The sequence below is a fragment of the Nicotiana tabacum genome, chromosome 1 (genome assembly GCF_000715075.1).
Source record: "Nicotiana tabacum cultivar K326 chromosome 1, ASM71507v2, whole genome shotgun sequence".
In the NCBI taxonomy this organism is placed as follows: domain Eukaryota; kingdom Viridiplantae; phylum Streptophyta; class Magnoliopsida; order Solanales; family Solanaceae; genus Nicotiana; species Nicotiana tabacum.
In genome coordinates, this window is record NC_134080.1 from 50,306,949 (window position 1) to 50,379,037 (window position 72,089).

Here is a 72,089-nt window from a genome sequence, read left to right on the forward strand (position 1 = left end):
TAAACATGTGAGAGCATGGTATAGAAACATAGTAGAAAAATGAAAGACAGAAAGCACAAAAGAACATGTATGGTAAAAAGGAAACATATGAGCATAGTAGAGACAAATACACACAAAGAAAAGGAAAAGAAAAGTCAGAGAAACATTTTAAGCATTTTAGAAAACCCTAAATCGAAAAAGAAGCGATTTTGTGGAAGTAATTTTTGAAAGAAAGTTGGGGAAATAATTTGAAAACTCAAATAGAGCATAAATACATAACAGATCTAAAAAGATCAGAGAAAACCTCGAAGAGTTAAGCTTTCAGAAGAGCCCTAAGAATGAGAGAGGCTTGGAAAAGGTCCGATCTGAGTCGGAGAAGTCACAACCAGGCTCAAAATACCATGGTACGCCGGAGCAAGGCCGGAAATGGCCGTGAAACCTTGAATCAGCAGAGGTTTGGGTGAAAACCTTCGAGGTCAGTCCTCGAATCTTCAAGTATCAAGCATATAAGAGCAAGGAGAGGTGAGTATAGGGCTCCCATGGCCTGAGAAGCCATGGGTTCCGTGGGTATCCAAGTTGAAGACGGTGAGAGGTGGCTAAGGTTAGGGAATGTTCGAGAGAATTTAGGAGAGTGGAGAGGTTTCAGAGGCGGCGGTTGGTGAGAAATGGGATAGGGTTGGTGGGGGTTGTTGAATTAAAAGGGAAAGAGGGAATTCTAGCCGTTGATAAAAAATGATCAACAGCCTGGATCAAAAGGGGAAGTCGGGCGGGTAAAATAAACGGGTTAGGGGCGGGTAGTTTTAGGAATTAGGCTGGTCTGTTTGAATTGGAATTGGGGTTTAATTGGGGCTGATTTTAGGCTAAAATTGAAATAGTTAGGGATAAGTTTTAAATAGCCACTTTTTTCCTTTTTATTTTATAAAAAATAGTAAAATGATTTTTGAAAATAAATTAAAGGTAATGAGTTAATTAATAATATATAAATATTAAGTTAAAAATACTGGAATCAATTTTATAATTATAAAATGCTATTAAATCTTAAAGTAGGCTAAAATTGCAATTATATGCAATTTAGCTTTAAAAATACTAAATAAATTTGTAAAAATGCGTAAAAATTTATCTTAGATATATTTTGATATAAATGTGAGAATAAAATAAGTTATTCACCAAAAATGATAATTTGAGGAACAATTATTGGTTTTTTGTATTGTTAAAATAGGGCAATAAATTGATTTAAAAATCTTTTAAAAATTAGGAAAAATACTAAAACATTGGACATACTTATATATGCATATATATGCTATTTTGAAAGTATTTTCACATGAAAATACATAGGAAAAAATTGGGTATCAACAAGCATGAAGGGTGATGTTGTGCATCAACAAGTACTTCATCTTGTCCTTATACTCTCTCTCAGTAGGAAGCAGAAGAATATCATGACAATTAGATCGACAAAACGGGTCTTATACTGCGTGACTGACATACTACCCTGCTGGAGACGCTCAAACTACCTACGGTAACTCTCTCTCAGTGTGATAGGAAGGAACTTCTCAAGGAATAGCTGAGAGAACTGGTCCCAAGTAAGAGCAGGCGACCCAGCTGGTCTGGTAGATACATAATCCTTCCACCATCTTTTGGCGGAACTCGTCATCTGAAACACAGCAAAATCGACCATATTGGTCTCAACTACACCCATGTTCCGCAGCACCTCATGGCAACAATCAAGATAATCTCGTGGGTCCTCAGAAGGTGCTCTACTAAAGTGATCTAGGAAGAGCTTGGTAAACTTGTTCAATCTCAATAAGCCCTTAGAAGACATGGCATGTCCATCAGCGGCCTGTGCCGCAATAACTGGCTGAACTACCCCAACTGGCGGGGTTGCTGGAGTTTGATACTGGGGAGCCATCTGCTACGGAGTGTGAGTAGCGGGAGTATGTGCTCCTCCCCCAGCCTCAGAGACGGCTGGTGCCATAGGAAATGTACTGGCCTGGACCATACTCTCCATAAGACACACCAAACGGACCAAAGCGTCCTGAAGATGAACCCCTCCGGGACCTGAGCTGGTCCGACAGGCACAGTATAGGCTGGAACCTCCTCATCAAACTCCACCTGAGGCTCCATCCCTGGTGTTGTTGCTCGAGCTCTGGGCTGAGCTCTGCCCCTGCCTCGACCTCTGCCCCTCGTAGGAGCTGTTGCTGGGGGCTCCAACTGTTGTACAGTTGAAGATGCGGTGCGTGTTCTCGCCATCTACAAGATAATATATTAGAAGGGTTCAATCAACAATGATAGATTAAATCGCACGATAGAGAAGAATAAAAGCGAAATTGCTCCTAACTCCATAGCCTCTGGAAGATAAGTACAGACGTCTCCGTACCGATCCTCCAGACTCTACTAAGTTTTCTCATGACTCGTGAGACCTATGCAACCCAGTGCTCTAACACCAACTTGTCACGAACCTAAATTCCCACCGTCGGGATCGTGATGGCGCCTAATATTTTACTTGCTAGGCAAGCCAACGTTAGAAAATTTTATCCATTTTTAATAGTTTAATATTAGTTAATGATAAAGAACCGAAACTACTGCAATAATCCAAAGTAATAATGCGGAAGCTAAAACAGCCAAACGTTTAATACATTTATGAACCCAGTGTCACAAGTGCACGAGCTACTAGAATAGTACATACAAGGGTATGAAAGAACATAAAGCTGTCTGAAAAGAAGGTACACAGCTAAATAAATAAAAAAAGAAAAGGGGATCGATCCGCAAGCTGTCCAATCCGAGCTCAATTAATAACTGCCGTTAGGACCGACTCTAAAATTTGCACAAGAAGTGAAGAGTGTAGTATGAGTACAACTGACCCCATGTACTCTGTAAGTGTCGAGTCTAACCTCGACGAAGTAGTGATGAGGCTAAGGCAGGCCACCTACAGTACAACCTGTACATAGTATATAATAAAGACAAAAATGGAAATACGGAACAAAATAAGATAGTCAACTAAAAATAATAGTTACAGTCTCAAAAAATAAGCCAGTGTCGTTCAGAATTATCAATCCTTAGAGTTCCAAATGAAAATACTGAAAATCAATACAGCTCAAAGAGTAAGACACATAGGTTGTTGTGGCACGCAATCCCATCATACAACACATAATCCTCCCTTATTTCATCGTAATAACATCAACAACAGTAAATAATATATACGTGTTACGGCGCGCAACCCGATCCCACCATATATCAATATCAGTGTCATAATTCACTCTTATTTCACCATATCAATCTACCTGTATTCCACCTGTTGCGGCATGTAACCCGATCCCAAAGTATAATACAAATATTATTCCACCATATCAATCCACCCTTATTTCACCTGTTACGGCGTACAACCCGATCCCACCATGTCAGTACCAAATACTCAATATGCACAGTCAAATTAACAATTCAAACCACGAAAACCTTTATGATCAATAAATACCAAACTAAACCAAAAAGGAAACCTTGCACACCATAAGAATTTACATATGTAATACTACACAACGAGACCAGTTCAGTAATTGATAATTAGAAAGTGCAAGTAAGTCAGTTTAAGAAAATAGCAGGGAATCATGAAACTATGAAAAGATCTAACATCATTAACATGAGAGGCCATTGATTAACAGGTAACAAATAAGCATGGAAAGCATTTAGGGCATATAACATTTAAGACAGGGAATGAGATAATTAAAGAACGACGGAAATCAGAGAAAACAAGTAATTCAGTGGCGTATAAGCACTCGTCACCTCGCATATACGCAGCTCACATGAAATTCACATAGCATATAGTCCGAGGGTTCCTAATTCCCTCAAATCAAGGTCAGATTCAACACTTACCTCGCTCCAAAAATCACTCAAGGCTCAACCAAAGACTTGCCTTTCAAACAAGCCTCCGAACCAACAATATCTAGCAAATTATCAACCAAACAATTCAAAATAAGCCTTACGAATTACCCACAATTGCAAAATATTTAATTTAGGTTATTATTGAAAAAATCAACAAAAGCCAACTCCCGGGCCCCAAACCCAAAATTCGGACCAAAACCTGATTACCCATTCACCCAGAGCCCGGTTATGTAATTTATTTTGGAATCCGATCTCAATTTGAGATCTAAATCCCAATTTTACAAAAATTTCTAATTCTACCCAAACTCCCAATTTCCACAATGAAAACACTAGATTTTAGGTTGAAATCTTATGAAATATAATGAAAGATTGAAAGAAAATAGATTAAAATCACTTACCAATGATTTGGGGAAGAAGGGTTCTTGGGAAAATCGTCTCTAGGGTTTTCTTGTTTTGAATTTGAAGAATGGGAGAAAATCCCGTTTTTCAGCTATTCGACCAGTTGCAGGTGTCGCAATTGCAACCTGAGTTCACAATTGCAAACCCCACACATGCGAGCTTTTCTTCGCAAATGCGAAGTCTCACAATTCCTGCTATCATCGCAATTGCGTTGACTTGTTCGCAATTGCGAACAGTGGCCTCCTCGCAATTGAGACCAAATGATCTCAAATGCGAACTCAGTGCTGACCCACCCCTCTTCGCAAATGCGAAGAATTTGTAGCAAATGCGAACCTGACAGAGGTCGCAAATGCGAAGCCTGGCCTCGCAATTGCTAGGTCTGTGCCCTGCACCAGAACTGAAGCACACCAACAATGTTTCTAAGTCTAAATTCACTCTGTAGCCAATCCGAAATTCATCCGAGTCCTCATGGATCCAAACCGAACATTCACACAAGTCCAAAAACATCAAACGAACTTGCTCGCGCGATCAAATCGCCAAAATAACACCTAGAACTAGGAACTGAACACCAAATAAAATGAAATTTTCAAGAAAACTTTGAAACTTTTATTTTAACAACCGGACGTCCAAATCATGTCGAACCAACTCCGTTTCTCACCAAATTTGACAGACAAGTCATAAATATAGTAATGGACCTATACCGGGTTCCGAAACTAAAATACAAACCCGATATCAATAAAGTCAAACATTGATCATACTTTCAAAGTCATTAAGCTTTCAAATTTCAACAAAATGCGATAACTCGAGTTAGGGACCTCTGAATTCGATTCCAGGCATACGCCCAAGTCCCAAATCACGATACGGACCCATCGGAACCGTCGAAATACGGATCCGGGTCCGTTTGCTCAAAATATTAACCGAAGTCAACTCAAATAGATTTCAAGGCAAAATTTTCATATTTTATCAGTTTTTAACATAAAAGCTTTTCGGAAAAATACCGAGACTGTGTACGTCAATCGAGGAGAGTTAAAATGAGGTATTTGAGGCTTCAAAACACAGAATTAGGTTCTAAAACATAAGATAACCTATCGAGTCATCACATTATGAGAGTATGATTTGGCTTAATAATTGCTTGTAGAATTTCTTGAGAAATTGTTGCTTGAATCCATTATAGAATAATAGAGTCAAGTTGAACCCATTGTTGAAACGTAGGATTGATCATGGAGACACCACTCTCAGCAAGAATAATGGGTTTAGGAGAGGAATGACTACCATCAATAAAACCATAAACTCCATGACCTTTGAAGATAGGCAAGAAGAGCTCTCTCCACAAGATATAGTTTGTAAAATCAAGAATTGTAGGAACAAAGTTTTTAATATTTGAGAGAGAAATAGCTGAAGGCGAAGGGGTAACTTGAGATAATGGGGCAACCATGGAAGAGGGACTTGAAGAGTTAGAAACGGCTGAAGAAGATACAATGAGGAAGGAAGTGTAGGAAAAAAAAGAACCTAAGCCTGTGATACCGTAAAAAAGTTCTATTCTTGATCAATTATTCTGAAAATTACAATGAAATATATATAGAGTATACGCATGTCTAAAATATAAGATAACTCTAAGTATAACAACAATTCAAAATAATTTGAATTACATGTATATCCAATACATTAGGTTTATCAGTTATTTTTAAGTTGATAGATAAGATAAAGGGATTCTTACCAAACATTATACCATTTGGAAACAAATATTTCTAACACACAGACGTAAGAAGTAAATAAGTGTTCAATGTACACACAATATAAATTTGCCAAATTTTTTTATTGACAAAATTGTAAATGCATTTTCTTGATATGTTCAGTGTTTACAGTATTAAATTATATAATTTTGCTGATTACATTGCTTGAATATGATGAAAACTCTAACCAAAATTGCATAACCCAAAAGCGAAAGAATTATAGTTTGGTTAGCATACAGATATCAGTTTCTCCATTCAACGCAAACAGTGATCCATATTTGGCAATAATTTTATGAGATTCGAAATAAGGACTGATTTTTATTAAAATTTAGATGTATTCTTTCGTTATTTTAATACGAGAAAATTGTATTATATAATCCTTGTAAATCTTAGTATCTAAATGATAATCAATAATCAATTTAATCCAATTAAAAGTTTGAATGATAAATAAATTAATCCATAATAAGTAAACAATGTGGAGAGGGAGAACTAAAGATGACCTTCATAAATTAAATTTACTGGAAAAAAAAAAAACAAGCAAATGGTATTTGATGTGTCCTTTTTCCAGCATTCAGTAACAGCAATAGCATTTTTCTCTGTACTAGACTAGAAAATGGTCTACCTTAAAACTTATCTGATTTATAGCTTGTTTGGACAAGCTTTTTTAAGCCAAAAGTATTTTTTTTAAAGTGCTTTTTCTTCAAAATTGAAGTGTTTGACCAAACTTTTAGAGGCAAAAAAATATTTTTGAGTAGCTTCTATTCAAAAACACTTTTTTAAAAAGCACTTTTGAGAAAAATACACTTAGAAGAAATTTTTAAAAACTTGGTCAAATACTAATTGTTGCTCAAAAGTATTTTTCAAATAAGTTAACTAAACACAAATTAGTTCTTATCAAAAAGTACTTTTAAAAAAATACTTTAAAAAAAAAAAGTACTTTCTCAAAATAAGGTTTTTTTGCACTTGGCCAAACACACTCTTCCCGGTGAATCGTCGGTTTCGAGATTGCTAGACACGCGCCGACATTAGCAGCTGGGTTTGGGTTCCTCTTTTAGCTGTACTGACAAAGGTTTTATTAGCATAGATCTAGGAAGTTATACAATCTGCTCATCTCACTGCCACGTGGCAGTCAGAAACTTTATTCTTTAGACTGATTAAAAAGAAAGTTATTGAACAATAGCAATAATGCAACTGATCAGTTTAGCTTTGTATGAATAATAATTTCATAATCCGAAATTATTCTTACGAATCAATGATTATTCAAACAAGACGCAAAGAATTGCCAGTTGTCAAGTGAAAGCTGTGAAGTGCAGCGAATCCCTCTCCCCCAACCTAACTGTACTTTCTGAAGTTCCACTCTATACATATATATATATACAGAGAGAAGAAGAAATTAAAAGGGGTTTGTTTTGTTTGGTTTAATAGAGGGAGAGAAAATGGAGGAGGAAGGGAAGAGGGAAGAGGAGGTGGTAATTGGATCAAGGTTAACAATGGAGAAAGTAGCTGCTGCTAAGCAATTTATTGAGAATCACTACAAGACCCACATCAACACTATTCAACAACGCAAACAAAGGTAAGGTTACTTCTTTTTAAGAAACATCTTTTGTTTATTTCATTAATTTGATTGTCTTGTTTATTTCTGCTTGTTTTTAATTGGCTTCTTATGTGTTTCGAAGCTGGAATTAGATAAAACAAGAGTTATGGGTTTTTCGTGGGATTCATCGTCATTCTTTCTTGTTTGGACCAATTTGACTTAATTTAGCTATACTCATACGGATCAGCTGGTTGAACTAAGGGAGTTTTTTTGTGATAAATAATTAGGGCATTTCGGTGGTGACTTGTCACGGGGTTGATGATGCATTAACTATAAGTAGTGGAATGAAACGGGTCCAAAATGAAGGTGAACGGAGTAACGGACATTGAGGATTCATATGGTCGATCCAACTAGGATTGAGGCACAGTTACTGTTGTAGTACTATGTGTGAAGGTATCACTTGACATCATGAACTATTGCGTTAAGAAGCTTACACTATGATGGTCACATTATCGTTCTCCAGGATAATCATTTAGTTTTGATGTCACTAGGAAGCATTGAAATCTGTATATTGAAAGCCCCACTTTTAAGCTGGTTGTTTGTGGATCTCACAGTTTTAAAGATTCCGATTTTACTAGTTTGTTTTCTTTGGTCAGAGGACCAGCTGGCAAAGTGGCAAAATCACAAACGACAACTTCGGAACCCGTTAGAGAGAGCAGTTTTATGCCTTCTTTCCCATGGGTATGGAAGTTTGTAATAAAACCTGAAAATCTATTAGTGTAAATTGTACTGTGAGAGCTTGTCAAGAGTTAATGGGGCTCAAATTTAGTTTGTATAAGCGTAATATGTCCAGCCTCAAAAGTTAAGATATAAACGGTGACTACAATTTTATCCAACAAGGAATGTAGCTTAATTTAATTTTCGAAGGATATAAAAGGTAATCGGCATTTTGTTTTGAAGTACTGTGCTTTTATATAGTATACATCAGGAGCACATATGAGATGCCAATTATAGAAGATTGGGAGCTATTTGTAGAAAATCATGTATTCTACAATATTATTTACTTCTCTTACATTTTTATTTTTTTCCTGATTGGTAATAATAGTAAATAGATATCAGCATCAAGTGAGTGCTGAGGAATATGTATAATATAGCATCGGTACAGGTTTTTTAATGTGCTAAAAAAATCCAACATGACTTCTACATCGTTAAAAGAAGCCATATTTACTTTTGTTACGTCTTGTATGCAGGGTTTCTCAATCACATTACTTAATCAAAAAATAAACAGATAGCAATTTAAATTTTAAGAGAAAAATTTACTTGATATTTTTCTGGAGTTCACTTGTGAATCTCGACTTTTCTTTGACTATATTCACTAAGAATCATAATATCTCAGTGTGACTGATTACAAAATAAAGAAAAAGAAAGAATAGCATTTCACTGTGCCACTTACTCCCCTTTTGCCGCTCCTGCTAAAAATAGGAGAGAGAAAGTAAAAGAAGCTTAGCATGCTGTGTGTACTGGCATATTAATTTATAAGAATACATTATAATTATACTATATGTTCCTATAAAAAAAAGTTCTATATGTATGTGTGTGTATGCATATTATATGTACATGCACATATTATACACACACATAGACATGCAATTAGGATGTGTAAGTACCACTATGAATGTTAATTTCCTGTAATTATGTAATCTTGATACTCCTTCCTATTTTAGAATGTGTACATCACTATCTAAACCCACAATAGCTTGAGGGTATAATTGAGGTAAGCTTCTCTCGATCTTTTCCTCATCTCTTATTTGTTATATTGTTTAAAAATAGGCGTTGGATTCTAGAAAGAAAGCTAGCATCTTCGGATGTGCCTAAAGATGAGCAAATGCACCTGATCAAAGATCTAGAGCAAAAGGAGACAGAGTATATGAGACTAAAGAGGCATAAAATATGTGTGGATGATTTTGAACTTCTTACAATTATTGGCAGAGGAGCCTATGGCGAGGTCAGTATTATCCCTTTAAGGTCTGTGTTTTGTTTTGTTCTGATTGCAAGTAAAGGATTTTGTTTCATAATTTTCTAGTTCCATTTCTACTTTATCTGCATTATGTTCATGCAAACGCTTGGATATGGACAAACTGATAGTAGAAAGTAGTAATCCGTTCCTTCCATTTATATGAAACTTTGTATTTTGTTAAATGCCAAAAGGTTTGACATTTCTATTTATAATATTTTTTTATGCAACTTTCACATATTGCAATAGTTCAAATTATCCCTTCGGGTTCCTTTGGGGACATCCGACAAAAAAAGTTCAAATTCATTTAATATTTTGATCTAATTTCGAACGATTTTTTTTTTATCAAACAAACTTTTCTCACCGGTACAGTATTTATTTCCATAATCCTTGACATAGTACAAAAGTCAAAATAAATATTTTAAATTTCGTACTCGTCAAAATTTGTCGAATAAAATTGATGGAGGGAGTAGAAAGTACATTCTATTTTGAGCCCTCACTTTAGACTCTTCTCAAAGGGGAGCCTTGGAGCAACGGTAAAGTTGTCTCCGTGTTGACCTTTAGGTCACAGGTTCGAGTCTCGGAAGCAGCCACTAATGCTTGCATTAAGGTAGGCTGTCTACATCACACCCCTTGGGGTGCTTCCCTTCCCCGCACCCTTCCTGAACGCGAGATGCCTTGTGCACCGGGTTGCCCTTTTACTTTAGACTCTTCTGGTATACCACACACATCTTGAGGAATAGTACAAGGCCATATGTCAAGAAGGTTTCTCATTTTATAAGCCTACCAGGTGTGTGAGATGGTGATCCTGATCCCTAATCTGGTTGGTCTAATTTATTTTTTAAAAAAATTGTGAACAATTGACCATAAGAGTACCATGTTAAGATGTTGAGTAGACGCCAGCTTCTGCCATTGATTTATTGGGTGCGCAGCCTTCATTTTTATTATTACAATCAAGTCTTCCCTGGTCTCCAGCCTTTGATAACTCATTCCAAATGCCTAGATGTGTCAGATGCAACACTTGAACCCAGAAGTCATCTGAACCTATTCAGTTTCATATGCGAAATATAAACTATTTCATATGTGAAATATAAACTCAGTTAACTTTTTTGTCTGGATTTCACTTTTTCTGAAATGCAATTACGTCTACTTCTCATGGGTGCCACTGAACAAGTTGTAAGACATAAACCACGTCTAATTTCTCACATGTTGAATCAAGGCATCTCATGTGCTGAATCAAAACAAACTCAAAGTATTGGACTTTACGAAAGATTAATGCCGTGTAGTTGACCTCTTTAGGACCAAAAGAGTTAGAAACCAGGTCTGTCCCTCCCATGAACACCAGAACAAAAGAGAAAAGTTAATTGAAGCAAAATACAGAAAACATTAGTTAATAAGATTATGCATTTACTTATCATAAGGCAGATAGAAATTTAAAAGTTTGATCACCAAGCGCGGGTCGAATGTCCCAATACATATAAGATTGAAATGCAAGCCTGAACTTCTAGAAGATTCCAGGTGCTTACAAAGATGAACTTGTGTCTTTATGAAGAGAATCAACCTAGCGGGAAATGGGACCAAGAACACCAATTATAATTAGAGAAAAAACCTTGTAGATAACGACATATTGATCTGGCTTCAGATTGAGATGAGGGTTTTGGATTAACTTAGACAAGATCTTGGAGAACCCTCTTGATAATAGGTTTAGCAGGCAAACCCAAAAAGAACGACAGTTTAGATTAGTTGTGGTCTCTGTGTAGGAAGAAGTGAGAGGACATTAAATTTTTGTTACTCTATTGTTCTATTGCGTATATATTGTGTGTATTCTGGAACATGTTTGGAGTTGACTGGGTGACAAACAGTAAGATAGACGCTTGAGATGGAAATCTACAAGGAAGAAGAAGAGCGTTAGTTGTAACTCCTTTGGAGCTCATGTGGATGCAAAGGAATAGGGATTGTTTTATGGTGAATAATGTTCTATGGATTATCTACTGAAAAGGCATTTTTGTCTTTAGATACTTTTATCTCCATATTTCTAAGAGACATTTTTTTTGAATAAATGTGGTGTTCGGGCCAACTTGTGCGCACATCAACCATCCACGTGGTACTTAGTACGTCTCATCGACACTGGACATATTCTCACTTATCCAAAAAAATCTCTATATTGCTAATACATGTATTTGTATCCATATTTTATCCCGATAAAATAGTACATAAATTCCTGCATAACTTAATGCAGGTATTATTTAAGACCAACAAAAAGCGGTCCAATGGAGAAACATGAGGATTCATATAGCCGGCCCAATTTGTTTGGGACTAAGGCATAGTAGTTGTTGTTGTTATGACCAACCAAATGCTGCATAACTTATGGAGAGATTATTTTTCCGATTCGTTCTAGCAAAACTATGTTATTTTATGCTGGGATATTGTTTCAACCCTCCAACCAAATGGCCTCTAAGGCTATGTATTGTTGTCTCCTCGTATCGTTTTAGGGAATCCTCATCCGATGAGCTAGTTTTTTGGGGTTGGGCCCAAGGTCCATTCTCTTTCACGCCTTTCTTCTAAGATGTCGAATAATGAAGTACATACAAAAATCAGAGAGATCTCTTTTAAAAAGGCTGCTGTTCAACAGAGTACAAAAGAACGAAGCTTAAATGGATTAGTTGCACCTCATGTCCCAGAAAGTACTATCTATTCTATTTTAGGGAAGAGTGGAGACTATAATGACAAGCACCTGTTGGACCATGAAGATCTTCTCTATCTGATCCAATACCTATATTACCGATGCTCTCAGTTGGCTTCCGTTGTTGAAGTTTAGTCAGTATTTAATTATCTTTGGAGGAGAAAATCAGGATTGTCTATCTTATTCTTTACCAATATCTTCCTCTTCCATGTACGTGGTTGTGTTGCTATAACTGAACTTATGTTTTTACTGATCATTCCTGATTCTAGAATGTGGATACTTGTGCTCTGCAGGTAAGATTGTGCAGGGAGAAGAAATCTGGCAACATTTATGCCATGAAGAAGTTAAAGAAATCTGAAATGCTCATCAAAGGACAGGTGAGAAGAGGAATATTGCCTCCATTATTCTTTTGAGTTGTCATTATACACCTAGTTTTAGCAATTTTCCTGCTACTCTTTAGTAGAGTATGTTATTACGATGCTAAGAAACCTCAGAGTTGGAAATTGACTGCCTATACGCATTGACATACCACTGGTGATGGTGATATACTGCCAAGCTGTTTAGCCCAATTCAGCTTATATCCTGCCGCTCTTACTTTTTATTTATGTTTGTATGTCCATTATTTCTAAATTTCATCTCTATTTCCTTTTCTACTTGCTCGCTATTTTTCTTTTTCCTTTCTCTTGGGAGGACGGGGGGATGGCAATGGGTTGTCTTTGGGTGATCGAAGAACATTTTCAGAGGATCTTGCCTTTTGATTGTGTGACCTTAACATTTGGTGCACCACTCGAATAAATTAAGATGAAAGAAAAGCCGAAAATTACTTTGATGCAATGACTTCTCCTTACAGGAATTACTTAATTTGCTTTCTAGAAGACTGCTTTTGAAGGAAGATAGGTCTTATCTTCTTCTATGTTTAGCTGCTATTGCACAATAAATACCTTCAAGTAACTAGTCGTGTAAATTAGATAACATTTACTCCTACTATCCCATCTTATACAGTTCCATTATTACCTGGAAAGTAAGACTTTCTTCAACTATGAGCTCGAGAACATTATTAAAAAAAAATAATTTCTTGAATGTCATTTATAGAACTTTTTTTGATGCAATGACTTCTCCTTAACAATAAATACCTTCAAGTAACTAGTCGTGTAAATTAGATAACATTTACTCCTTCTATCCCATCTTATACAGTTCCATTATTACCTGGAAAGTAAGACATTTTCTTCAACTCTGAGTCTCGGGAACATTATTAAAAAAAAAAAAAATTCTTGAATGTCATTTATAGAACTTTTTCTCAAGTTTCCGAATATGTAAATTTAATTTCCAAAAGGTGTAGAAATTGATATCCAAAATCAGCCCGAAGGATTACATAGTTTAACCTTTGTATTCTGAATCTTATCATTCATTTTGTGACATATTAAGAGGTTTTACTTCTTGGGATATCCCGCAGTAACATTCTAGTCCAGTTACTGTCATCTTTCATCTTTAAACATATTAATCTTTTTATATTCTGCAAAGATCTAAGAATGTTCAAAGAAGACTTTTTATGAAAAGCTTGTGACTACTGACAAGGTTGCTTTTCCTCATACTACTGTGTGGATCCCTGGGATACCGAGGAAGGTATGTTGCCTCACTTAGCTAGCAGCAAAAGGGTGATTTCGATGGTCGAGAGCTTGAGGAAGAGGAAGGGCACTTATGGTAGTGCTTTATGCGTAAGGAGTTAGTGGAAGATGTAGAGCACCTTCTTCTACATTGTCGGGTTGCCTCGAGGTTATGGTGGGAAATCCTAACATGGTTTGGAACGTATTGGGTGATGCCAGGTACTGCGAAGGGTTTAATGTTCAGTTGGAGCTGTGGAGTAAGAAAGAGAAGACATAAGGCTTGGAGTGTTGCCCCACTTGCACTCATGTCGGTTGTTTAGAGAAAAAGAAATAGGAGAGCTTTTGAAGGCATAGATATGAATTTTGTACATTTGAGGGATAGCCTTTTATCCCTTATTTCCTTTTGGTGCACCCATGAGATTCCTTGTAGTCTAGAAGATTGGGTGACTTTCTTAGAAAACCATCACTTTTTGTAGGTTTACTACTTTTTGGTATACCTCTTGTATAGGGGCTGTTTCGTATTAATGAAATTTATTTACCTTATCACAAAAAAGACCAAACTAATTAGTAGACTCTAGAGCTAATAATTTTGTTCTGACAAACTCCCATTTAACCTTCAGTCTCTTAGTATTTATGAGGATTTAACCAAGAATGGTTTACGAAAAGCAAGGATCCATATATGCAGTACCAACTAGTTGAGATTAAGGTTTAGTTACACTTGCGTATGTCCAGAAAGGGACAATTGCGAGATTCAGAGAACTTCCAGTTTCAGGAAAATCGGAAAATCTGTATTTTGACTTAAAAGACAAATTGATTACCAATATTAGAGTGATATGTTCGCACAAGGGTGTGGCCTAGTGGTCAATGAAGTGGGTAGACAACCTGAAGTTACAAATTCAATTCCAACAAAGACAAAAAAAACCCCTAGGTGATATCTTCCCTTCTGTCTAAGCCTTACTGGGCAGAGATGACCGATGTCAGTGCTGTTGGAACTTGGGAGTAGCAGGTACCCGGTGGAATAGTCGAGGTGTGCGCAAGCTGGCCAAAATACCACTATCATAAAAGAAAAATATTGGAGCGAAGTGATATGAATGGTAATAGAGCAGATATATAAAGGATTGTCACGGACCTCGACTAGTTTGGGGTTGATGAAACATAGTTGGTTAATTGATGTCACGTCCCAAACTACCCCCTAGACGTGACTGACACCCAGCTAACACCATCCGCCAGGTGAATCCCTTTCTCTAACGTTTAACCATTTACGCAAACACTGAGAGAAAAAGTGCAGGCGTAAAGTATTATTAATAATTACAGAGGAAATAATTATCGCCCAATACCTTAGTCAATTGATAGAAAAACCAACAATCACTCAAATAATAATACTCTAGCCCAAATCCCACACTAAGACCATGGAGCATCTAACAGAGTAATATGAGTTTTATTGACGGGTATGCAAGCCCCAAAGAAAAAGAAAATAACAAACACGAACTAAGAAACTCAGCAATAGGATCCACTTGAACAAACTCGTCAGCTACTAGCTCCATCTCCCGCAATGGTATCTGCATAAAGATGCAAGTAAGGAGTGAGTTATACGTAAATGTAACCCAGTAAGATCATCGACCCGCCACTTTAAATACCTCTGGAACAAGTGTTAGAAAATACAAACACACCACAACACGACTGATATAGTAAATATGATAATTATATAATAACTCAATATATGTGTATCAACAGAGTTAATAAGAATTAACCAACAAGAGTACCCACTAAAGACTTGGCATAATTGCAGTGAAAGAAATTTACCAACACATCTACGAGTCCACAATGGCACCACAATGCCTCAAATATGTAACAGAGCATACACAATGCTCACTGAAGCATACACAATGCCCCAAATATATCAAAAAGCATACATAATGCTCAGGTGATGTACAAAGGCATACACAATGCCCCAATATCATGGCGCACAACCGTATCAAACTCAACACCATGGCGCACAGCCGTATCAAACTCAATATCATGGCGCACAGCCGTATCAAACTCAACACCATGACTCACAGCCGTATCAAACTCAATATCATGGCGCACAGCCGTATCAAACTCAATATCATGGCGCACAGCCGTATCAAACTCAATACCATGACGCACAACCGTATCAAACTATCAAATTCAACATCATGGCTCACAGCTGTATCATGCCATCAAACAACTTATAAAAATAATTTTTTTTGTATTTGATTTTTTTTAATAAAATAATATATTTGCGGCTAGTCTAAGACCACCGATTCTGCCAAGCGCACGTTTGTCCCAACACATGGACCAGACAGAGAAAACACATTTTCAAAACGGGTGTTAAAAAAAGCAAGCATCAAAGATTAAAGTCTCACTTACCTCGATCACGACAAGTCCCCCAATCTTGCGAAGTGCAGAACACCAATCAAATGGCCTCCAATGACCTCAATCTATGTAAAATATTAATTAATGGTGCCAATTATGCTAGTCGAGGTCATTCCATAATTTTTTTTTCACGTTACACGTGAGTCGTAGAGTCCAAATCTATAAATCAAGTTTTAATCTCGGAGCCGATAGATGGTTCAAATCTCACTTAGCCTATATTCAATCTTAGGACTAAGTTTTAATATTCTGCTCCTCAGATCATAAATTTAAAGGTTAAAATACGTCCCAATTACATAATCTAACCTAGTGTTCAGTTTATATATTCTTTGTATGAACGTCTATGATTCAACAATAATCTCAAAAAGAAAAAGGAAAAGCCTCCATACCTTAAGATCTGATATGGCCGAAGCTGCAATATAATAGGAGCTTCTCTTGACTTCTTTTCTCTCACTGTTTTAGGTTTAACATAGTGTTGATTTCCCCCCAAAAATTGTATCAACTGATCTTTAATGTTCATGGATTAGATTTTAGGAAAAAGAAGAATGAACCTCAACGTCCTTCACGGCGCTGTAACTATTGCCCGCAAAGCCACTATTAACTTAATATTTTCCTTTCAAAGACCACACCCTAATATATACTTCTTTTCCACCAAAAGCATCTGGCACGTTAAGTCTTGCAAGTTGGGTTTGGCCCACTTGAATCTTTTTCTTCTTTGAAAACTTTAACCAAACAACCAAGTAAATTATAAAATTGGCCACCTAATTCACTGGTGATCATATACTTTGTATGTGTGTAAGTAATATTTCCAAGAATATATTCTAAATCGCTAACTACAATTAAAGAAAGAACTTAAAAGTTCACTCTTAAAATATTAGGTTATTACAATTGATACTGCCATGCAGCCTTCCCTTGAATACCTTAACATCAAAACATATAAAAGGGAGTAACGAAGGCTTCTTTATACACCCTGGAGTGACGGTGTTTTAGTACTCCGCTCTGATTCAAGTTTTATCACTGGACGTGCAAAAAGACCAGTTTGAGAATCATTCAATGCATGTGATAGCTAGTTCTTATATCCTTCACGGTGCGTGATTGCTTGGGCTGTTGTGTAACCATACTTTCAAGTAATTTATTTTTTTGAGCTGATAACATTTGTATATATTAAAAAAATCAGTACATAGATTGTACTGAAAACCATATTTACAGGTAAGTAGAAATAAGAGAACTGGTATGCAATCCTATCAAGACTCTAGAATATCTTGGATTGACACAGTATCTTCTGTGTAAATCTGTTTACACCAAAAACAAAAAAGTAGATCACAACTAAGCTTGATCTTCTGCACTGAGTTGCAAGTATTTCTGCATTGTTCCTTTGCTAGGTAGAAATGGCTGAAATTATACAGTACATTTCATAGTTACATTATCTCATCAACTTTCACTAAGAATTTTAATTTAGGACAGAAATTAGGAATACTTCAAAATTGGAATTTTACAATTAAAAAATTATTTCAAAATTGGATTTTTTTACTCATTATGCTCAATTTTCTAGGGTTCTTTGTGATTTAAAGCTAAAGGTTTTCCCCTTAGTCCTCCATAGTTGTATTCTAATACCATCTCTCTCTTCACTATGAGAAACAAGGTTTGTCTATTACGTGTTTTATTTATTCATCTATCTAACATGTGATGCTAAATTATATTATCAATTTATCACCCCATTTGCTCCAACTTTAGTGGTCAGGATTACTTTGGCAACTTGTGCTTTTGGGATGGACAGGCTGTTTAGTGGATTAATCGAGGTGCTTGTTAGCTTGACCAAACAACAAATATCAAAATAAAAAACTTATCACTAGAAACAGTTATAGATCTCTTTTTCAAATTTCAATTTTCTTTATCTTTTAAATTTGAGTGTATCATGGGAATTTTCAGAGAATTCATAACATGCTCTTTAGGGCTATATCTTATTTGCATGTTTAATGGGGAGACTGGTCGTTCCCCTCATTTTCCCGGACAGCTTTTATTTTGAAACTTAACCGAGTTAACCTTCTTTGGGAGCCCCTTTTCATGAAACTTCTGCAATGATTCTTTCAATAAAGTACCTTATTGCCTTAGAGAACAGAAATGATCGAGTATCATACCAACTTCATTTATTCCCCTTATGAAATGAAATGATTGAATGTCATATTAAGATTGTTTTTACTGGCTCCAGTGTATGAATGATTAAGACTTTTGCTTGGTGCACTAGGGAGCTTAACATAGCCCATGCATTCTCTATTTAATAGGAAGTTGGAGGGGCGGGGTCTGTGTCCATACAGAAATTAGGAATACTTCAAAATTGGAATTTTACAATTAAAAAATACTTCAAAATTGAATTTTTTTTACTCATTATGCTCAATTTTCTAGGGTTCTTTGTGATTTAAAGCTAAAGGTTTTCCCCTTAGTCCTCCATAGTTGTATTCTAATACCCTCTCTCTCTTCACTATGAGAAACAAGGTTTGTCTATTACGTGTTTTATTTATTCATCTATCTAACATGTGATGCTAGATTATATTATCAATTTATCACCCCATTTGCTCCAACTTTAGTGGTCAGGATTACTTTGGCAACTTGTGCTTTTGGGATAGACAGGCTGTCTAGTGGATTAGTCGAGGTGCTTGTTAGCTTGACCAAACAGCAAATATCAAAATAAAAAACTTATCACTAGAAACAGTTATAGATCTCTTTTTCAATTGTCTTTTATCTTTTAAATTTGAGTGTATCATGGGAATTTTCAGAGAATTCATAACATGCTCTTTAGGGCTATATCTTATTTGCATGTTTAATGGGGAGACTGGTCGTTCTCCTCATTTTCCGGGACAGCTTTTATTTTGAAACTTAACCGAGTTAACCTTCTTTGGGAGCCCCTTTTCATGAAACTTCTGCAATGATTCTTTCAATAAAGTACCTTATTGCCTTAGAGAACAGAAATGATCGAGTATCATACCAAGTTCATTTATTCCCCTTATGGAATGAAATGATTGAATGTCATATTAAGATTGTTTTTACTGGCTCCAGTGTATGAATGATTAAGACTTTTGCTTGGTGCACTGCGGAGCTTAACATAGTCCATGCATTCTCTATTTAATAGGAAGTTGGAGGGGCGGGGTCTGTGTCATGTTTGCATGTAACATCTGCTTCTTTATGACGTGTTCAAATGTAATTCCCCAAATGCGTATTCCCTGTTGACAAAATGATTTTCGCAGGTGGAGCATGTGAGAGCGGAAAGAAATTTATTGGCGGAAGTGGCCAGCCATTGCATTGTAAAATTATACTACTCATTCCAAGATGCTGAATATCTTTACCTTATCATGGAGTATCTTCCTGGCGGTGACATGATGACTCTGCTCATTAGAGAAGACACATTGTCTGAAAGTGTAGCTAAATTTTATATTGCGCAGACTGTTCTAGCTATAGAGTCCATTCACAAGCATAATTACATTCACAGGTATATGCTTGCATCAACTTCTGATTTGTGAAAGTTATTGTTGTGAGATGATTAAAACGTAAGATAATTTATTTGTATGATATTGGATGCAAATATGCAATAGCTTTCTTGCGGCATATTTCTTTTGACGGGGAGACTGATTGGTGTTCATATTTCCATTTTCTCTTTTTCAGAGATATCAAACCTGACAACCTTCTTTTGGACAAAAATGGTCACATGAAGCTCTCTGATTTTGGTCTCTGTAAGCCTCTTGATTGTAGAACTTTATCCACGTTGAAAGAAAATGAAACTATGGATGATGAGAATAGAGATGATCCTATGGATATAGATAGCAGCTTCCCAGATGCCCGTGACGGAAGTAAGTGGAAAAGTCCGCGTGAACAACTTCATCAATGGCAGATGAACAGGAGGAAATTGGTATGTCATATTACTGATAAATGTTTTTTTTCCTTTGGGTTGTGTGGGGATTTTGTCATAAGGCATGCAGTTATACTGTTGTTGACGCAAAAATTGGAAGCAAATGCTCCTAAAATGAGAGAGTTTCCCCAACAGCACACTTGATTAGTGAAGGCGCCTTCAGCTTTGTTGTTACTAATTATTGCAGACACAAAAACTCAATGAAAGGAAACTATTTATAGCAGACACTAGGACCTTCCAATTCATTAAAGATTCTCTGATTTGGTCATTTTATTTTCCTACTTCAAGTCAAATAATCTGCTTTAGCATAATTTCTGTCACCATTTAACTTGCGTGTCAAATCCACCATTTCGCGTGCAACTTCAATCCTATTTTTAACTTCAAATTCGGGCTAATACCAGAAGAATACCAAACTATTTTAGAGTACAATAAACCATTCTGAGACTGAAAAGTTGAAAGAACTTATTTCGGAGTTCAATTTAAATCTTTTGAACTGATCGAGAACAAGAACTACAAGAATAGTGGTAGACGCATACCACGGATTCAAACTTCTTGAGAGAACCAACTCTGATAATTAAGTGGAGAAGGGTGGAGGAATTGGTCCGTGATCCATCGAGTGTTGAAGCTATAAGTAGGTGATTTCATGGTTATCAACAAAATACAATGCAAGGTGGCAACACAGTTGTAGTGGAATTGGTTGGTGTACAATGGACGATGTCGGGTACAGTGAAGGAAGCGTGTTTCAACTTGGCCTGTGAAAGAAGGAAGAGAAGACTCAAAGCATAGGATGTTGCCCCACTAGCTCTTATGTGGGCCCTGCTGGCGTAGAGAATAATTTTGTATATATGAAGAATAACCTCTTATTTCTAGTTTCCCCTTTATCACCACTGGGTTCTAGTCTGTATAGAAAATTGGATACTTTATTGAGAACCATAGTTTGTTGTAGGCTATCAACATGGTGGCATATTCTTGTATACAGAGATTTCCCATATAAATAATATTATTTTACCTTGTAAAAAGTAAAATGGACCAAAAAGTGAATAATTGAGTTAGTTCACAAAAATTTAACTGCCAAATTTGCCCAAAGATGTCGAAACCATAGCACATCAATTGTGAAGCAGCCAGCAGGGAGTCTCTTCTATTATTAAACGATGAAAGATCTATGTTTTAACAAAGGTTTGGTCAACGGTACTTCCAGCTGATAATATCCATTTGAATACTATTTGAATCTACTGTTTGATATGCTCTTTGAAACCTAACTATTTGACGTGTCTAAGATGCAATTTGCTGCGTTATAATTGAACTAAGTTTTGTTGTGCTCCCAAACATATGCACTTATACAAAGACAGATCATGGCAGGAACCAGAAGTTGTATGGGCTTGTATTTCAGTCAACGGAATAATGCTTCTTTTGCATATGACAATAACTCTGTCATATAATCTAAATATTCACTTTTGTAGACAACCATAGTTCTTTGTTATTCAGCAGTATTAAATTTTAATTGTCATATAATCTAAATATTCACTTTTGTAGACAACCATAGTTCTTTGTTATTCAGCAGTATTAAATTTTTTATGTACTTGAAACTAATTTTTGCCTTCATTATCCAAAAGGCATTTTCAACAGTCGGTACACCAGACTATATTGCTCCTGAGGTACTATTGAAGAAGGGATATGGAATGGAATGCGATTGGTTAGTGTTTATTCTGAAATTATAGTAAGCTTTTTTACGATAGATCACCAAGATATCTTGGATTCTCTGCTCATACATGTCAGTGCTGTGCATGACTCTATTTGACAAATATTTATAGTGAGACCTGTTCAGTTTGGTGCATAAATCTGACAAGAGGACTTTACTGATCATTTAACTAATTGATGGATTTCCCTCCCAATATATTGCCTACTATGCTTCTCTCTTCATTAGTTTGCTTTCCAACATATGTGGTGGCATGTGTTTACTGATAATGATAATTAAAAACAGTATTCTCTATGTTTTATTTTATAAAATACTCTTTCCTTTTCAGTCTACTCCATGAAGATTGACATACTTCGATATTTGGAAGTCTCCATAATAAAATGAAGCAGGGCAGAAAATATTTGTGGTACCTCTATGTCCATCTAAACAAAATTCTATCTAGCAGATATCAATTAGCGGCAAACGAAGAAATATAGCAGCAAAAAAAAAGACCTACTAGACGAGGAGTGGAATGGTTAAATAACCTCACTAACTGAGAAAGCAGTCTAAGGTTATATGGGCAGCTTGCTTGTGTTGGGGAACGTGAAGGAGAAGTAGGGAGGAGCGAGGACTTCAGTGTAAGCAGGGGAGGGTGCTGCATGAGGCAATGGGAACAGGAGAGGGATGGGATACGAAGGAAATATTTTGGTGCAGGTGCAAAGGGGGCTAGGGAAAGAATTCACTGTGGGAGGAGAGAAGCACGTTAAGTTGAAGGGAAAGGGAATAGAGAGTTTCTAGATGCTGGGCCATGGAAGGGGTAAGGAAGAAGGGAGTAAAAAAATCAGTGAAGGGTTTGCCCTTCGTCCTTTTATGTCTAAGTGTAAAACTGTCAATTCAGGGCTTAACCTACCTCCCTTCCCCCTCATGCCTTAACCATTCTGGGGATGATATAGGCTGGAATTGGCAGATAGTTGGGCTTGGCAGGATATCTGATGCTACCTGATCCAGTCCCTCATCTGGCTATCAGTGAAGTTTGGGATTCCGTGGAACTTCACTGATACCCAGACCATTTCCACAGATGTATTCCCTATGTTTTCACTTTAGTTTGATGAGTATTGCAGGAAATGCTTTTATTTTCTAACCCATTGTATAATATCTACTCGTTATTTTCTATAAATATAAATAAAAAATGAACCATGCTGTGCTTTATCTGTTTCTCATCTTTTATCTGCTATACTGCATGCAGGTGGTCCCTTGGTGCAATTTTGTACGAAATGCTCGTTGGTTACCCTCCATTCTACGCTGATGATCCAATAACTACTTGCAGAAAGGTAGCATCTTTGCTTCTGTTTTTTTTACTTCTTGCATTTCTTCATGTATGTTGTTTTCCTCTTTGTATGATAAGGATATCTGCTGCTTCTGAGATAACAAAAGGTGCCCTGGGCTTTCACTGTTAAAATCTATAGATAATAAAAGAAAAGTTTAATGCTAAGAACTTGTTGCAAAATGTCCACAGAGAAAGAACTAGAATTCTTATATGTAATCTAAGTAAGAACCACCTTTCATTTTTGTGTTATGGAAGACAACTTGGACAGTTGATACCCAAGACCTTTCCACTTGATACTTAACCACATAGATTAGCCTGTGCTGTTTGGATCAAATGGGTTCAAGTTTTCTACCTTTTTGCACTAGAAGTCTCAGCAGATGTATTGCATTCACACTGATATGCTTGCCACTGCTACAATCAATGTTTACTATGAGATGTGTAGCATTAGTGACACCCATTTCTGTATTATCCACAATGTACTGGTTGCCTTCATGTTGAAACTAACCTTCTTTTAGGATTCTCCTGTTAATCGCCAAATCTATCAGATTTTGACTCCATGTGTGTGCTTGCCAGATAGTTCACTGGAGAAATCAGCTAAAATTTCCTGAAGAGGCCAAACTCTCACATGAGGCAAAGGATCTTATCTGCTGGTTACTATGTGATGTTGAACATAGACTGGGCACTGGAGGTTCAAACCAAATAAAGGTACTATTTAAATCATTTATATTCAATTGCTTTCACTGGAACTTTCATGTTTATTCCGTTAAATTTATTCCAAGTGGCTGGTATCAGGCTCATCCTTGGTTCAAGGATATTGTATGGGATAAGCTGTATGAAATGGAAGCAGCCTTCAAACCAGAAGTTAATGGAGAGCTGGACACCCAGAATTTTATGAAGTTTGATGAGGTATTTCACAAAAGTCAAGGACTCATTTTTTTTTAATTAGAATATTGGTGATGTGTGAATTGCCTCATCCAAAAAGTTAAGTTTTCTGCACCACACCCTCACATGCAGGTTTGATTATTTTTGTTGGTCAGAGTACGTAAAAATATTTTGTTGAGTGGTGTTGGTGAAACTCGAATAAGGATCTGTGCTTCCTATGTAACCATGTGAAGTGTGCAGACCCCCTCATATAAGAGTTCTATTCCTTTATGTAGGTTGCCCTCCAGAAGATACAAGTCACACAGTAGGCATGCGTATAACCTTTTACAGTAGCAACTTCTTGAAGCCCATTTTTTTCTCAAACAAATAACACCAACCCATGATTGGTTAATCTCATACACAGCAGCGAGTGTTTCCTCAATTTTGCGTTCTTTTTTTTTTCTTCTTGATTTGGATAGATACGTCTTGGAAGTTGTTGACGAGTTGCTGAAGTTCGAACTCGGTAGCTATGGGCATGCAGTGAAGTTAGGTTTAAAAGGGGCCAAGAGACGGAAATGTGTGATTCTGCAGAAATGGAGGGGTTAGGCAAGCAATAAGAGAGATTGATGCTAAAGAATTAGTCTTGGTTTCAGATAAACAATTTTCCAGAGTTCTCCAAGAATAATAGATATAAAAAAATTGTGTTAGAAGGGAAGGTCCTCTGAAACCAAGAATGTCTCAGAATCAATTTGCCCCTCTACTTTCGTGCAACTTCTTCATTTTTACTGAGACAGGCACATTTCCGCATTTCTGCATATTTTTCTTTACTCGAGAGCTAGTTGGCCCTTTTTCAATCCTAATTTCATCTGATAGCCGCAGTTCTCTAGTCTGAATGTCAACAACTTGTCGACTACCTTGAATACTATCAATTCAACCCCAGAATAAATGAACAGTGCAGTTGAGGGGACGCACTGAGTTGTATACAACAATAACCATCATGGGATTTTTACTATTTGTTTGAGTAAGATAATGCTCTTCAAGAAACTGTCATTGCAACAGCTTGCGATCATACTTACTGTTTGACTTGTATCCTTAGATAGGCAATCTATAGAAAGGAGCCGACATGCCACTTTTTTTTGGGTTTACTTCTTTTTTTCTTAGGCCAAGCACATTTTTGTTGATGTGTAATATTCAGACTCAAATCTAGGATCTCTGTTTACTTTGGTACAATGTTGAAGTGTGAATCGCCTCATTTCTTGAGGTTTAGATTATTAGAGAGGGTGCACTTTTGTTTATTTATTTACATCTGCAACACGTCCCCTAGTACCATTTTCAAAAGACTTTTCTCTCTTCTTCCATTCTCTTTTCACAATGAAACTGGTGGAGTTTCTTATAAAGCAGTTTGAATCCTTCCTAGTCATCTCACTTTTTAAAGTTAGTCTTTATCAGTTGCTTTGTATGACTCCATGAGCAGCTTATTCTTTTCAGCTAGCTAACTTTATGTCGAAATCTAAATGTTATCCTTACTGCTATACTTGTGTTAGATTAGTCAAACTTTCTCCTTATCTTTGTTTCTAGTCAAACTTTGTCAACTCAATAGTGTGCATGATCTACAGTTCTGGCATCTTTTAAAGACAACTCCTGGTGAGGATTTTGGGTTTGATTTTCAAACTTGCAGTCTTCACTATTTGATTTACCTATTTGCAGGAATATGCTTGATTCACAGTCTATGCCTTCCTTAACTAAATTTGGATTATTATACTTTGTCACCGATCTTATTCTAGTTCAAATATAGTCTTCTAGTGGTTTATTTGTCTTATACTTCATGCATGTCTTTCTCCTTGTAACTTTGTTCTTGCCTTCTGGACTTCTTCTTAGATGGTTACTACACCATCAGCAAGATCTGGTTCGGGACCTTCTCGGAAGGTTAGTAACCAAGTGTTTCTTTTTCTGTATCTATTTCAGTACCTTATAAATAATTAAATATGGTAGAATGTTATGGCCAATAACCTGATAAAGTATGTGCATCCTTAACCCACCACTTGCCTGAAATTCTGCAGCAACGAGCAAAAGAGTGAAGCTTAGAAGGGTTTACTACTCAGAATATACTATCGAATCGTGTTTTGGTTCCATTTTAAATAATAAAAGAACTATCTAAATATGTTTTCCTCAACTCTTATCCAAAATATATATACAAGCTATGTCAGATATTGCAAACAGGTGCTCTCAAAATATGTATATATATACTGCAGAGGCCTGTAGATTTTGTATATCCTTTTTTTTTCTGAGAAGGATATATCTTTCTTCTTTTTTAGTAATAGATATATAGATCCAATTGACACCACATAATTGCATACAGACATTGGGTAAAACTTACCCATCTTGACATGTATAACATGCTTTATGAATCGTCAGTAAAGTAGATCTTTTACTATACTCATATCTCTACTACCAAAAAGAAAAGAAAAAGTGAAGTGAATCTTTAATTTTGATCTTTTTGTTTTGTTTCTTATACATCAGCTTGTATTAGTTCTCCTAAAAGTCATGACATTTCGCATTCAGAATACATGTCCATTTCCTGAGCTACCTGTCCTTACATGATAAAATGATGAAACAAAGCTTAGAAGCAATTTAAAAGTGGATATAAAAGTGTCTGTGCAAGTGTTTTAGAAATGTGAGCTTGAGCATAACTTTGCAAGATTCTTAAAGGATGATAAGTTTTCCTTAGTGTTCCTGGTGCAGCCTGCATGATTTGTGGTACATCTATAAATTTACGTGTCAGTAGTCCCATTTATCTTAGTATTCTTGTACCAAACCAATAAGAAGATTACCAATATTTCAAGTTAAAATATTTGATGCAAAATAAGGTCCTACTAATTTTTTCTTTGCAGCCTCTGAAAGTTAGTTATCTGACTTTGGCTTTCCTGTTTATAGATGTTATTAACTCCCAAAGATTTAAGTTTTGTGGGCTATACATACAAAAACTTCGACGCTGTCAAGGCACTACGCAACTCTCCTGGTAAGTCATTTGTTCCCCTTTCATGGCCTTCTACCGCTGAGTAATATACTTTAGTTTTCATGTTTTTGTTTGCTTTATGAAATGGAAAAAATTAGTTGTATCCTTGTCTACTTCTAACTGCAGAGAGTGATATCATCCTTATTTCTTTTTTTCTCAGATCCTACAAGGGACACATCACCTAGACGAACATCTATTGATTCCATATTCAGTAAGTGTTATGACCTTGAATATTGTTTAATACCAAACTTGTTTTTCTACTAGTCTAATTAATATGTCTGCAGGTGATTCTACGGACTATCCTGCAAGAAAAGGAAGAGCTGGAGATCTGGATACGGAGATGATAACGTCTACTGGTAATGCAATATCTCCATGATATTGCCAATGTTTAATTGGAAAAGAAAAGGGAACTACAAGGGGAGGTAGCATACACCTGTTGTATTTGATCAGGTTGCTCCCCCCTTCATCAGCATTCAAGATGGTTCCCTCTGCATTTTGCAGAAATATCGTGTAAGTGTACAGTAGTGTTTGAGAAACTTCGTGATTCTAGCACATGGAAAACTGTTTGTAGGGAAGATTTGTGCAATAGAAACTTAGGCTGATTGGTGTATATTGCCTTGGTTGCCCAGGTTTGCAGTCAAACGCTCTCTCTTGTGGCAGTTTCTGGTCATATAAATTTTAATTAATGGAAATAAGCAGTCTTTGACTTTTGGGCTAATCATACTGTTTTTATTTTTCATATACTGGCAAAACTGCATCTGCCTGTGAGGTTTAAACTTTGTATTTTCATGTTTTCATCTATAGCAGACCAGAAAAAATGATATCATGTTCTAACTTCCCTATTGGTTGTTCCTTCTCCCTTTCTTGAGAGGCTTTTCCATTACTGAGGACCACGATATGTTAGACCTTTTGGACAGAAGCATTGAGACATAGCAAAGTAGCTTCCTTGAGCGTCAAGAAAAGAGCATTCCCAAAGTACAAACTATTGGTATTGCATGCAAAAGATACCATGCCATCATTATTTTTATATGTATATATAATAGCGGTGTCTAGATCATCTTGTGACCACTTCGACTATTCCAGCCAATACAAAGTACAAACTACTTCCTACTAGCACATGCATCGGATAGCAGTCCATCAAGACTTAGAAAAAATTACCTGCCTTTCCTGTCGGCCTGGTTTTAAAACAGTAACCCAAGTTTTTCACCACTTTAATGATGGCTAAGCCACATTCTTGGACTATTAACAAGCTGTCCTTATATTCCCTCCACGGTCCTTAAAATTTACGTTTTGGTTTTCATTCATCCAATGCCTTTTAAGAATCTGGCTCGTGTATATTGAACCTTTGGTAGGTAAACAGAGAAATAAAAGGAATGGGATATAATGTCACGTCCCAAAACCAATCGTCGTGATAGCGCCTATCGTGGAACTAGGCCAGCCTCAAACTCAACAACCCAACACAATAAAATAACTTTAAAAATATTGACGGAAGCAGTAAACATTAAAGAAACTATTTTGAAAACATAATAAATCCCAAAGTGTGATACAATCCAGCCCAAAACCCGGTGTGTCACTTAGTACATGAGCGTCTATTCGGAATACCATCCACTACAAGGTCTAAAGAAAACAACTGAAAATACATCAAATGATAAAGAAGTGTCAAGGCCCGCCAACGCAGTGCAACTACCTTGATAGTCTCCGAACTCTAGGATCCTCAATCAGCAACCGCCGCCGTGAACAGAGTTGCCTGGATCTGTGCACGAGGTGCAGGGAATAACGTGAGTACACCAACTCAGTAAGTAACAAGTTCAAACATTGGATTGAAAGGTAGTGACGAACTCAACCGCAACAGATATACATGAATAAATGTACAGAAATGTAGGTATGCTTTCAAGTTAAATAGACAACTCAAGAAAATAAAGTAAATACAGATCTGAACAGTGTAAGGTATACAACTCAGCTATCTCTACATGCCAATGCATAGACTGTATGAAATGCCCATGTGCTCCACTCTCAAGTGCTCAACTACTCGGTACTGTATATGGCCATCCGGCCCAGGGAAATCCATCTTGGAACATATACAACACTGACTATAAGTCACCCAGTACCGAGGAAAAGGGCAATCCAACCCTGTGGAGAAATCCATCTCTAGGTATCAAGTACTTCGGACAAATCCATGTCCAAGGAAATCCATCCCTCAATAATATCATCTGCGCTTACTGGGGGTGTGTTACAGACTCGGGAGGGGCTCCTACAACCCAAGTGCTATCATTATCATCAATATAATCACTGCGTTATGCAACCCGGTCCCATAACTGTCACTCATAACCTGGCTCTCGGCCTCACTCAGTCACCAACCTCTCCAGTCTCACCCACGAGCTCACAATGTCATGAAAACAAACTCGGAATAATGATATGATGAATCAATAAATAACTGAGACTGAGATATGATATAAAAATTCATGAACATGACTGAGTACGGAATATTAATGAGAATAGTGAGTTGACAGCAAGAAACGACAACTAAGGGTCCCAACAATACCGGCATAAAGCCTAAACATGATATCTAGCATGATTTATAGCTCAATTACTTTATCACATGATGAAAACATGGATATCAACAGGATAGAGTCACTAAACGATGCCATGGAATCACCCAGGTCATAATTCTCACGGTGCACGCTCACACGCCCGTCACTTGGCATGTGCGTCACCTCAATATTAATCACATAACACATAGTTTTGGGTTTCGAACCCTCAGGGCCAAGTTTGGAAGCGTTACGTACCTCAAACTAAGAAAAATCCTACTCCGCAATGTCTTTGCCTCTCAAATCGGCCTCCAAACGTCCCGAATCTAGCCACAAGTAATACAATACAATTAATATAGGCTAAAGGGATCAATTAGACAAGAAAACTACCAAAAATAGAGTCAAAATCCGAAATCGACTCAAACCCGACCTCCGGGTCCACATCTCGAAATTCGACAAAAGTCACAAAACCCAAAAGCTCATTCACTCACGAGTCTAACCATACTAAATTCATCAAAATCCAACATCATTTGGTCACCCAAATCCCCAAAATCCACTCTCCAATTCTCAAGCCCTAATCTCCCAAGTTTCACCTCAACACCACACAATCTAGGTGGAAAAATCAATGGGGAAACTAGATTTATGATCAAAATCAAGCACAAGAAGCTTACCTTAGAATTCCCCTCGAAAATTCTCTTCAAAATTGCCTAAGCCCGAGTCCAAAATGTTAAAAATGGTGAAAAATCACAAACTCCCCTTTTTATATGCTTTGCCTAGGTTTTTTGCACCTGCGGCTCATTTTCCGCATCTGTGGACCAAGCTCCACTTTTGCGGAGAATCACTTAAACACTACCTCTGCTTCTGCGATCAAGAGACCGCATTTGCGCTCATCACAGGTGCGGATGTCACATTGCACTTGCGGTCCAAGCTCGCACTTGCGCCCTGAAGTCCACTTCTGTGACCATCGTAGGTGCGGAAATTCCAGCACCTACGTTCTCTGCCCAAATCTTTCTTAGCCGCATTTGTGACCTTTTCGTCGCTTCTATGGGCTCGCACCTGCAGTTCCCACTCCGCAGGTGCGGTTACACTAGTAGCAGCAGCACTTCAACTACATTTCCTCAACTCAAATCAAGCGGTCAACCATCCAAAATCACCCCGAAGCCCTCGGGACCACAACCAAATGTACCAACAGGTCCTATAATACCATACGAACTTAGTCGAATCTTCAAATCACTCAAAACAACATCAAAATACCAAATTACACCCGGATTCAAGCCTAAAGAGCTTCTAAAATTCTAACTTTCGTCAATTCAAGCCTAATTCTACTACGGACGTCCAAATCACATTCCGGACGCACCTAAATTCAAAGTCACCTAACGGAGCTAACAGAACCATCAAAATTCAAATCCGAGGTCGTTTACACATAAGCCAACATCCGGTCAACTTGTCCAACTTAAGCTTTCAATTAAGAGACTATGTGTCTCAATTCACTCCGAACCAGAACTAATTAACCCGGTATATCATAATATAGTTGAAGAACACAAAAGAAGTAGGAAATGGGGGAATGAGGCTATAACTCTCAAAACGACCGGCCAAGTCGTTACATCCTCCCCCTCTTAAACAAATGTTCGTCCTCGAACGGGTCTAGAAACATACCTGGAGCCTTAAATAGGTATAGGTAACTGCTCCGCATCTCCCGCTCGGTCTCCTAAGTAGCCTCCTCCAGGGGCTGACCTCTCCGCTGCACCTTCACTGAAGCTATATCCTTTGACCTCAACTTTTGAACCTAACACCCCAAAATAGCCACTGGCTCCACATTATAAGTCAAATCACCATCCAGCTAAACTGTGCTGAAATCCAAAATATGCAATGGATCGCTGATATACTTCCGAAGCATAGAAATATGAAATACTGGATGCACACTCGATAAGCTAGGTGGCAAAACGAGCTCATAGACCACCTCCTCAATCCTCCGAAGCACCTCAAACGGCCCAATAAACTGAGGGCTCAACTTGCCCTTCTTCCCAAATCTCATAACACCTTTCATGGGCGAAACCTTCAGCAAGACTTTCTTTCCAACCATGTAAGACACATCATGTACCTTTCTGTCAGCATAACTCTTTTGTCTCGAATGTGCCGTTCGAAGCCGCTCCTGAATCAATTTCACCTTGTCCAAAGCATCTTGAACCAAGTCTGTACACAAAAGTCTAGCCTCACCCGGCTCAAACCAACCCACTGGAGAACTACACCGCCTCCCATATAAAGCCTCATACGGAGCCATCTGAATACTCGACTGATAACTGTTGTCGTAAGCAAACTCCGCGAGTGGAAGAAACTGGTCCCATGATCCCCCAAAATCAATAACACAAGCACGTAGCATGTCCTCCAATATCTTAATAGTGCGCTCGGATTGTCCGTCAGTCTGAGGGTGAAATCATGTACTCACCTCAACATGAGTACCCAACTCTCGCTACACGACCCTTCAAAACTGCGATGTAAACTGTGTGCCTCTGTCTAAAATGATGGAAGCTGGCACCCCATGAAGGCGAACAATCTCTCTGATGTAAATCTCAGCCAATTGATCTGAAGAATAGGTAGTACTCACAGGAATGAAGTGCGCGGACTTGGTCAGCCGATCCACAATCACCCAAATGGTATCGAACTTCCTTGAAGTCTGTGGGATCCCAACTACAAAATCCATGGTGATCCGCTCCCACTTTCACTCTGGAATCTCTATCTTTTGAAGCAAGCCACCCGATCTTTGATGCTCATATTTCACCTGCTGATAGTTGAGACACTGCGCTACAAATCCAACTATATCTTTCTTCATCCTTCTCCACCAATAGTGCTGTCTCAAATCCTGATACATCTTCACGGCACCCGGATGGATGGAATACCGCGAACTATGGGCCTCCTCAAGAATCAACTCTCGTAGCTCATCCACAGTGGGCAAACATGTCACAACCCAAACCGATGGGCCGCGATGGGCACCCGGTACCTTACTCAACCGAGTACCAACGTAACGTATCTTTCTTACTACATCATCATATACACATGACATATGGGCCTAATAGGCCAACATGATTATTTATAAACTCAAAAGATAGGCCGACAAGGCTGTACAATCTTTTACATACACGACATATGTCTACAAGCCTCTAAGAGTACATAAATATCATAAAGGTCGGGATAGAGTCCCGTCATACCAGACAATACACGTCTAAATCATACTAACCAAACAAGCAACTCTAAAGCAAATGGAGCGCACCAACATCTTCCTCTGAGCTAATAGCCTACTTGGAGGGCTCTCGACCTGTCTATCGGGACCTGCGGGCATGAAACGCAGCGTCCCCAGGCAAAAGGGACGTCAGTACAAAAAATATACTGAGTATGTAAGGAACATGAATAAGTACATAACAAACATGGAAGAAATATAGAGTAAATGACTCAACCTGTAAGTCTGGATAACTCTGTAAATCATGAAATAATTATAGTATCATGCATATGCATATGAATGTCCTGTCGTGCATAAGTACATGTGTTCATAACATCATCAAGCCTCTGAGGGCATCCCATCATATCATCTCGGCCACTGTGGGCAAAATCATCAACGTATATCAGCTGATCAGGTGGTGGTGCGTATATAACGCCGTAACCTTTTCCCATATCCCATATACATATATTTATATATATATATATATGTATGTATGTATGTATATATCCCATATACATATATTTACATATATACGTGTATATAACGCCGTCTGAGTCATGGGTCAATGTACATGTATAAATGCATGAAATGCATAAGAAATATGTTAATAAGATTTTCTCGTAATGCCATAAAACTCAATATGCCTTTCGGATAAACTTTATCAAATACGTATTTTTCTGAGACCCATGAACAGAAAATAATAATAATTCACATGGGAAATCAAGAATATAGATACCCCTAGTATTTCTATGAATAAAGTAATTTATGGAAACCGTGTGTTTGCTCGTTTCTTTTGTATAATTTGGATCATGCCAAAAAAGAAAGAAGGGATGACCTTAACATACCCGGAGTAGGGAAAAATCCGTATAATATTCTTGAGAAAAATTGCACCTGAGCTTCTGAGCCAAACTACAAACATGATGAACCAGCCCAACTAGGATGAACTCTTAACTTTTTCATGTCGATATGCAGTCCATATACTGCTTCAACTCAAGGTTTCCTCGTGAAGAAGAATCGGAAAATAAGAGAGCACTTTCCAAGTTGATGACTTGAAATAGAAACATTTGATAAGTAATGTGCATGGTTGAAAGTCTCGTTAGTATATAGGTCATTTAACAATTCTATGATATGATATTCTTTAATAAATGGAATGGCTCACATTTTAAGACTTTGCCAAACCACACATCTTCATTTCTTACCACATAATATAATGACTCTAAGAGTCATATTAATTAATTCTTATATGGCTGCCACGTGGGGGTGGGGTGGGGTTTTAATCTTATCCCAAACTCAATAGTTAATTAGGTAATATTTTGTTACCCGGTAATTAACCAATTACCCACATAATTAAGAATTGTCTCAAATTATTTAAAATACTACTCACTTTTAACACACCTTACACCTTACTATCATGACCATGTGGTACCTTGTGTTGTACTAGTCCATAAATATCGGGTATTTTAGCTCGGGCCATATTTTATCCCAAAATGTCAAACTTCGGCGAAACTCATTTTCTTCGATTTGCTTACCCTCTCACTTTCACAAATTTACTCATCACTTGTTTGAAATAGCATAATGCGTATAATTTCCAAATAATCTTGTCCTTGAAATGATGTCAATTATCTTACGACAAATCCAACGTACAATACTACATGGTGTATCATCGCCGTAATTTAATACTGTTGAGCGTAACATCATCGTAATATAATTCTGCGAGGCCTAACATCATCATAATAAAATACTGCAAGGCGTAACATCATCGTAATAAAATACTACGGGGTGTAACATCTTTGTAATAAAATACTGCAGGGCATAACAAAACATATTCGACCCTGCATCCCCAATACCCCATCATCATCAATAGTCACATCTCTGGCATCACCGTGCTGAACCCTGTCCTTGAGGATAAGCAAATGAGGATCATCATACTGGCGCTCTCTGATGCGATCGAATAAGTAAGACCGAGAAACCACACAAGCTAGGACCCGACTGGGCTCCGAAATATCCAATCTCACTAACTGGTTGGCCAAAGCCTGAACATCAACTGCAAGGGGTCTCTCACCAATAGGGAGGAATGCAAGATTACCCATACTCACTGCCTTTCTACTCAAGGCATCGGTCACAACATTGGCCTTTCCCAGATGGTAAAAAATGATAATATCATAGTCCTTTAGTAGCTCCAACCATCTCCGCTGCCTCAAATTGAGATCCTTCTGCTTGAACACGTGCTGGAGGCTATGATGATCAGTAAGCACCTCACAAGACACATCATAGAGATAGTGCCTCCAAATCTTCAACGCATGAACAATGGCAGTCAACTCCAAATCATGAATAGGATAGTTCTTCTCATGGGGCTTCAACTGACGCGAAGCATAAGCAATCACTCTACCCTCATGCATCAAAACACATCCAATGTCGATATGAGAAGCATCACAATATACGGTATAAGAACCAGAAGCGGATGGCAGAACTAATACTGGAGTTGTGGTCAAGGCAGTCTTGAGCTTCTGAAAGCTCGCCTCACACTCATCCGACCACCTGAAGGGAGCACCATTTTAGGTCAATTTGGTCAAGGGAGATGCAATAGACGAGAAACCATGAACGAAACGACGGTACTAACCGGCAAAACCAAGAAAGCTCTGAATCTCTGTGGCTGAAGACGGTCTAGACCAACTATGAACCACCTCTATCTTCTTCGGATCTACTTGAATACCCTCACTAGATACCACATGTCCTAAGAATGTCACTGAACTAAGCCAAAACTCACACTTGGAGGACTTGGCATAAAGCTTCTCCTCCCTCAGTCGCTGCAATACAACCCTCAAATGCTCAGCGTGCTCCTCCTGGTTACGAGAGTACACCAGGATATCGTCAATGAACACAATAACAAACGAGTAGAGATAAGGCCAAAACACGCTGTTCATCAAATGCATGAACGATGCCGGGGCATTGGTCAGCCCAAAAGACATCACTAGGAAATCATAATGACCATAACGAGTCCTTAAAGATGTTTTAAGAATGTCCGAGTCCCTAATCTTCAACTGGTGATACCCCGACCGCAGATCAATCTTGGAGAACACCCTCGCTCCCTAAAACTGATAAAATAGATTATAAATACGAGGCAAATGATACTTGTTCTTGATTGTGACCTTGTTCAACTGCCTTTAATCAATGCACATTCTCATAGTACCATCCTTCGTTTTCACAAATAGAACTGGTGCACCCCAAGGTGATACACTAGGCCGAATAAACCCCTTACCAAGGAGTTCCTGAAGTTGCTCCTTCAATTCCTTTAACTCCGCCGGTGCCATACGATATGGTGGAATAGAAATGGGCTGAGTGCCCGGCACCAAATCAATACCGAAGTCAATATCCCTGTCTGGCGGCATGCCCCGCAGGTCTGCAGGAAACATATCCAGAAAATCTCGCACCACTGGAACCGAATCAATAGTAGGCATCTCTGCATTGACATCCCTCACAAAGGCCAAATAAGAAAGTCAACACTTCCCAACCACCACTGGGCCTTCAAGAATAAAATCACTCCGCTGGGAACATAATCCAATAAACCTCGCCACTCAATCTGTGGCAACCCCGACATAGCCAATGTCACCATCTTAGCGTGACAGTCCAGAATAGCATGACACGGAGACAACCAATCCATGTCCAATATCACATCAAAGTCAACCATACTAAGTAGCAACAGATCAACTCTAGTCTCTAACCCCCCTCCCCCTATAGTCACTACACACGAACGGTATACGCGATCCATAATAATAGTATCGCCCACTGGTGTAGATACACGAACATATGAAATGAGAGATTCATGGGGCTTGTACAGATAGTGAGCAAAATACGTCGACACATATGAATAGGTGGAACCAGGGTCAAATAATACAAAAGCATCTCGATGACATAAGGAGATAATACATGTGATCTCTATGTCTGAAGCAATGGCATCTGGTCTGGCAGGGAGTGCATAGAAATAGGCCTCACCGCTACCTGATCGGCCTCCCCCTCTAAGGCGACCCCTAGCTGACTGACCTCCACCCCGAGCTGGCTGGGCGGGTGGTGAAGTAACTGGTGCTGAAGTCGAAAGATGCCTCCTCTGCTGAGATGAACCTCCCGTAAGGCGGGGACAATACCTCTTGATATGACCCAAATCTCCACACTCAAAGCAACCTCTACCGGCCACTGGCGGTAGGGACTGAAGGGAGCCCCGAGCACCAGGATACCCACTAGAAGAACCCTGACATAGATGAACCCCGAGCTAATGGTGCATGAGACGAACTCTGAGCTGGAAGGCACTAAGAGATGAGTGGCCCTGCTGAGAACCGTGAGAACCATGGCCAGATGATGTACCACGGTGAACTGGGCGGGCCGTCTGAGCATGCCTGTAAGGACGAACTCTGTCATGGTGAAACTGACCCCCAGAAGGAACACCACCAAAGCTACCTGAATCACAAGTCCTCTTGGCCTCCCTCTCACCCACTCCTGGCTACGGACTGAATCTATCTCCTGAGCAATGTCAACAACCTCATCCAAAGTAGCACCAAACACCCTCTCTTTGGTCATAAGCACCCGCAATTGAAATGTGAGGCCATCAATGAACCTCCTGATCCTCTCCCTGTCTGTGGGAACCAACCAAACAGCATGACGGGCTAACTCAAAAAATTCTCATCTCGTACTGAGTCACAGTCATGTCATCCTGAAGCAACCTCTCGAACTGCCTGTGTAGCTCCTCTCTGCAAGACTACGGCACATACTTCTCCAAGAAGAAAATGGAGGACTACTGCCATGTAAGTGGCGCTGCACCAACCGGCATGCGCCTCTCATAAGCCTCCCACCAAGTGAAGGCAGCTCCAGTGAACTGAAAAGTAGTGAACGAGACCCTACTGGTCTCTAGAATACCCTCTGGCATCCTCGCCCTCTGCACCGCTGAAAGTTGGAGGCTGGAGCCTCCCAAACCTCTCCAATCTACACTGCTCATCATCAGGCATGGTGGAAACCATATAATCCTGAGAAGCTGCAACTGACTGGGCTGGTGGTGCCCCCGGTGTCTGGAGTCCCTGTACCACCTGCTCTGGTGTATGGGCGGCGGGAGTCTGAGCACCTTCCCCGGCCTGGGAAGTGGATGCTGTAGTAGAAACAAAGACTGCCTGAGCAAGACTGGTGCACACGGACAGAATCTGAGCTAAGGCCTCTTGAAGGCCTGGGATCACGATGGGTACAACTAGTGCCTGAGCTGGTCCCGCTGGTGCTGTCACACCTCCTTTTTCCGTCCCCGCGAGGGGTGAAGGAGTTTTTTCCAATTAAAGGACAATCGAAACGGGATTTGTTTATTTATTTCAAAGTCGCCACTTGGGAGATTTAGGGTGTCCCAAGTCACCAATTTAATCTCGAATCGAGGAAAAGAATGACTCTGTATTACAGTCTGCGAACCAGAAATCCGGATAAGGAATTCTGTTAACCTGGGAGAAGGTGTTAGGCATTCCCGAGTTCCGTGGTTCTAACACGGTCGCTCAACTATCATATTTGGCTTAAATATCTGATTTTTATACAATTATGAGCTCATGTGCAAATTTTTAACTCTTTACCGCTTTTATTATTATATTTTTAAAAGAATGTGAACATCGTTTAAGAACATGTCTTTGGATTGCGTCACATGAAATGCACCCGCGATCCGGAACGTATTTTTATTCAATGTTTTGGGATTTGGATTTGGGTCGCATAAATGCGCACCCGAGTTTAGGAATGTATTATTATTAAAATCGTGCTTAAAGAGTCTAACACGTTATTGTCTTTAGGGAGGGCAGTGAAATTCACTAAACAGTCCATCCCAATTTCTAAGTATTTATTATGACCAATTATTGAGGGCCCCGCAATTTGCATTTTTTTTGGGCGAGGCTCATCTCATTTATTTTTTAAAGGACAATCCTAAAATGCCTACATTTTTCTCTATTAAATTTGTCTCTACAAAATGAAAGAGAAAATGTCTTAATTTATTTACATGCTGAAATTAACCAATAGTATTTAACTAAACAACATTCCTCCAAGTTCCAAAATGGTCTATTCGCTTAATGAACTATCGTGCTTTTTGAGACATGGTAATCATCTAACAATAACGAATTAACTAGACGAAGTTACTACACCATTTATCTATTTTTAGGCAATATATGGATAGTTTGTCCGTTAAGCTATCGTCCGATGTTTCACTATATATATTAAACAGCTACATGATTCTGATTAGAGTAAGCTAAATAATTTATATATACAAATAAAATTTAGAATATAATTAAAATAAATCTGGAACTTCAACTCTTCATTTTCGTATTCATGCTACATGTTTCAGTTTACAATAATCAACGTGTCAGTTGTGTACCTGATATTGGAAGCAAAAGAAAAGTGAGATCAGCAGAAACTCAGTAGCATACAACAACAACAACACCCAGCAACCAGCAATGAGAAACCAGTGACGGATTTTAAAACTCAAGATAAAAATCCAGAAAACACCAACAACAATCAACGGACAGAAGCCAAGGGAATCTTTTCAGTTTTGAAAGACTAATTAATGTTCAACCCTTAATTTCTGAATCCGTATATCAGAATATTTAAATTGTATATCATGTGTATACTATTCTTCTTTTGAATTTCCAGAATGTTTTTCTTTTTATTTTTGGAGTCTTAGTATTTTCGGAATTTTTTCTCTCTCTTTAATATCCAGCTCCCTCTTTTTTATCTCCCCTTTTTTTTCTGTTTTCCTGTCTTTCTTCTCTGTCCCCTTTTTTCTCTTCTCTTTTTTCTGTCCTCCCTAAAAATCTGATCAAGTCTCTTATTTATATCTCATCTCAAACCCTTTAATCAATTAATAAAACAAACACTTTCTCCTACCAAACCCACTATCTTCCCACTCATCCCCTTTTAATCCCACTACCTAATGTTTTGTCCCCCACTACATTAAACAAATATATCAACCCCACCCCATTACATCTTGTCCCCCATGCTTAACATAAAAAATTACATTATTCCCCCACTAATTTATGTCTTGTCCCCCATTATATTAAACAATTGTTCAAATGTTTAATTCCAAAAATACCCCTCCGACCTTACTGAAATTACCAATTTACCCCTGAACGTGCTGCAAATTACCAAACTACCCCCATCAGCTATAACCAATTCACCTAATCAATCTCAACCAAAATATAGCCAATATGACCAATTTCTAAACAGATTCAACAACAAATCATATGAACACAGATGAATCATACAACTTCAAATTAATGGAAATAAATTAACCATATTGGGAACCAATCCTGGTTAACTTAGACCAAAAAATGAATGAGCAAAAGAGACAACAATATTAACAACAAAGATACATGATTCAAACTAAATCAATAAATCAAAACCCAAAACATAAACTCACATTACATCACTGGATTAAAAACGAACTTCAAACAAAGATGAACATGAATTAAATCTATTTTAAACAACACACATGATGGATTCAAATGATTTAACCAACATTAACAATTTCTGAAAAATACATAACACATGAAACAAACTGAAGAAATAATTAATTAAACTTCAATTTGAATCTAACAAACATTAAACTAACAATTTCACATGAACAAACTGAAAAAATAACAAAACAATGAACACGAACAAAACAAACATTTATCGATTTACCAATTTTAGATTCGAGAATATCAAAAGCAAAACACGGACAAAAGTGAAACTCAAAACCCACTAACCGGATCGAAACCACGAAGAACTTGGATGAAAACAAATCTGCCCGAAAACCTTGAAACCAACATAACTCGAATTTGCCCGGCAAATATCTTGGCGAGCAGGAACGAGGTTTGTTTCGAATCAAATGTCTGACGAAGCTACAACAACACAGCAGAAGCGATGGGGTTTGGGTTTAGGCGTGAAAGAGATGGTTGGACATCGCGGAAGCAGCAGATGCATCAGCGTCAGTAGCCATGGTAGAAGGAAGAGAAGCAGCGGCGACGAGCCTCGATGAAGCTGGAAGATGAAGCATCAATGGAGAAGAACGTGCAGCCACTCAGCAGTGAAGCAGCTGAAGGATCTTGGTTTTGGGAGTAGTCGCAATGACACAGGAGGGCGTTTGGTTGGGAGCAGCTGCTCGTCATGGCTGGATCGTAGTAGAAGCAGCAAGAAGCAGAAACAGGAGCAGCTTGGCCATGAAGACGATGAATCAGTAGCGACTGGGTTTCGAAGAAGACGCAGCAGCGATGGATGTTGGTCGGAGCTAAGGCAGCAGCAACGCAGCGGGTGTAGTGGTGAACGAGCGGGGTCGTTCATGGCGAGGCTGTGCGACGTGGTCGTTTGGTTTCGACGAGAATGTGGTCAGTTGGTATGTTGAAGACGAAGCAAAAGATGGTGGTGCTTGGACTGGTTGTCGTTTGGACGGGGCTAAGGCAGCGACAACTTAGCAGAAGCTCGGAGATGGCAGTGGAGGGCAGTCCATGGACGAGCCTGAGCTCGCCATGGAGAAGACGAAGACGCAGCAGTGGCAGCGCTAGCCATGGCAGCCATGGACGTTGGTTATTTTGGATGTGAGGTCGTCGATGGGTGCTGTGGTTGGTCGCCGGAAGGGCTGTGCGTGTGTGCGAAGGTGAGGCAGAGGGGAAAGGGTAGCTGCCATGGTTGGGGAGCTCGGGGAGTGGGTGAGGGGCAGATAGTTTAGTTTAGGGTTTGGTTTTGTTTTTTGTTTTTGTTTTGTTTTGGGAAAAAATGAAAAATGAAGAGGGGTTAGGTATTGGGGTTATGGGGCGGACCGGGTCGACCCGTGTGGAGATGGACCGGGTCATGGGGAAGGTTGGGTATTCTTGGGCTTGTAGCTTGAATTAGAAGAAGAGCCCAATTCGGATTTTTTTGTATTTTTTGCTCTCTTTTCTTCTTTTATTTTTCTAAAACTAAATTCTAAAAATCCTTAAATTATTATTAAGAACTAAATTAGGTTATAAAAGTGCAAATTAACTCTCAATAACAATTAACGCACAATTAAGTAATAATTAAGCATAAAATTGTACAATTGGACATTAAATGCTAAAAATGCAAAAGATGCCTATTTTTGTAATTTTTAATTTTTGTAAAACAAACTTAATTACTAACAATTGTAGAATTAAATCCTACATGCAAAATGCGACATATTTTTGTATTTTGTATTAATTTAACAAATAAACATGCACAGACAAATACAAATAATTATCCAAAAATGTCACAAAAATTCTCAAAATTGCACACCAAGGAAAATCATTTTATTTTGAATTTTTTGGGAGTAATTCTTTCATAGGGCAAAAATCACGTGCTTACAGCTGCCCCTCTTTGCCCGAAGACTCGAAGGGTTTTCGTTCAAAGATAAAGTGAGCGATTTTTGCCCATCCGAGTACTCCGTGTGAAGCATTTTTTTGAAAAAGATTTAACCGAACCTTTGCTTCAAAGGTTTCCTACATATCCCTGGCTAAAGAGGAATCAGGTTAATGTAGTTCGGGAAGTTTTGGTAGTTGGGACTACCCTGGGACTGCAATGTTACTGTTGTTGTATGTTACTTTTACTTGTTTGCTGACCTCCTTATTACACCATGCTTAAAAGAAAACAAGAAGCTAGGCTAGACTACGGATCATAAGATCTCATCTATCTGCAACTTGTTCTTGTTGCCTTGCTTTCTTGTCGACTTGTGTTTCCCCTGGTGCTTTTCTTCCGTGAATTTGGGGATGACACTGGCCTTTTGCCTTTCTGAATACCAGTTTTCATCATTTTGTTCGGTCCACTGGGGATATGGCTTCCTTCATTAAGCTTTTCGGCGGTTCCTCTGGGGATACGGCTTTCTTCATCAAATTTGTTATGCTGGGCATAATTTAATGTTCGCAGGCCGCTTCTTTCAAGACGCGTCTTTTCTTTCTTTTGACTCATGCGCTTGAATTTGTGCTGGGACCTCTTGTTGCCACCTTCTGCTTTCTGGTGCTGGGATTTTTATTGTTTCATGCTGGGAATTCCTGTTGTAACCTTCTGCCTTCCGGTGGGGTTACTGATTTCAAAATCTGTAGTATAAGACTGAAAAGTATTCCACTCGCTATACAGGTGGGCGCCTGACTTCAACAAACAACTTTGAAAAATAAAATGCCTTTTCTCTCTTCAGGCGGGCTCCTGACTTCAAACAAACAACTTTTAAAATAAATGTCATTCCTCTCTTCGGGCGGGCTCCTGACTTCAATAACAACTTTAAAAATAAAATGTCATTCCTTTCTTTAGGTTGGCGAGATTTCAACAAGTTTTAAAAATAAAACGCCATTCCTCTCTTCAGGCGGGCTCCTAACTTCAACAACAACTTTGAAAAATAAAACGTCTTTCCTCTCTTCAGGCGGGCTCCTGACTTCAACAAACAACTTTGAAAATAAAAACGTCATTCCTCTCTTCAGGCGAGCTCCTGACTTCAACAACAACTTTAAAAATAAAATGCCATTCCTATGGGTAAAACAAACTTAGGAGGAAATGTCTCTCCTATGGGTAAAACTAAACTTAGGAGGAAATGCCTCTCCTATGGGTGAAAATAAACTTTAGGAGGAAACGCATCTCCTATGGGTAAAAACAAACTTATGAGGAAATGCATCTCCTATGGGTAAAAACAAACTTAGGAGGAAATGCCTCTCCTATGGGTAAAATAACTTAGGAGGAAATGCATCTCCTATGGGTAAAACAAACTTAGGAGGAAATGCATCTCCTATGGGTAAAAACAAACTTAGGAGGAAATGCATCTCCTATGGGTAAAATAACTTAGGAGGAAATGCCTCTCCTATGGGTAAAAATAAACTTAGGAGGAAATGCATCTCCTATGGGTAAAATAACTTAGGAGGAAATGCCTCTCCTATGGGTAAAATAACTTAGGAGGAAATGCATCTCCTATGGGTAAAACAAACTTAGGAGGAAATGCATCTCCTATGGGTAAAAACAAACTTAGGAGGAAATGCATCTCCTATGGGTAAAATAACTTAGGAGGAAATGCCTCTCCTATTGGTAAAACTAAACTTAGGAAGTGCGTCTCCTATGGGTAAAATAACTTAGGAGGAAATGCATCTCCTATGGGTAAAACAAACTTAGGAGGAAATGCCTCTCCTATGGGTAAAACAAACTTAGGAGGAAATGCATCTTCTATGGGCAAAATAACTTAGGAAGTGCGTCTCCTATTGGTAAAACTAAACTTAGGAAGTGTGTCTCCTAGGGGTAAAACTAAACTTAGGAAGTGCGCCTCATATGGGTAAAACTTTAATGATTTTAAACTAGGAAGTGCGTCTCCTATTAATGAAATCTTAACTTAGGAAGTGTGTCTCCTATGCGTGAACCATTTCCTTCTTCCTGAATTATTTACTTACCTGTGTTGTCTTCCCTCGAAACTGCTGGAGATTATTTTGCTGGGGATGAATTTTCCTTTTCTTCCTTACCCACTCTGGGTTGTCCGACCCTCTTGAAACTTGGTCGAAACTCTGTCGAGGATGCTTCTACATCTCGATGATCCGCTGGAGATAACACTGCGAACTGCTGAGTAACCCTGCTGGGGATAACACTGCTGAGGATAATTCTGCTGAGTAAATATGTTATCTTACTCCTTCCAAAACTACTTCCTTTTAAGTAGGATGTTTCATTCCTCTGCAAACTACTTCCTTTTTTTTTTTGCTAGTTTCTTCCTTCGAAGACTATCTCCCTAAAGACTCGTTTTGCCTTTCCCCGAAAGGAACCGCTGAGGATACCGATTTTCACCAAACTTGTGTTGGACTCCTCGAAACTGCTGGAGATAACACTGTTGGGGAATTATTTACTTATCTATTGGGGGATAAAATGTTATCAGCTGGGGATAACGCTGTCGAGGATAACACTGCTGGGGGATTTTGATTCCTTCAAAACTAGTGTTTCACTCTTCTGAAGGCTGCTGAGAATGATACTGGCCTTTTGCTTTTTCCGAGCACAAGTTTCATCCTTTTGTTCTGTCCGCTGGGGAACAACTTCCTTTATTAAAACTTGTTATGATGGGGGTAAAACTGGTTCAAAGACCACTTTCCTTGAGACTGGTGCTATCTTTATTCTTCCCCAAATGGGTACCTGACTTCCAGAAAATTTTCTAAATGGAAGGAAAATTTTCTGCCCCAGTTTGATAATCTCCCTTGTGGCATGCATTTCCGTCATTAATGCCATTTCCTTTACCTGTTTCAAATCAAACAAAATTTGTTAGTTTAAAGCGCGGTGGTTGGTTGTGATACTCCACTGGGATGGCTTTTCCCTTTCTCCTTCCCTGCTCTGCGTTCCAAAAAACTTGCGGGATGATATTATTTGCTGGGAATGATCCCTTTCTGCTGGGGATATCCCTCTTCTTTTGTGGCATAGTTCGGAAACTGTCATTTTACCGACCTTTTAGTCTCGTATGAATTTCCCAAATCATGCCCATTGCTCTTCTTGATTTGTCCACAGGCCTTGGCCTTGAGGTTTATAACCTTTGATTTCGGCAAGGGTATCCCTCTTGACACTCGTCAATCCTTTTGTCAATTCCCTTTTGATGGGGATATCTTTCTTGACACTGGCCTTGTGCTTGTTCCTTACTGACTATACCACTTGGATGTACTAGTCAGATCTCATCTTGCATAATTGGAAAGCTAATGGCAGATTTTGAAGTTATTTCTCACTTGTTCTGACCAAACAGACTCTACTGGGGAATTTTCTATGAAAGGAGAAAGATAAACAAAAAGGGAACCGAATAAAAGACAAAGGAAAAAGATGACTCTTTAACAAGAGAAACTATAAATAAAAACCTATCAAATGCAGATACCGACTCTAATGGTCATGACATGCGCATGTGGCCTATCCTCTACCGTCAATCATCTTTCAAGATCTTCATTTGGTGATTCCCCATCTGATTCTCAATCTTATTCGACTTGTAGTGCCCAAAAGGTTTTCACTATCAAGCCTCTCTCATTTTGTTTTTTTTTTCTCAGATTTCATCGCCTTATGGTGTCCGTGAAGATTTTCACCGATAAGACTCTCTTAGTTGTATCACTTTACAGCTGGGGATTTGGAGTGTTGCCGACATGACTCTTTCGGCTGGGGATTAGAGTCCTTTCTGCTGTGGAACAGAGTGTTCTGTTCACCGGTAAGACTCTCATTTGTCTGACTTGGCATCTTTTGCAGACTAGTCAGAAGGTCTTTCTTTGGACCGTAATGTGGGTTTTTGGACAGGCTAGAAAGAAAAGGTTATTAAAGGCTCAAAAACAAATCAATTTGAGGTTCAAAATTACAACTTTCGGAACCATATTTGTTTACAACAAGCGCAACCCTTGCCCCAATTTCTTGCTTGGGGATTATTTAATTTTTTTTTAATTTTTATTACACCATGACCGAGCCGTGAGGTGCCTACGTATCCTCTTTGAGGAATCAGGTCGAACGTAGTTCCCAATTCCTCTTTTTTCATTTGACTTTCCTTTGTTTTTTTTTGTTATCATTTTTCTTTTCTTTTCTCTTTTTTTTCATTTTTCTTTTGTCGTTTTGTTGATTTTTTTTCTTTTTCTTTTTTTTTTGAAGTTTTTTCTTTTTCCTTTTCTTTTCTTATCTTTTATGTTTGTGTTTCTACTCTTTGCTACTGATTCTGAAAGAGGGGTATGAAAGAAGAAAATAAACAAGGCTCAAAAGGGGTAACGAAAGATAAAGTGTTTAGGTAGCAGAACGAAACGCCTTCGTCATTCCAGTCTTTAAAACATGCCAAGTGAAAACAACACAATTGAACATAGATTTATAGTCTCTTCTGATGGTGCTGGACTTGAAAATTATTTTCAACATTTGCTTTTCATTTGTCATTTCTAAAGCACCGTTGGGCGACACTCTCACTCTCATTATCATGAACGACCCTCATGCCAATTTGGCGAATCTTGCTTTTAAACGGTTTTCTTTGTATTTTACTTGCCCTAGTTCCACATGACTCGAGCTCCAAATAATCTCAACCGTCCTTATTTCCTTTAAATGTTCTGATCACCTTTCCGGGGTTTTACGATTAACTTTTAAGATTAGGCCCAAACTGTGTGCGCATGTCATGTCACTAAAATCGGTGTTGAATAAAAATGATAAAAGGACTAAACAAAAAGATGACTGGAAATAATAAAAGACCGAATTTGCTTTAGACTACCGGTGGAATGGTTTGAATAACAAGACAAACAAAACAAACCGGAATAAAATCCTAAAACAAACTGGACAAAACTTAAACAAACCGCTATGACAAATGGAAAGATAAGAAAGTTTGACACAAGACACTATCCGGACTACAACCCTAAGAATAATCCGGTCAACAGAAATGACAACAAAATAAGCCACCACAAGCTTCTATCTTGCTAACCAAGGAACGGAGCGTCCTCCCAATTATCAAACCTGGCATCTTAGCCACTGAGCTTTGCATCAATATTTCCAAGACCATTACCAGCTTCGACATCATCAACCTTCGTCAACAAGTTCTCGATAGGGTTCGAGTGCTCCATGTCACTGTTATTGATCACAATCCGCCCTTTTGGATCATTTTTTCTACTTCCCTTTTCAGATTACGACAGCTCTCAATGTTGTGCCCTCTGACATTGGAGTGGTATGCGCATCGTGCTGCCGGATCAAAGTTTCTTGCACGTGGATCTGGAGTATATGCGGGGAGTGGCTCAATCAGGCCAGCATGCCTTAGCCTTTCAAATAGACTTGCATAAGATACTCCGATAGGGGTGAGAGCCTTTTCTCGTTTTAGCAACCTCTCGTTCCTAAATGCTTGATTGGGCCAGAAACCTGATCCAGGGGGTTTCCGGTAGGCTTGTGAGGGTGGATAGGCCTTTTGTGGAGCTGGGTATTTGGAAAGTGAAGCATGTCTTTGGGAGTCTCGTGGAGAGAAGTAGTGTTGGGGAGGGGAGTAGCGTTGACGAGTGATGGAGCTACTCGGGTAGCTGGGAAAGCTGCCATAAGTGGGTTGGGATAAAGAGTATGGGGGATCTTCCGTTATGGTGTTGGGTGCTTGGGTAATGATAGAGTTCAAGAAGCTTGGCGGTGGAGGGGGTGGTGCTTTCCCAGTCATCCATGCCTGATACATGTCTGTCATATGCTGTCTCACCATTTTCACTTCTTCTACCAACCCGTTGTTCCGTTCGACCAGTTGTTGTCGGTCATCAGTACCGACCCACTTGGTTATGAGGTTCTAAGTCATTGTCCTTTGACTTTGCTTTGCAGGGAGGAGTTACCACAACCAACCACTTTTCTATATATGAACAACAGCAAAGTGAAGCCATCACGTTAGTGTTAGGGCATTTGACAGATAATCATATATCAGAGATACAATGCCCCTAAGCAGTTAGACCATTCTATCACGCATTCACTTCAGTTACGTGCGTCGTTCCGACTTCTTGTAATTGTTCCCCTTTGAAAATCTCCCACACTTTCCTTTATTTTTTTTTCTTTTTTTTTTCAATGGTTGTCGAATCTTATGGAGATTGCCTACGTATCATGACCCCGCATGAATCAGACCTTGCGTAGTTCGGACCAATAAAAGATAAATAGTAATAAAACATTTTTTTTCTGGAATTTTCAATTTTCATATTAAAACAAACTTGATTACAAAAGTTTAAAAAAACTGACCATACTAACAGACTTTGACAAAAGACAACAAATGGCCTCGAAAATCAAATAACTCGCATACTCTAATTAAAGAATTACAAACTCAAAAACAAACGGCCAGTTCCTTTCCCCGTTTGAAAAATGCAACCAAACGGTTATTTTTGCAAATGTGGCCCCTTCCAAATTTCACATAAATTTTGAGGCCGGGAGGATTATTTTATGACACTCTACAAACTTGTCCATTCTTTTACGAAAATAACCTTTCGACAACTGAAAGATACTCTAAGGCTATTTCGGCAAGAACGGTTTAAGACACTGCCGAAGCTGGCTCGGCTTATTTTGACCAAAAGCCTAAACGGTATTCACCTGACCGCTGACTCTTTGTTTTTTCTCAAATTATAATAAAATCTGGTGTTGCAACCACGGCCCTTCAGCGCCTCAGGGACGAAGATTTTTAAGGATGTGTTGGTCAACTAGACCAAATCTAAAAAATGACCCAAAGGTGGCTGTTTATGCAAAGTCAGCCCTCCGGCGTCCCTTTCGGGGACGTTCGGCTATTTTTGACAAAAACACCATCACCCGACTTATTTATGACTCTTTTTATCGTTTTTCAAAATAGAAAACTCAATATTGCAAACACGACCTTTCAACGCCTCGGGGATGAAGATTTTTAAGGCTGTGTGGGTCAACTGGACCAAACCTAAAAAATGACCCAAAGATGGCTGTTTATGCAAAGTCAGCCTTCCGGCGTCCCTTTCGGGAACATTCGGCTATGTTTTGACAAAACAGCGTCACCCGACTTCTTTATGACAAAATTAAAATTTTGACATGTTTTTTATTTATTTGTTTGTTTTGGCTATTTTAGCAAAAAGGGAGGTTGGACCCGATGAGGGTTGCCTACGTATCTCACATCTGGTGAGAATCAAACCCGCGTAGTTCGGGAGATCATGAATAAAGTAAATAAACTAACTTTTTATTTTATTTTATTTTATTTTATTTTCTGAAGAAAAGACTTATAAAGAAGATAGGGAGCATTTTTGCAAAGAAAGATTTCTAAAGAAAAAAATTTTGAAATTTTTTGAATTTCGAAAGAAAAACTTCTAAAGAAGAAAGAAAATATTTTTCGAATTTTACTTCCAATGAAAGACGCTTCTAAAACATATTTTTGAATTTTGAATTCTCTTTTCAATTTTGAAAGAAGAATGAAAATATTTTCGGATTTTTTTTTTGGAAGAAATTATAAGAAAATATTTTTATTTTTATTTTTATTTTTTTTCTTAAAAAAGAACAATTAAAAATACTTTCTAAAGAAATCAATAATGGAAAATATTTTGGATTTTTTTTTTGAAAATTGGGGGTAAAAAAAAACTTTTCTAGAAAGGAAATAAAGAAAAATAATTTTTTGGATTTATATATATATTGCAACAAATAATAAAAACACGTCAACGCACGACTCTTTTTATTTTCATTTTTGGCATTTTCATAAACAAATAAATAAATAATAAAAAACCATTTTAAAAACAAGACTCTTTTCATTTTCATTTTTCATGGCAAGACAAACTATTTTTTTTTCTTTATTTAGAAAATAAGACAAAGTGAAGATTTTTTTTTCTTTTTCGTTTCACCAAAATGACCGACCTATTCTTCCAAACTTAAAATAAAAGACTCTTTTTTTTTATTTATTATTTTTTGAGTGAAATAAAATAAAACATTTTTCTTTTCTTCATTTTTTCAAGATTTTCGGCAGAATTTCGACAGTATTTGGGCATTTTTTTTTCAAAAATAAACAATCAATTCCCTAACCGCTATTTTTTTTTCTTTTTTTTTTTCAATTTCACAATATTCCTGATATTCAAAAATCGGTCAACACACAAGTCCGAATCAAATAAATACGCAAGTAGCAGCAAGTAAGATGCATCAGGATGGTCATTTTCATTTTTGGTGCACCTGTCCTAGACAGACCCAACCCCTGTGTTGAGCCTCCAAAGTCAAATGCACGTGATGCAAACAAACGTTCCTACTAGGGATCCGGCATGAAGCTGAGTTATTCTAGGTTCAGAACCTGGGTGTTTGTTCTAGACCTGGCTTACCCGAGCGGACAGCTCGAGCCGAGGGGGGCAGCGAACCGGGAATACAGAAGCTTCACCGGCTTAGCAACTTGTCCGAACCTCGTTCTAAATTGGGATTTGACACTATACAGAAAAGAAGTCGTACGAAGTATACCCTTCTTCATGATTCAGAAGACTCAGAGAGGAGATGGGTTTCGGCACAGTTTATATACAGTTCATGTAATATCAAAGTGGTAAAAGGCAACCAATTAGCACATTGAGCCCAAACATGTAACAAAATCAGATAAAACCAGATATAACAATTTATCTAAGCTCGAATTTCTAACCCTGAACCAGTGGTTCTGGATCAAAAAATCTCCAGCAGAGTCGCCAGAGCTGTCACACCTTCTTTTTCCGTCCCCGCGGGGGGTGAAGGAGTTTTTTCCAATTAAAGGACAATCGAAACGGGATTTGTTTATTTATTTCAGAGTCGCCACTTGGGAGATTTAGGGTGTCCCAAGTCACCAATTTAATCCCGAATCGAGGAAAAGAATGACTCTATATTACAGTCTGCGAACCAGAAATCCGGATAAGGAATTCTGTTAACCCGGGAGAAGGTGTTAGGCATTCCCGAGTTCCGTGGTTCTAGCACGGTCGCTCAACTATCATATTTGGCTTAAATATCTGATTTTTATACAATTATGAGCTCATGTGCAAATTTTTAACTCTTTACCGCTTTTATTATTATATTTTTAAAAGAATGTGAACATCGTTTAAAAACATGTCTTTGGATTGCGTGACATGAAATGCACCCGCGATCCGAACCGTATTTTTATTCAATGTTTTGGGATTTGGATTTGGGTCGCATAAATGCGCACCCGAGTTTAGGAATGTATTATTATTAAAATCGTGCCTAAAGAGTCTAACACGTTATTGTCTTTGGGGAAGGCAGTGAAATTCACTAAACAGTCCATCCCAAATTCTAAGTATTTATTATGACCAATTATTGAGGGCCCCGCAATTTGCATTTTTTTTGGGCGAGGCTCATCTCATTTATTTTTTAAAGGACAATCCTAAAATGCCTACATTTTTCTCTATTAAATTTGTCTCTACAAAATGAAAGAGAAAATGTCTTAATTTATTTACATGCTGAAATTAACCAATAGTATTTAACTAAACAACATTCCTCCAAGTTCTAAAATGGTCTATTCGCTTGATGAACTATCGTGCTTTTTGAGACATGGTAATCATCTAACAATAACGAATTAACTAGACGAAGTTACTACACCATTTATCTATTTTTAGGCAATATATGGATAGTTCGTCTGTTAAGCTATCGTCCGATGTTTCACTATATATATTAAACAGCTACATGATTCTGATTAGAGTAAGCTAAACAATTTATATATACAAATAAAATTTAGAATATAATTAATGTTCAACCCTTAATTTCTGAATCCGTATATCAGAATATTTAAATTGTATATCAGGTGTATACTATTCTTCTTTTGAATTTCCAGAATGTTTTTCTTTTTATTTTTGGAGTCTTAGTATTTTCGAAATTTTTTTTCTCTCTTTAATATCCAGCTCCCTCTTTTTTATCTCCCCCTTTTTTTTCTGTTTTCCTGTCTTTCTTCTCTGTTCCCTTTTTTCTCTTCTCTTTTTTCTGTCCTCCCTAAAAATCTGATCAAGTCTCTTATTTATATTCCATCCCAAACCCTTTAATCAATTAATAAAACAAACACTTTCTCCTACCAAACCCACTATCTTCCCACTCATCCCCTTTTAATCCCACTACCTAATGTTTTGCCCCCCACTACATTAAACAAATATATCAACCCCACCCCATTACATCTTGTCCCCCATGCTTAACATAAAAAATTACATTATTCCCCCACTAATTTATGTTTTGTCTCCCATTATATTAAACAATTGTTCAAATGTTTAATTCCAAAAATACTCCTCCGACCTTACTGAAATTACCAATTTACCCCTGAATGTGCTGCAAATTACCAAACTACCCCCATCAGCTATAACCAATTCACCTAATCAATCTCAACCAAAATATAGCCAATATGACCAATTTCTAAACAGATTCAACAACAAATCATATGAACACAGATGAATCATACAACTTCAAATTAATGGAAATAAATTAACCATATTGGGAACCAATCCTGGTTAACTTAGACCAAAAAATGAATAAGCAAAAGAGACAACAATATTAACAACAAAGATACATGATTCAAACTAAATCAACAAATCAAAACCCAAAACATAAACTCACATTACATCACTGGATTAAAAACGAACTTCAAACAAAGATGAACATGAATTAAATCTATTTTAAACAACACACATGACGGATTCAAATAATTTAACCAACATTAACAATTTCTGAAAAATACATAACACATGAAACAAACTGAAGAAATAATTAATTAAACTTTAATTTGAATCTAACAAACATTAAACTAACAATTTCACATGAACAAACTGAAAAATTAACAAAACAATGAACATGAACAAAACAAAAATCAAACATTTACCGATTTTAGATTCGAGAATATCAAAAGCAAAATACGGACAAAAGTGAAACTCAAAACCCACTAACCGGATCGAAACCACGAAGAACTTGGATGAAAACAAATCTGCCCGAAAACCTTGAAACCAACATAACTCGAATTTGCCCGGCAAATATCTTGGCGAGCAGGAACGGGGTTTGTTTCGAATCAAATGCCTGACAAAGCAGCAGCAACACAGCAGAAGCGATGGGGTTTGGGTTTAGGCGTGAAGGAGATGGTTGGACATCGCGGAAGCAGCAGATGCAGCAGCGTCAGTAGCCATGGTAGAAGGAAGAGAAGCAGCGGCGACGAGCCTCGATGAAGCTGGAAGATGCATCATCAATGGAGAAGAACGTGCAGCCACGCAGCAGTGAAGCAGCTGAAGGATCTTGGTTTTGGGAGTAGTCGCGACGACACAGGAGGGCGTTTGGTTGGGAGCAGCTGCTCGTCATGGCTGGATCGTAGTAGAAGCAGCAAGAAGCAAAAACAGGAGCAGCTTGGCCATGAAGACGATGAAGCAGCAGCGACTGGGTTTCGAAGAAGACGCAACAACGATGGATGTTGGTCGGAGCTAAGGCAGCAGCATGCAGCGGGTGCAGTGGTGAACGAGCAGGGTCGTTCATGTTGCCGGGTTTGGCGACGTGGTCGTTTGGTTTCGACGAGAATGTGGTCAGTTGGTATGTTGAAGACGAAGCAAAAGATGGTGGTGCTTGGACTGGTTGTCGTTTGGACGGGGCTAAGGCAGCGACAACTTAGCAGAAACTCGAAGATGGCAGTGGAGGGCAGTCCATGGACGAGCCTGAGCTCGCCATGGAGAAGACGAAGACGCAGCAGTGGCAGCGCTAGCCATGGCAGCCATGGACGTTGGTTATTTTGTATGTGAGGTCGTCGATGGGTGTTGTGGTTGGTCGCCGGAGGGGATGTGCGTGTGTGCGAAGGTGAGGCAGAGGGGAAAGGGTAGTTGCCATGGTTGGGGAGCTCGGGGAGTTGGAGAAGAAGAAGAGAGGGTGGGGGCGGATAGTTTAGTTTAGGGTTTGGTTTTGTTTTTTTTTTTTTTTTGTTTTGTTTTGTTTTGGGAAAAAATAAAAAATGAAGAGGGGTTAGGTATTGGGGTTATGGGGCGGACCGGGTCGACCCGTGTGGAGATGGACCGGGTCATGGGGAAGGTTGGGTATTCTTGGGCTTGTAGCTTGAATTAGAAGAAGAGCCCAATTCCGATTTTTTTGTATTTTTTGCTCTCTTTTCTTCTTTTATTTTTCTAAAACTAAATTCTAAAAATCCTTAAATTATTATTAAGAACTAAATTAAGTTATAAAAGCGCAAATTAACTCTCAATAACAATTAACGCACAATTAAGAATTAAGCATAAAATTGTACAATTGGACATTAAATGCTAAAAATACAAAAGATGCCTATTTTTGTAATTTTCAATTTTTGTAAAACAAACTTAATTACTAACAATTGTAGAATTAAATCCTATATGCAAAATGCGACATATTTTTGTATTTTTTATTAATTTAACAAATAAACATGCACAGACAAGTACAAATAATTATCCAAAAAATGTCACAAAAATTCTCAAAATTGCACACCAAGGAAAATCATTTTATTTTGAATTTTTTGGGAGTAATTCTTTCATAGGGCAAAAATCACGTGCTTACAGGTGCATCCACAACTAGGACCTGATCCTGAACTGGGGCAATTGGTGGATCTGCAGGTACTGCCCTAGCTATTGTGTGGGCTACACTTCTGCCCCTACCACGACCTCTACCGCGACCTCGGCCTCTCGCGGCCCCGACTGGTGGCACTGGTGGTTGTCTGTCCTGCCCAGTAGCACGTGTCCTCACCATCTGTGAGAGAATAGAATAACAGAAGTTTAATTACCAGTATCAACATAATCGCACGATAAGAATTTAAGAATGTGAAGTTTCCTAAGAGTTCTTCAGCCTCTTGAAGATAACTACAGATGTCTTCGTACCGATCCACAAGACTCTACTAAACTTGCTCATGACTCGTGAGACCTATGTAACCTAAGCTCTGATACCAACTTGTCACGACCCAAAACCAACTATCGTGATGACGCCTATTGTGGAACTAGGCTAGCCTCAACTCAACAACCCAATATAGTAAAAATAACTTTAAAAATATTGACGGAAGCAGTCAACATTAAAGAAACTATTTTGAAAACATAATAAATCCCAAAGCGTGATACAATCCAGCCCAAAACCGGTGTGTCACTTAGTACATGAGCGTCTATTCGGAATACCATCCACTACAAGGTCTAAAGAAAACAACTGAAAATACATCAAATGATAAAGAAGGAGTGTCAAGGCCCGCCAACGCAGTGCAGCTACCTTGATAGTCTCCGAACTCTGGGATCCTCAATCAGCAACCACCGCCGTAAACAGAGTCGCCTGGATCTGCACACGAGGTGCAGAGAGTAACGTGAGTACACTAACTCATTAAGTAACAAGTCCAAACATTGGACTGAAAGGTAGTGACGAACTCAACCGCAACAGATATAACATGAACAAATGTACAGAAACGTAGGCATGCTTTCAAGTTAAATAGACAGCTCAAGAAAATAAAGTAAATACAGATCTGAACAGTGTAAGGTATACAGCTCAGCTATCTCTACATGCCAATGCATAGACTGTATGAAATGCACATGTGCTCTCACTCTCAAGTGCTCAACTACTCGGTACTGTATATGGCCATCCGGCCCAGGGAAATCCATCCTGGAACATATACAACACTGACTATAAGTCACCCAGTACCGAGGAAAAGGGCAATCCAACCCTGTGGAGAAATCCATCTCCAGGTATCAAGTACTTCGGACAAATCCATGTCCCGGGAAATCCACCCCTCAATAATATCATCCGCGCTTACTGGGGGTGTGTTACAGACTCGAGAGGGGCCCCTACAGCCAAGCGCTATCATTATCATCAATATAACCACTGCGCCATGCAGCCCGGTCCCATAACTATCACTCATAACCAGGCTCTCGACCTCACTCAGTCAACAACCTCTCCAGTCTCACTCACAAGCTCACAATGTCATGAAAACTAACTCGGAATAATGATATGATGAATCAATAAATAACTGAGACTGAGATATGATATAAAAATTCATGAACATGACTGAGTACGGAATATTAAAAAGAATAGTTAGATGACAGCAAGAAACGACAACTAAAGGTCCCAACAATACCGGCATAAAGCCTAAACATGATAGCTAGCATGATTTACAGCTCAATTACTTTATCACATGATGAAAACATGGATATCAATAGGATAGAGTCACTAAACGATGCCATGGAATCACTCAGGTCATAATTCTCACGGTGTATGCTCGCACGCTCGTTACTTGGCATGTGTGTCACCTCAATATTAATCACATAACACATAGTTTTGGGTTTCGTACCCTCAGAACCAAGTTTGAAAGCGTTACGTACCTCAAACTAAGAAAAATCTTACTCCGCAATGTCTTTGCCTCTCAAATCGGCCTCCAAACGTCCCGAATCTAGCCACAAGTAATACAACACAATCAATATAGGCTAAAGGGATCGATTCCACAAGAAAAACTACCAAAAATAGAGTCAAAATCCAAAATCAACTCAAACCCGACCTCCAGACACAAGTCTTGAAATTCGACAAAAGTCACAAAACCCGAAAGCCCATTCACTCGCGAGTCTAAACATACTAAATTCATCAAAATCCGATATCATTTGGTCACCCAAATCCCCAAAATCCACTGTCCAATTCTCAAGCCATAATCTTCCAAATTTCACCTCAACACCACACAATCTAGGTGGAAAAATCAATGGAGAAACTAGATTTATGATCAAAATCAAGCACAAGAGCTTACCTCAGAATTCCCCTCGAAAATCCTCTTCAAAATCGCCTAAGCCCGAGTCCAAAATGTTAAAAATGGTGAAAAATCACGAAGTCCCGTTTTTATATGCTCTGCTCAGGTTTTTTCGCACATGCGGCTCATTTTCCCCATCTATGGAGCCGCATCTGTGGACCAAGCTCCGCTTTTGCGGAGAATCACTTAAACACTGCCTCCGCTTCTGCGATCTAGAGACCGCATCTACGCTCATCGCATGTGCGGATGTCACATTGCACCTGCGGTCCAAGCTAGCACCTGCGCCCTAAAGTCTGCTTCTGCGACCATAGCAGGTGCGAGAATTCCATCGCATCTGCGTTCTCTGCCTAGATCTTCCTTAGCCGCATCTGCGACCCTTTCGTCATTTCTGCGGGCTCGCACCTGTGGTTCCCACTCCGCATGTGCGGTTACACCAGTAGCAACAGCATTTCAGCTACATTTCCTCAACTCAAATCAAGCTGTCAACCATCTGAAATCACCCCGAAGCCCTCGGGACCATAACCAAACGTACCAACATGTGCTATAACATCATACGAACTTAGTCGAACCTCCGAATCACTCAAAACAACAGCAAAACACCAAATTACACCCGGATTCAAGCCTAAATAACTTCTAAACTTCCAAATTCCACAATCGATGTCGAAACCTACCAAACCATGTCTGAATGATCTCAAATTTTGCACACAAGCCAAAAATGACACCACGAACCTACTCCAACTTCCGGAAATTCAATCCGACCCCGATATAAAAAATTTCACTGCCGGCCATAATCACTAAAATTCTAACTTTCGCCAATTCAAGCTTAATTCTACTACGGACCTCCAAATCACATTCCGGAACGCGCTCTTAAGTCCAAAGTCACCTAAGAGAGCTAACGGAACCATCAAAATTAAAATCCAAGGTCGTTTACACATAAGTCAATATCCAATCAACTTTTCCAACTTAAGCTTTTAATTAAGAGTCTACGTGTCTCAATTCACTCCGAAACCACTCCGGACCCGAACCAATTAACCCGGTATATCATAATATAGCTAAAGAACACAACAAAAAAAAAGCAAGAAATAGGGAATGAGACTATAACTCTCAAAACGACCAGCCAGGTCGTTACATGTAAAGTAAAAGAATAGTTTTCTTTCATATTTAAGACGAAGAGAAACAAAGCGCTCCTTTGGTTCCACGTTAAAATTTCCTGCAGATTCATCTCCTGAAACAAAGTTTAAGAGAGGCCATTCAAAAATGATTAATTCACCTTTCAACTTTCTCCTTTTGAAAAAACCAAAATGAGGAAAGTTAAGTTCCTAATCCTTTCTCCATTTTCCAAACAAAGAAGAAACCACATAAACTATACCACGAAACAACCTTAGTACAACACTAAGGTTTTGACTCATGTTTCTCTTATACTGGGTGGTGTACCCTGTGAACCAAAACTTCAAACTAACCATAAATAAGCACAAGATGACGGCAAAGACCATTAAAACAAGAAACTGCACTCGACTCCAGACCCCAATTAAAATCCAAACCACCACAAAGACCAACAAATAAGACCCACAAGACACATTGCTTATATCTATCATATCTATAGGATCAGACAGAAACAATGAATACTATAAACCTTTCAAAAAGAAAACCCTGACCGACAAATAAACATTTTAATTCTTCTCAACAGCATTCTCTTCCTTCTTATCTTCCTTTTCCTCTGTTTCTGCAGAGGTTTCTTTGTCCTCAGCCTTGTCTTCTTTATCTTTGCTTTCAACACTAAGTTTTTCAATAAGTTCAGTAGCAGCAGCAGCAGCTCCTTCACTTTCTTCAGATTTCGTCTGTTGAGATTCAGCAATTTCTTCAACTTTTTCTTTGAAAGATTTGCAGTCTGACGACAAGATAAAAACAAAGTTATACTCTGGTTTTGAAGCACCCAGATGTAATGTGAAGAATTGCTCCAATTATCCCATATAACTCTACTCTACAAATCTTGAGTAATATCAGACAGTTGTCCAGTGTTGATTTAAGATGACTTGCAGCTTTACAGCCCATGCAAGGAATGTTAACAAGTTTAATGACTGTAACTCAAGGAGGTTGGAGCCATTAATCAGCAATCACTATAATACGGCATGGACTCAGAAATTGTGCTTTACAAGTCAAGAATATCTCAGGAAATTCATTTCTCATACTTGATTCATCAACCTCAAAATCAAATTAGTGAATAAAGATTGCTGTATGACATAACCCACTATCCAGAAATTTTAGGCTGCCATCGGGGAAAATTAGCTAGACGACTCCTGAAGATGCACTAGCAAGAGCGCAATTCAGTGCCGCATGGAGTGTGTGCCACATTAAATATGTTAATTACCATAATTCCGGCAAACTCTAATCAGTACCTAAACATGTAAAGTACCAATTCCCAAACACCATCCCTTAGGTCAACACAATTATGCTATCTCACTCTTTTTATTGGAGATTATTTACGCTATTTCACTCTTCAAACCATATCCCAGTCTACCTCCAAATAACAGAAGATATAAACTATTTGTCTCTACCAGACATAATTCTCTTCGTACTATCATATAACGCACCCTAACATTTGGACATTCTAAGCAAATGTCAGTTCGTACTAGAAAGTAGAAAATCATGGTTTTACGCTCACTCCTCTTTTTTCCCTCTTTTATAAGTAATCTCACTCTAGATGTACTCCATGAAGTTGCAACAAAAAAGAGGTAGCACAGAACAACTACTACTACACATCAAACTCAAACTAGTTGGACTCATCAATATGAATCCTCTATATCCATTTCATTCGGAACCATTTTAATTCATTACTACTAATGTCCTTAAATACAAATTAGAGCACTCTAAACTAGAGGTTCCCCAATCTCAACACCTACAAAAGAGGTTGCATGTGATTTAACTGGTGACCCAATCTATGTGTTAACTTATTTCACTTTTCATCTGGCACTTGATAAATCACCTTTTGACGTAGAAAACGTAAAATAGCGTATGACAATTGTATCCAAAGGACTTTCGTGCTATGTTGCGCGGACTCTCCAAAATGTAGCCGCACCCGTGTCGGATCCTTCAAAAATGCACTACTTTTGAAGGATCCAACACGTATCCCGCTACATTTTCGGAGAGTCCGAGCAACATAGCTTTCATGTGGTAAGCACACATCAAATACAAAGAAGACAAATTACTCGAAAAGCATCTTTTAGCTAAAAGATGAACAATAAAATCCAGAAGATGCATAAACAGAGTACTCACTCTCAATTGAAGCAAAACGAATGCAAAAAGTCTCCTCTTTTAGCTCCCCATCAGCAAAATCAGCAGCATGCCACACGCAAGACTTCTCATTCCCAGCATGTTCTTGAATCGTCATAGCAGGAAGGACTACACAAACGATTATCAAACAGCACTTCAGAATAAATACAATCACAAACACATAATAGAAAAACAAAACAAAATGAGAAAGAAAGATTCTGACCCAAGTGGTTGGCGCAGATTTTCAGTGTCTTGGATTGTCTCATGACAAGCCTAACCTTTCCGGTTTCCTTGTGCTTGAGAAGCTTCACAGTCCCGGCACCTCTCTCTTTCCATGCATTCCCTTCCTTGTCAAATCTGTATAACTTTGACTTCCTACAATACCCACAAACAAATTTTTGTCACAATTACAATCACAAACATCCACAACCATCATTCTCTCTTTTTGCTTCGCAAAAGGGATAGTCCCCATATTTTTATGTATAACTCCATCCCTCCCTAAGAATGGGGTTTGGCAAGAATAAACTCAATTCACTTTCCTTGAACTTCTCGAATAAGATTACATACATAAAAATGGCATAAAAGGTAGTAATATAATTATGCATTATACTTAAAATAATTTTTTAGTCATGTGGTGGCATCATGGGCGAAGCCACCTTGAGCAAATGGCTTCGCCGAAAAATTACAATGTGTATACAAGTAAAATATTGATTTTAGATATATAAAACCTATATTGAACACTCTTTGTCGGAATTTTTTTTCTACTTCTTTCAAATTTGAATACCCTTGGAAACATTTCTGGCTTCGCCAATGGGTGACATGCTTTAACTATTCCACCCGATATTTGCTAACACTCAGCAACATAGGTACGAGATAACTCTACAAAAAAGCTTTTTTTTATACTTAAAACAATTTTAAAAAATATTTGAAATCACAATCAAATGAAAGAGTCTAAATGGAGCAACATGACTAGCGACCATTCATATAGCCGACCCCAACTAGATTGGTATTCAGACACAGTAGTATTTTATGCAATCTCGAAGAGCTTAGAGTTTTTTTTTTTTGGAAAAAAATAATAAACAAATCTATACTCTTTAAGTGGGGAAATGAGTGAAATAAAAGATTAGGGGATACTAACAGATCAAGAAGAACGTCTTCATTTTCTTCACCAGTGGAGACAGCAACTTCTTGCAGCTTCACAATTGGAGCAACTTGAGCACCAGTGTCTTCATCATCTGCAGCAGCGCTTGGGTTTTCTTCTACTACTTCCTCTTCTACTTCTTTCTTCTCCAATTTAGGCTCTGCACTGCTTGCCATTACTCGATATTATTTTGTTTTTTTGCTTCTGTGTGTGTGCCTCAGAACTTTTTTGCTGTGGAAAGATACGGCGGGGTGAATGGAATGGTAGGGTTTGAAGAAGAATGGAGGAGGACGTAGGGTTTTAGATTGAAGAGAACTTGCCTCTTTTTTTTTTGGTTTTTTGCTTTTTTGCGGTGGAAATTGTATTGGTAGTCCTCTAGGTTCAATTAAACTCATTTAGCCCCTTTTCAACCTTTATTTGTTTCTTTTAAGAAAAATAATTCTTGTGTAATTTACAATAACAACAATCCGGTGAAATTCACAAGTGAGGTCTGAGAGGATAATATGTATGCAGATCTTACTTTTACCTTATGAAATAAAGAGGTTGTTTCTGAAAAATTATTCTGGTGTAATTTAAGTATTCTTTTTTCTTACCTTTACAAATTACAACCTAATCGTTTAGGTAAAACTCAAATCGTTTAAGAAATCATCTCTTAATTCTTTTAGATCTATATTTATTGTTTCGATTAACGGAGATCAAAAGCATTAATGGATTGTGTTTAGCGAGGAATTGTTATTTGAGAATATTAAAGATATTGAGTGACCCGGTCAAATCATATTTTTGATCGAAAATTAAATTCATAAATTAAGAAATAACCAGCAAATACACACTTAACGTGTGGTATATTTTCATGAATAATAGATAATTATCTTCCTTAGTTTTTGATATTTTGTTAGTAAGCAAAAAATATTATCCCAAAAATATTTATATAGAATTTAGAGAAATACTAGGGAAAAAAGGATAGGTGGGTGGGTGGTGGGGTTCGGAGGTCGAGGTCGGTCTTGGGGCATAGGGTGGGCAGGGGAGTGATGGAAGGAATTGGTGGGTTGAGAGGGGGGAGGTGCGGCGAGGATGAGGGAGTTGGTGGATATAGGGAGGGGGCCAAGTCGCGGGGAGTGGGGCTGAGTCGGAGCCGGCGTGGATTATAGTATGGGTTGGAAGTGTTGTTTTCCCCCTCCTGAATTAAATGATAGAAAAATTATTTTTCTCGAATCGAGAAAAAAATGATAGAAAAAAAATGAGTTCATACGAAGATATTTTTTCAAATATCTTAGCTAACAATACATAGGAAAATAAAAAGATATTTTGTGGAAAACGTATTCCTCCACACAGAGGCGGACCCAAGATTTGGCAGTCGTGGGGCACCATGGCACTCAATAAATATGAGGGTCTATGCTAATATTCAACTATTTTTTGAAGACATTTGTAAGTATATATGGAGTGTTTGCCAAAATTTCTAGGTGCGGATGACTCCTCAACTTAACTTGTGCGCCTCTGCCTCCACACCAAACACACCCTCAATTGATTTTTTTTATTTATGTATGGGAATATGGGAGACAATTACTTTTGTGGAATTGGGTAAAGTTGTTGTCCTCGTTGAAAAATACTTCATAAGGAAACGTTAGTTTGTATAATTTTTGTTTTGTTTTGGTTCAAATAGTTTGTAACCTTTTGCAATGCCAATGATAGCCCTTGATGGAAGAAGTTCAAAGAGAATCCAAATTATCAAAGTAGCCCTTACAATCTTTTCTTTAACAAAGGGCGTATTACAGTTAAAGAAAATGTACATCTCAACTTAAAATTTAATGCAAAATGTAAAGACTTATTTGCATTGTAGAATGGGACATATATGTAAATATATCATGCTTAATTTGTTAATAAATGATTATATTGACCATATATAGTTAAGAACCAAAGTGTGAAACATAAGAACACTGGTTATAGCGAAGAGTGAAAGTATGAGATTTTATTGAATTCCTTTTATAACTTAAAGAATTGTACTACGTTATGACTTTATAATATTTCAGTTGCTTATATTTAATACAACTATATTTTGAATAGTGCAATATAAATTTAATCTTATTTGATATATCATTTTGGGTTAATTATCTAATTTTATCAAGAGATTTTGTCTTTCTTTTTTTTACATCAAGAAACCTAACGGAATTTTAGTTTGCTTTGAGCATTTGTAGGTATTAGATGAGATTAGGATTGGAAGATGGTGCATACAATTATAGTGTACAAATGAATATTTAACGTTAGGATTAAAGTTATGTGTGTATATGGTCAAAATCGGGCTCGCCCTTGCATGACTATCGAGAATAGAATATGATAGGTTAAGGTTCGACCTCGTATTATATCGAACCATGGTGCAAAATTAGATCGTCGAGCTCATGACCCAGAGACCGATCGAGATCGAGATCGAGACCAAGCAAGATCGAGGGAAAATTACCGAGCCAAATAACGGAAAGTCGAAATATCTGCAACCGATCTAATATCACGGCAGAAATCACGACATATATCAAGAAGAGACCGATTAATTAGCTAATCATGAGATTTCTTACCTCATATAGAGTTGTATCAAGAGTAGGACTCCCCTACTATATAAAGGGGGTCTGATCATTTGTAAGACACATCATATTCACGCAATACAAAGCAATATATCGTCATTTTCTAGCTGTCATTATGATGTTACTCTGTTTATAAGTCGGTTGAAACATCTTTTGGTTCAAGGGTGACTGAACTCAAGGGCCAAGGCAATTCAACTTGTGTAGTTTGCTTTTATTGTTTTATCGTCAATTTTAATATTAATCTATTCTCTTAAATTTGTACCAAGTTATATCACGTATCCTTAAAACCGCGTATAAATTCAATTGTTATCTGTTTTTAATGGTAAACAGTTTGGCGCCCACCGTTGGGCTAAGGATAATAGTGATTACCTCGTACAAACTTTCGTAGCACACTCTATTTTACACTTGTTCATTGAAGTATGTTTGATTACAGGACTAAAATGTCAAATCTCAGTCAACGCCTCTATATGTTGACAATAATTTCGACCATCACAACGAAAATGATAACATAACACCAAGGAACGATGTATCTCCGATTGGCCTCGATGGAGTTCCAGCTGTAGATCCAATTGACGTCAGCTCACATGTGGCCATCAACGGAAATTTGGTTGTCGATTCCCGAGGTCAGCGTCCATGGGGATGTTCGATCATCCGCTCAAAGCGCACAAGGCGATGAAGATGGCGGGATCAGCCTATGGGTGATTTTCGAAATGTTGCAGGCTCAGCAGGCAGTGATAGCCCCGCTCCAAAATCAAAATCACCCACCGAGTAGGGCCAAGCTCGAGCCGTCCCAGAAAGTTGTACACAGGGTCGAATCGGTTTCAAGAAAATCGAACGAGAAGGAGTCGGAGACCAATCCTGCAATCATGAAAATGCTCAAAGAACTGATAAAGCGAATTGAGTTGGGGGAAAGGAAGATTGAGGCAAACGACAAAAAGGCGAAAACTTACAACTCCAGGGTCGATCAAATCCTGGGGGCACCGCCAATATTGAAGGGACTGTTTCCAAAAAGTTCGTACAAAAACCTTTCCTCCGGAGCGCTGCTCCAAAGCCAATCCCCAAGAAGTTCCGCATGCCCGAGATTCCTAAGTATAATGGAATGACTTATCCGAACGAGCACGTCACCTCTTACACGTGTGTTGTCAAAGGGAATGATCCAGAGGATGACAAGATCGAATATGTCTTGCTAAAGAAATTCGGGGAGACCCTATCAAAGGGAGTATGATATGGTACCATAATTTACCACCTAATTCTATTTGCTATGCTTGCAGATTCTTTCATAAAGGCACACGCTGAGGCCATCAAAGTCGAAACCAGGAAGTCAAACCTTTTCAAGCTAAGGCAAAAGGACAACGAAATGCTCAGAGAATTTGTGTCTCGATTCCAAATGGAATGGATGGACTTGCCACTGGTCGCTGATAATTGGGATGTTCAAGCTTTCACTTAAGGACTCAATGTTCGAATCTCAGAGGCTTCACAATAGTTGAAGCAGAATTTGATAGAATACCCGGCTGTTACTTAGGCCAATGTGCATAATCGGTATCAATCAAAGATCAAGGTCGAGGACGATCAACCTGGGCCTCCTTCTCGGTCTGTTTATCCTATTAGACCCATCGATAAAATCAAGATGGATATTGACCGAGAATCGAGGTCGAACAGAGATTGATATCAGCTGTATAATGGAGATTGTAGGAGCAGTGGATTTGGGCGAAATTCTGCACGAAATGAAAGAAGAAATGATTGAGGTCAAAGCTCTCGGGGACTCATGAGCAATAACGGCTTCGATAGATCTATCGGACCCAAAGTGGCACCACGATTATCAGAGTACAACTTTAATGTGGACGCAACTGCCATCGTATCGGCCATTGGACGCATCAAAGATATCAAGTGGCCTCGACCTTTACAAATCGACCCAACACAAAGGGATACTAACCAAATATGCAAATATCATGGCACACATGGCCACATAATGGAGGACTGCCGACAATTGTAGGAAGAGGCAACCCAGTTATTGAACAATGGTCACCTTCGAGAATTTCTGAGTTATCGACCTAAGAATCATTTTAGAAATAAGGATTCCAATAAAGAACATGAACAAGACTAGCCCCAGCATGTCATCCATATGATCATCAGAGGGGTCGATGTTCCTCAAGGTCTGATGATAAAGTGCACCAAAGTACAACTACAAGGGAAAAACAAACTTGAGATTACATAGCAGAGGGAACTCTATCTTTCAACGACGAGGATGCAGAAGGATTCATGCAACCCCATAATGATGCACTGGTAATTTTTGTACTCTTGAATAAAACTCGAGTTAAATGTGTGCTAATTGATCCAGGTAGCTCGGCCAACATCATTCGATCGAGGGTTATAGAGCAACTCGGTCTACAGGACTAGAACGTACCTGCGGCCCGATTGCTAAATGGATTCAACATGGCTTGCGAAACTACTAAGGGAGAAATAACATTGTCGGTAAACATAGTCAGTACCACCTAGGAGACCAATTTTTATGTAATCGAAGGGGACATGAGGTACAATGCCCTGTTCGGGAGACCATGGATCCACAATATGAGGGTCATGCCCTCGACTCTTCATCGAGTATTACAATTTCCAACACCAGAAGGGATAAAGACGGTTTACAGGGAGCAACCTGCCGCAAAGGAGATGTTTGTCGTCGATAAAGTAATTCCAATATCAACACTCTCATTGACAAATGGCTCAGGGTCGAAAGTGAAACAGGAAGCCAAATAGCAATCATCGATGTTAGCCTTGATCCAATCAGACAAACAAGGGATTGACAAAGACGACGATTACAGGGTTCCTCGATCCTTTATAGCTCCCGATAATTCTGATGCTACCAAATCAACCTGATCAAAAGGTATACCTGGGCACGAATTTAACTCCCAAGCTCAGGAAAAAACTCATTCAATTTCTTATAACTAATATGGATTGTTTTGCTTGTTCCCATCTCGATATGATAGGGATCCCACCGGAGATCACTACTTACAAGCTGAGCTTGGACCCGAAGTTCTATCCAGTAAAGCAGAAAAGGAGAACCCAGTCCGAGATCAAGCATGCCTTCATCAATGATGAGGTAACTAAACTCCTTAAAATAGGATTCATTTGGGAGGTCAAATACTCGAAATGGTTAGTAATGTAGTAGTGGTTCCTAAAAAGGAAACAAACTAAGAGTGTGTGTGGATTATAAAGATTTAAATAAGGCATGCCCTAAAGATTCCTTCCTTTGCTTAACATCGATCGCATATAAGGCCATGATTGCAGGTCTTGAACTAGCCAAAGGCTTGGGGACGGAGGTGATCGAAGCTAAGTGTGACTCCCTCCTTGTAGTAAACCAAGTAAACGGAACGTTCGTAGTTAGAGAAGAACGAATGCAAAGATACCTAGACAAGTTACAAGTAACATTACATCGGTTCAAAGAGTGGACTTTGCAGCATGTGCCCCACGATCAAAATAGTGGGCAGCCGTTGCAAACTTAGGGTCGTCGGTCAAAGATGACGAGCTCAACTCGGGGGCGGTCGTATAACTCATAAGGTCGGTAGTAGAGGAAGGTCACGCAGAAATAACTCCACAAGTTTAATATGGGATTGGGGAAATAAATATGTAAAGTATTTGAAAACCGGGAAACTTCCTTCAGATCCCAAGGAATCGAGGGCCCTGCACACAAAGGTAGCCCGATTCAGCTTGTCCGAGGACAGAACCTTGTTCAGGAGAATGTTTGATGGTCCACTAGAAATATGTCTAGGACTGGGAGATACCGCATATGTTCTGAGGAAAGTTCATGAGGGCACTTGCGGTAATCATTCAGGCACCGAATCATTGGTTCAAAATGTGATCAGAGCCGGTTATTACTAGATCGACATGGAAAAGTATGCGAAAGAGTTCGTACGAAAATGTGACAAGTGCCAAAGGTATGCTTCGATGATTCACCAAGCCGGGGAGCTATTGCATTTAGTCTTATCACCATGGCCATTCATGAAATGGAGGATGGACATCACCGGTCCTCTTCCAACGGCACCAGGTAAGGCTCAATTTGTCTTATTTATGACTGACTATTTTTCTAAGTGGATTGAAGCATAGGCATACGAGAAGTTCAGGGAGAAGGAAGTCATCGGCTTCATTTAGGAGCACATCATATGTCAGTTAGGGATACCATCCGAAATTGTATGTGACAACGGAAAATAGTTTATCGGCAGTAAAGTGACCAAATTTCTCGAACACCATAAGATCAAAAGGATCTTATCGATGCCTTATCACCTTAGTGGGAACTAACAAGCCGAATCGACCAACAAAACCATAATCCAAAACCTTAAGAAAAGGTTGACTGATGCTAAGGGAAATGGAAAAAGATCCTACCCGAAGTTTTCTGGGCATATCGCACAACTTCGATGCCTAGTACCGGGGCTACCCCATTCCATTTGTTTATGTCACCGAAGTTTTAATATCGGTTGAAGTCGAGGAGCCGAGTATCAGATTTTGATATGCAACAAATGAATCAAATGATGAGGCCATGAATACAAGCTTGGAGTTATTGGATGAAAGGCGTGAAGCCACCTTGTTCGAATGGCCACCCAAAAGCAACAGATCGAAAGGTATTACAATTGAAGGGACAACCTTCGATACTTCAATGTCGGGGACTAAGGAAGACCACACTAAGCACCCGGAATTCGAACAAAGGGAAATTGGGTCCAAATTGGGAAGGACCATACTATATTCTAGGACACAAGGAAAGGATCATATAAGCTCGGAATGACAAATGTAGAACAACTACCAAACAATTGGAACGTAACTTACCTAAAACGGTATTACTGCTAAGGTATGGCCTCATTTCATTTTCTTTTTATTTTTGGACTAACACTTGTAGATGGTCGACAAAGAGCAACACAAAGTCTTTAGGTCTGAAAGCACGCGTTACATTCTTTTTCCCTTAAACCGTTTTTGTCCCAATTGGTTTTTTCGGCAAGGTTTTTAATGAGTCAACAGGTGATCGTGCTAACTTAGAATCAAAGGTCGATCACGAATCGGTGTCGAAGACAGCATTAACAGTATCTGAGGTTCCTCTATAATCCACCTCGAATAGTGGGGACATTACCCTTGGATATCAACTTTTTGCGAGGAAATTACTTTGTAATAGCAGGGTCTCGATAGGTAAGATTTGTTGTAAGGGTCAAACGGTCAAACGAACCGTGCCCGCATAGGTTGTTCGATCCCTAACATAAAACATGTACACATGTATAACTATTTTTCACAAGAATAAAGAGAAGTACTTCCCTTGCAATTATCTTATGTCTTAGAAAAATTTTCACTTTAACAATTTCGTACATTAGATCTCTTAAGGAAACGAGATCAAGGGCCGACTATAACCAGAGTTTGGATGATCACTCCCTTACTAGGGGACTGCCGTCCGAAAAACAAACTCAAACAGATCGAATTATTAATCATCGGGGGCATAAAACCTCTCAAGAAACCCTCGAATTTTAAAGGCCACAGCCATACCCACTCGAGGACTATTATCTTAGGCAAGCCTGGATAACTCGAGAAAGCAAACTCACTGGGCTACACCTGAATTAAAAGGCTAAGGCCGTATTAACACGGCTTGAAGACGTCCGGGAACCGTAACAAAAAATAGGCCTTCGAAATTTTCTTAACCGATTTTAAATTCTACCCTCGGCAAACAATAATCTGAGTTACTTACTTTGGTAAAAGGTTCCCGGTAACACCGAACCTCCAAGATGATTCAAAAATAAAAATAATGTAAAGGCAAGGTTTGTTCGAACTTACACAACCCAAGCTATTTTATGCTAAGACATCTCGAACTTTATGAATACAAGTAATAAAGCAAAGGAAAAATTCGAAAGCCAAAAGGGAAATGAAATCCTTGTATATATTTACCCAATAATCTTTTATAGAGGCCAAAATGGCTTAATTCAAAAATTTACAATGGCCGAAACGGCCTAAAATGATGCAAAAGCAAGCAAAAAATATAAAGGCCTAAGCGTCCTAGTCTTCATCGGAGGCAGCATCTCCGCCCTTGGGATCTTTCCTGCCTTCAGACTCGCTTTAACTCTCAGAATCCTTCTCGGGAAAGGCTAGCTTTCGGGCCCGGGTTCTTCTGCTTTGACATTCTCAAGTTCAGCCAGGCTATCAAAGTCCTAAGCATGGACTCCCTCGAGGGCTTCCCTTCTAGCTTGCCACCTTGCATGATCCACCATGCTTTTGGCATATGCCTGGATGGCCTCGACGTCGACCTTGAATTGGGCCAATTTAGCATTGGCTTTGCTATTGGCCACGACCACCTCAAATTTGGCCGCCTCGAGTTCATTGGCCAAGTTTGCCTTATCATAAATGGCCAAATCCAATTGGGATTGAAGCTTCTTGATTTTCTTGACATGTACCGAGGCCTTCTCTTTTGCAGCTCGGAGCTGGGTCTTGGCCGACTCTAGTTGTGCTTGGGCAGCTTCCCTTTTCGAGACTAAGATGTCCATATTTTTCTTGAACTCCTCAGCCTCAACCTTTATTGTATCTACTTGTGCCTGAAGCTCCCCGATATGTTCAAGCTTTTTTCGGACCTGCAGGATCAGATCGTTAGTCACTATTTCTAGTTCATCTTCACTATTATGAGCACTCAAAATACCTGCTCAACCATCTCGACTTGCTCATTCCGAGCCGTTACTAAATCGGCCTGAAGCTTCTCACTGAGAATCCTGTAGGTGTTATTTTTTTTAGTGAGGTCCCGAACCTCGGCCTCGTGGTGAGTTAACTCTTCCCGGTATCGGAGGAAAGTCTCATGATGCAGCACCGAAGCCTGCAAGCATAAGGGAAAGTGTTATGGTTATTTACAACTTTAAATTTAGAATATATGAGAAGAAAGATACATGAAGTTACCCGATTTAATGCTTGTTAGGATTTATTGAATAGGCAGGGGTTTCTACCTTGTCCATCACTACCTGATTTTCTTCGGTCACCAAGCACCGAAGGTAACTAGCGACCCCCACAGGGGCAGAGGAAACCCAGGCATCCTCCGAGATAGAGAAAGATATTGACCGTCTTCGGTCATGATCGATACTCGGGGCTGGGAACCAGTTCACCAATTTTGGGCTCGAGAAAGACCAACTCGCTCTCGACGATGGTACTTTCTTGGGAACCAGCAAGTCTCCGAGCCCAGTGACATCCTCGAAGGCAGTAGGCTCGAATCCATCTAAGAAGTGGTGGATATCAGTCGCCCCATGAGGCCCCTTCTAAGAACGGTTTTCTAACATACTGGCCTCACGAATCATGGCGTCTGAAAAATGAGGGGACCCAGTAATATCGATCGCCCCAAGCTCGTCTCTCGGGATACCTTCCTCTGCTCGAGAAGGGTCGTCCCTAGTCTCTCTCTGACCCCCTTAGCTTAGGGTGAAGTGGCCTCAACCCCTTCTCATTCGGGAGCTTCGACTAAGACTCCCTCATCGATCTTCTCATGTCGGGACAGTTCGATTTTGGCATCCGCCGGTTCAGGGGACTCCTGCATCACGACACCTGCCCGCACATGGGCCACCAACTAGGATTTCTCTTCTTCTTCTTCTTCTTCTTCTTCTTCTTCCTCTTCAGACTCGTCCTTTAATCGGCGGATTGAACTCGAGGATAGAGCATTGGTGCTTCTCATGGGCTTGTGCAACCTCTTCTTCGGTTTCTTCTTTTTCGAGTTTGGGGAACTCGAGGCCTTTTTTCTCTCTTTTTTATCACCCTGCTTTGGAGCAAGGGACCTGAGAGACACATCCTCATCACAGGATAGAGGCCTCATGGCAACGTCTTTGGGGAGACCTACTAAAGAAAACAGAGCCGATAAGAATACAACAGTATAAGGGGAAAATCAAACAGTATTGAATCAGAGGAGAAAACTTACCATGGTTGTGTGCCTCCCATCGACCCTTCGATAACTCCATCCAAGCACGCTCAGGATATGGTCTTTATGATACCATGCCCTCGACCCATTCCTTGAGTTCAAGAACTATGTCCGGCACTTGGGCCACAACTACAATACCAAAAAGATAGATAAGGAAAAAGATAAGAGGTAAAATGGTGAGATTGAAAATTCAAGGCGAAGTACTACTTACGATTCATGTTCTATTTCTCAGGAAATGCATGTCTTCAGCAGGGATCAGGTCCAAAGTCTTTATTCGGAAAAATCAATCATGTTGATACCCAATTTTGCCCTCATATTTTCTCAAAATATATATACTTTCAAAACATCAGTT

General features: G+C 38.8%; 2 protein-coding genes across 3 annotated transcripts; one reads left to right on the forward strand and one right to left on the reverse strand.

The window, feature by feature from the left end:
- Positions 1-7,167: 7,167 nt before the first annotated feature.
- On the forward strand, positions 7,168-27,711 carry LOC107776300 (uncharacterized). Of its 2 annotated transcripts, none has more exons than XR_012708290.1 (14): positions 7,168-7,557; positions 9,349-9,523; positions 12,509-12,592; positions 19,456-19,697; positions 19,871-20,114; positions 21,728-21,807; positions 23,036-23,120; positions 23,690-23,821; positions 23,909-24,022; positions 25,856-25,903; positions 26,912-26,996; positions 27,154-27,204; positions 27,278-27,503; positions 27,623-27,711. XR_012708290.1 is itself a non-coding variant. In XM_016596173.2 (14 exons), exons 2-14 carry the CDS (start codon positions 7,421-7,423, stop codon positions 27,367-27,369), a joined length of 1,569 nt encoding a protein of 522 aa, XP_016451659.1. In that variant the 5' UTR covers positions 7,168-7,322; positions 7,410-7,420; the 3' UTR covers positions 27,370-27,711. The 2 variants fall into 2 exon arrangements, 1 of the variants encoding a protein (XP_016451659.1); XM_016596173.2 differs by having other exon boundaries at positions 7,168-7,322; positions 7,410-7,557; positions 27,278-27,711.
- A 30,392-nt stretch (positions 27,712-58,103) lies between these two features.
- Positions 58,104-61,573, reverse strand: LOC107771336 (ran-binding protein 1 homolog c). Its single transcript, XM_016590687.2, has 4 exons — positions 61,262-61,573; positions 60,347-60,498; positions 60,127-60,252; positions 58,104-58,741 (listed from the first exon to the last, which is right to left on the reverse strand). The coding sequence occupies exons 1-4, from the start codon at positions 61,438-61,440 to the stop codon at positions 58,524-58,526; spliced, it is 675 nt and encodes a 224-aa protein (XP_016446173.1). The 5' UTR covers positions 61,441-61,573; the 3' UTR covers positions 58,104-58,523.
- Between the last annotated feature and the right edge of the window lie 10,516 nt (positions 61,574-72,089).

Bases quoted from the DNA above. Each gene is read 5' to 3' on its own strand.
- LOC107776300 (XM_016596173.2), top strand. From the start codon at position 7,421: ATGGAGGAGGAAGGGAAGAGGGAAGAGGAGGTGGTAATTGGATCAAGG. The intron at 7,558-9,348 runs GTAAGGTTACTT...GTTTAAAAATAG, and splicing joins ATTCAACAACGCAAACAAAG to GCGTTGGATTCTAGAAAGAA. The intron at 27,205-27,277 runs GTAAGTGTTATG...ATATGTCTGCAG, and splicing joins ATCTATTGATTCCATATTCA to GTGATTCTACGGACTATCCT.
- LOC107771336 (XM_016590687.2), bottom strand. From the start codon at position 61,440: ATGGCAAGCAGTGCAGAGCCTAAATTGGAGAAGAAAGAAGTAGAAGAG. The intron at 60,253-60,346 runs GTCAGAATCTTT...TCGTTTGTGTAG, and splicing joins AATCTGCGCCAACCACTTGG to TCCTTCCTGCTATGACGATT. The intron at 58,742-60,126 runs GTGAGTACTCTG...TCTTGTCGTCAG, and splicing joins TCGTTTTGCTTCAATTGAGA to ACTGCAAATCTTTCAAAGAA.